Genomic DNA, 52,595 nt, shown 5'->3' with positions numbered 1-52,595 from the left:
AGGGGATTTATCTGCTTGGTTTGCTTAATTGCAGTGCATGTTTCACATCCATGGATAACTTGTGTAATAGTGTCTATGGTTAACTCCACTCCTCAATCACAAGCCCACCTGTATTTTGCACCTCTTTCTTGACGACCCAACGTCATGGGCCCACCAAGCTAGAAACAATTCACCCTCATGTTGCCAATTCAAAACCACCTGAGCCACTTCAATCCTAGCATCCTGATCCACTTGTTTGTTGTTCTGATGTTCTTCATTGTCAAAGGTCAACTAGATGGCTTTCACCTCTGCAAACTGACTCAATTCACCTTATCCTTAATCAGTTTCTGTAACTTGTGGTAGCTCCTTTCCATCTCGGATGCTTTCCCACAAGATGGCAGGATTCATCAGTAAACAAGGCAATTGCTTTTCACTTTCTAGTAATTCATTGTATAGTGGGGCCTCTTCAGCACGTGTTAGTTCCTCCTCTGGTGACATTCCAAAATCTTTGCCTTCTGGCCAGTCCATGAGCACTTCTAAGATTCTTGGATGACTGGGGTTTCCTATCCAAGCTTGTTGTGTGATCAGTGTGACCCACTTACTCCATGTAGCATCAGTTGTATGGTGTGTAGAGGACACCCTCCCTTGAAACAGCCAACCCAACAAGGGTAACTGGGGTGCCAGGAGGAGCTCTTGTGCTAGGAAGAGCTCATTATTGTGTGTGTGATTCCTCTGAATCAGAGCAAAGCCTGTATTTTTAAAGGGAAATTTTAAATTTTATTTAAGGGGGCCTGACACATATTGCTCTATATCCAGTGGTATCCATCCTCAGATATAAAATATATATAATTTTTTTCACTTTATTTCACCAGTAGAAAACATTTTCTGTATCATTTTTACAGTTCTTATTCCAGATTAATATTTTTCTTCTTTTTTTTCCCAAAGAATCATAAGGAAAACTGCCACTAGATGTAACCTTGTATCATCTTGTAGATGAATACAGAGAAGAACAAAATTCCAGGTGAGTACAGCCACCTCTGCAGAGTGGACCAAGGTGAAGTTAAATGCACCATGACTTCTACAGACATAAAATGGGCAACAGTAAAGTTTGGATAAGTCAACGGAGTGTGAAAGTTTATATAAGTTCCACCTGCCTGCACAGCATTGTATTTATTATCTTTAATCAGATGATGTCCTCAGGATCTTTTCTTCCACTCAAGAGCAACCATGAAAATCTAATGTTCTAAAATAAATGCATTTGTCTAACATCAGGTAACAAGGAAAGGGGACCAATGCTTATTTACAAATGAGATGCCACACAGTGAGAATACAGCTATATCTGTTTCAGGAACTAGGAGCAGAAGTATAATATTTCAGAATTGTTGATTTTATTCACATGTTGGATTATTCAGGAAAAAAATAATTAAGAAACCAAGAATGACTCTGTGGTAGAAAATCCTTCAAATCAGAGTGAAATAAGTCCTAGGAAGTCTGTCATTTGAGATCTAAATGCTTTTTAGTATTTTCTATAAACAGGATAAATGTAAGCAAACACACCAAACATTCTGACATTAGTGTCTTGTGTCCCAAGTTATTTCAGGAAAATCTCTGAGGTATTGTTTTATTTTATGGAGTATATTTGGAAAGTGCACATTTTGGTATTTATGGAAGAAAGTCAAATTTCAATACTTTCATGCCTTTTAAACAATACATTGTTGGCTAACAAATTTCTCTGTACTCAGCAAGTTATATGAGATCAATGGAGTAATAGCTTAAATTTTAATTTTCACAATTAAGTTACCAGGTAATAAATTTATAATCAAGTATTTTTTCAACTGAAACATGGGAGCCAAGTGGCTATGTAAACCCTTCTCTTTGAATCCCTTTTCCGCATCACCCTGATAGTCTAACTGAAGAATTAAAGTAACTTAAGTGTCTGTGCACTAGGAAGACTCTATACACAAGAATCCACATTCTTCTTGTGTTTCAAATCTATTTCTATTGCCTCCGCAGCCCCCATACCAGAACTGACCACACATTTTCTGCTCTTTGTGGTAGTACCATTTCAAAATGTAATTCTGACATTCTCCACTATCTTGAACAAGGTCACATGCATCTGGAAAAGGGAAATAAGAGACAGATTTAATGAAAGAAAGGTCAACCCTTCTTAGCACTGCTAAATTCAGGGAAAACTAACATTCAGTGCAAACTGTCAGACAAAATAAGTAGCCAGTGCTCAAGATTTTACAAAGACTTACAAAGTATTCATCTATAAAACCACAGTGTCAGCATGGTCTGAAGACCCTCTTCTTATGATTGCTTTAACCAGAAAGAATGTCTGAAATGATGAGATTTTCAGCGATTTTCATGCTAAAAGGTTTTTAGTTTTCTAACATAGACTTTATTAAAATGATTGTAAAATGACTATATGTGGTCCACAGAAACTATGTAAATAAACCTTTTAATAATTTCCCTCTTCTTTATTCCAACTTGTTATACTGGTATCCATCAATAAGATTTCATAAACAAACATACATAGGTTGTTAAACTATCCATGACAGTCTCTTAGCCAAATCCAATAATAATATAAATTTAAACTGCATAAATTAGCAAAGTAGGTGAGGAGTAGCATACGTTGTAGCAATCTGGCATTCCGTAAGAACAGATCTAATCATCTTTCAGTAATGTAAATTCAGAGTTACTCAAAAGAAGACAGAAGGGCAGCTCTAGATATTGGTGCCTGTACAACACTGAAGGGGAAGAACTGAGAAGTAAAGCAAAATCGCGATAAAACTACCCTGCTTAAAGATTTAAAATGACGTAACCTTCTCCTAACCAACTGAAAAGCAATAATCTCAAGCAACAGATCAGTACAAAGTATACCTCTCAAAAGACAAGTTCTGGAACTGGGTTACATGTTTTTAGAAGTAAACTGTTGGGTCACTAGTTACAACACAGGATCGAGAAAGGCAGTTCATACCTCTCCTCTAAGTGTTCTAGGTCACTTCTTACATTGGTGCAATGACCCTGACTACTTCCTCAAAGGAAATATTTTATTTGTAAAGTATAAACAGTAATATATCTTCCTGTTACTGGATTTCCTGTGTGACCACAGAGTTCATGAACTGTTTAATAAGAGATTAACAAGACTGTATTCATGCAGTTAGGCAACAGGACCAATTCCTATGGTGCTGAGTAAGTCCATCATGCACTGTGGTTGTGTGGCGTTCACAGTGGTACACTAGCTCTTAATTAAAGATCCAATATTAAAACAGTATTGCAAAGGCATTGGTACTCTCTCATCAGGGATGTGGCTACCAGACACTCTGGAATCATATTTGAGTGGAGAAGGATGAAAAACAAAGGGATGACAGCTGCAGCAATGAGCTACCACACCCAAAACTATGTAGCCACCTTTTCATTTTTTTCACATAAATTCTCTTTAACTGTAGTTTAAACAACAAAAACACTCAATTGTGCTAAAAGAATGTTGATGACAAATAATCTCATAATCAGTTTCCCATACCTGTATCAAATGTCAAATCTGTGAAGAAAAATGCATAATTAGGAATAAAAGTTAAAAACATGAAGAATATATATTTTGAAACTTCTACTGAGGGGTCCTGTTCTTCCTACAGGAACGGACTGTATCAGAGATATATTTAGTTCCTCCACGTTGAGCTAAGTTATCAGCAGGAGTAACTCAGGAATTACAGTGCAACTTGGAATTTAAAATGATCATCTGTTTTAGTAAGGAGGATTAGAACTTTTTATGATACTATCACAAAAAGTTACAAATCAAAACTAAAGTCACAATGACACATATAGTTCAATCTTCACTTGCAGACTCTTACTGTATAGATTTGGACTGAATGCAAACATATGATGACCAAAAGCTTTGGAAAAGTGTAATTAATGGAAATTCTTCATCATGTGTAAATATTCAACTGAGCCCTTTACAATTTAGAGCTTTTTTACTGAATTAAAAAAGGATTTTCATATTCTAAAATCATACCATAATCATTACAGGCAGTTCTAGTTTCTACTGTTGCATCTAAGTTTTCCTTGTTCTCCTCCTGAGCTTCTCCACACTCTTGTGGCTTTTCTCCCGCAGCAGCTCCCTCTATGACATATTCATTCTTCTCCTCATAATCATATCTCATTTCTGGCATTGTGTATACAAGTTCTTTGGTGTTCTCTTTAATACTCTTCATGACTCTGCTTTCAGTTTTTTCAGTGTCTTCCAAACCATAGCTGGAACCAAGTTCAGCCATTCCAGGAAAAGGCATCCTTCCAAGAAGAGGGGGAAGAGAAAAATTATTTAACCACCAGTATGACCTTGAAAAATGCATCCTGGTCCCATTTCTATTAAAGGTACTTTAAATACAAGTACTGACACAAAGGCAAAAATCTTATATTCAGAGATACACACCCAAAGAGTTAAATAGGCAATTCCAAACCTTTCAGTTATAGACACTTGCTGTTGTATCTCTCCCCGATCTAAGTTTTCACACTCTTCTTGAAGTTCAGGTGAAGGATAACTGTTCATTTCTTCTGTGGGGAAAGCCCAGATACCACAGTTGAGTTTTAAAGTCCTCCAAACCCCAGTATGTTTAGTAAAAAGCACTAAGTGAGTTTTTTGTTGGGAACTGAAGTTTGCATCTTTCAGTAAGTTAACACACCATATCCAGAGTGACTGGACTATGTCCAGGAAAATGAAAATTATGATAGAGGTTAGCTAGGTGAGAATGACTCCTGAACCAACCTTTCATACTTCTGTCTTGCTCTGTAATAACCTATTTAGCTTCCAAAGAAACTTTCAAGTCTCTAAGTACATACAGGATTTTAAATCAGTGACAATTTCCTTCTTGATATCTTCTTGTTTGTATTTCAAAGCACCTAAGATCTGCTAATCTGCATGAATATGTCTTGAAAAGTGAAGAAGTCCTTTTTCTGCTCTGCAGAGGAGGAATAACTGCAATAAAGAGAAAATGTGCTAAATATTTACCTGTTCCAAAGCCTAAATAAGCATAAACAGCTCAGTAAATCTGGACCTGCCAATGGCCTGAGGAGAAATGTGGACCTAATCAGCAATCAGAACTGTGTTCTCTTAGCTGAGAATAGTCTATCTTTAATGAAAGTGGAGTTCACAAAGCCACACATTAAATAAAAACTTCAGGGAAAAAACCTGCTTAAGACTAGAATATAATGCTGTTCCATCATTGCTGGCACTTCCATTAATGTCCAGCATCTGAGGCAAACTAAAGGTGAAAGACTGGCAGTTATGACTAGGAATGATAGCACATATATACTCACCACCTTTTTCAATACAGCATTTCTCTTTCTTTCCGTACCTTAAGCAAATGCCATTGTGTGATACTTACGCTGTAGAAGATTTAGAAATGCCCGGCTAAACCTCTGAGCGTACACCATCTCTGCTGTCGAAACCCTGCCCAGTGTCAGTAAGTGCTGCTCTGTGGGGGAACTTGGCAGCTCCATCAGCTCACTGTCACTCACATCACTGCCAAGCGCAAGGGTGAACAAAGTGAATCCTTGGCACTTGGCTCCGAGTGAAATCTCTTTCAGCCTCTCTCTGTCCCACGTGCTTGTTTTGCTTCCAACTATTGTAAATATGACCCTGTGTTTCCTTTGTCTGGGGGCTTTAAAGAATACATTTTCGACTGTCCACTGTAGAGCAGAAGCAATGGCTGATGGCCCTTCCAGTTGGTGAACAGACTCTTGGATGTGTTTCTTCATCAAATCTTTGCTGCTGTATGTAACTAGATCAAACTCCAAGGCCACAGGCGTCTGGTTTCTGCCAGGCAGGAAGTCCCTAGGAGCTTGCTGCACCAGTGCCACTCTGATGCCTCCGTATGATTCGTTTGGCTGCAAGGAAACAACAAACTGATCTAGCATGTTGTTCACAAAGTCTTTGGCTCTCTGAAACTCTTCACTGCTGACACTGCGAGAGCTGTCCATGATGTAAGTGATATCCATATCCATCAGAACTGGGGGAAAAATGGGCACCTCACAGTTGGTTCTTGGTTTGCATTTATCTAGAGAGGAAGAGCAAACAGCAAACTATTTAGCAATACAACAAAAGCAAGAGTTTGGAAAAAACTTCACACAGTCCTATACATTTATTTTATTTTTCTTAAATTTTGATTAAAAAAATAATTTGGGAACTTGAAATCTTTTTGTTCTAGTAACGAACAGCAGACGACTCTTGCTGAAGGAGGTTTTGAGATACCATGGGAAATTATTCAGGCATGAGAGCAAAAAAACACTCATAAGGTAAAACTTCATAGATAAGAGTTCCCTTGAGAAATTTTCTTCTGTTGAAATCTAAACATTGTAAAGGACACAGAAACAAACCCTATTTTTCATCTCAGATCACTATTCAACATTCTGAAATATTATCATTTAGTAGCATCTCCTCCCCTCACAGTGTAGAATCCACAGCAGATGAGCCTGGTTTCCCAGAATCCTAATGCTATTTTAAGTTCATTTCTGTTAAAAAGGAAATGCTAAACCCAGTAATTCATTTCACATGGCTGAGACAGAAACTAATTAAACAGCTTTTGTGGTTTTGACAGTCTAATTCTTACCATCCACTGAAGAGGAAACTAAAATTATAACTCCTCAGCACTGATAACTGTAACCAAGAAATGATCTGTCACAGGGGGCAAGAAGGCCCATTTGGGGAAGGGGTTAAGTTGGCTGGAAGCAGGAATGTCAGACACAGAAAAAAATCCCTGTCAGGGAGTGAAGTTTCTCTTGGTGATGACAAGAAACAGCTGCAGCACTGTCTTGTAGCCACCCTGGAATGGGAGCACTCAGGGCCACCTATGGGCAGCCAAACTGGGCTTAGTTGCTCCATGCAACCACTTATGGGATTGGTGCTGGTGCAAGCATATATAAGGAATCAGCTCTTACATTTTTGCAATTTCTCCTTGTAGAACCATTTATGGCAGTAGGATTCTGCCCAGTGCATTGTTTATTAATATTTTTCTTTTATATTCAAGCACAAACACATTTAAGGTGTACCATAAAAATTCCCCAACACCACACTGCAAAATAAATATGATAGAATGTGTTATTGAAAGGCTAAATAGACCAATACAACAGATGGAATTTGTAAAATGTCTTACCAAAGCAAAGTGTACAATATGTGATGCCCTCCAAATTTTCATCCTGTTGTCTTTCCCAAACAAATAATTGAAATCTTCTAGTGTCATCAATCTATGTTTTAAAGTAGACATAAAAGTAACATTTAAAAGACAGGTAAAATATATTACAGTTTTTCTTTTCTTAATAGAGGGTATTTTTCTACAGAGAAAAGGGCAGGATCTCTTATATCTGGGATAAAGAGTGAAGATGTTTCCTTGGGAGAGAAGATTTTAGCATTAGAACAACATATGCATTGCCTGTGATCAGCTGAAGAAAGACAATCTTCCCCAGTAGAAGATTTGACCACAGAAATGCTTGAGGAACTCTGAAGAAGCTCCAACAACAATCTATAATTTCACTGACCACCCAACCCCATCCAAATGTGATTCAAGGGAAAATGCATTTCCTTGTAGACTAAGATTAACAACAATGGCTGTAAATTATACTATAATGGTGAGTAAAGAAATAATTACTTCTTTGCATTAAACTTCAGCTTAAACTACACAATTAAATTCTGATTAATGTCTGTCAAGAATGTTATAGATAGAACTCTTCAAAGGAATTAGAATTGGCAAGGTTTGAATGATCTCTAAACTGAAACTCCTAAAACAAAATAACCAAAGGCACTAAGTATCTGTGGCTACAGGCTGGCAGGATCATAAAGATTAAACCATCTCTCGACTGCAAGGGCAGAAGTCCATCTGAAAGAAAAAGGGAGGTTGTATTTACTCGGGAGGTGGTGGTGAGGCTGGTTGCCTTCCCATCATTGTAAACATAAAGGAGAGCTACTGCCATGAATTTTTTGCCTTTCCCCCTGCTAAGCAGCTCTTTTAAACTTTTCTACTCTGAAGACTGATTTATGGATAATTAGCACTTTTGTAAATACCAGACATCATCACACGCATTCAGATTTGTAACCTGCTTATACTAAGTAAACAAAATACTGATGCTTGCTCCTGTTTATCCTGTGGGGCAACCCAGTCAACAAACTATAAGCTTCCTTCTCATATGCTAGCAGAATTATTTAATTCTGCTAAATAAACATACAGCCAGAAAAATACATGAATTGACTAACAGATATGAGGCTGCATGAGAATAAATATAATAAGAAGATTAAATGGCTACTAGATCAGAACAGACTCCAAGTTTTGCACCTTTTGTCATGTGTAAGTGAACATGTTTCCTTTCGGAAGGACAATTACGAAGAAACAGCAGCTCGAAAGAATTTTATTTTGAAAAAGTTCAAACTGAGAACAGACGATACCAAAACAAATTGGAAAGATGGAGACCATGGAATCTATGTTATGAAACCTTAAATAAATTTAGAATTGTTTCCTCTGGTACCTTGTAAAATGGACTGTTTATTTTTGTTTACTATCTTTTATATGAAGTCATAAAACAAAATTTCATCATTTTCTCCTGAGCGAATGGCAATACAGATATCAAAAGGGGTTTTGTTTAATTTCATTTTCCTTTGAAAAAAACATGGTGTACTTGAAGACTTCTATTACTTTTTCTAGAAACTAGGGCCACAGTTTCTTAGTGAAATGGTCAGTACATGTCACATCTTCAGAAGAGTAATGGCAAAGGTAACTAAGTGAAATTAACACAATGTTATGGAAATTCTGTGATTTGGCCTAAAAGCACAAGCCATTAAAAATTCATGTGCAGAAAGAGGTCAGATGATGATCATTATGGTCAAGTGAATCACCGTTTCTTCGTTGAAGTAATATTCTTTAATGTACCTCTTTCTACTAAAGGATTAGACAGTTCCTAGAACTTACTGGACTGCGAGCAGGATTTACTCAAACAATAGCACACACTGAGCAAATGGGTGACTCAATTTTCTATCATCTATCTACTTACTGAGAAGGCACGTCTGACATTTGGCACTTCACTGAAGGCAATAACCACTGGAGTGATATCCAAGGCACTCAACTCAAGCACAGCTGTGCTGATGGCAACATCATCCTGCGATGGACCATTGGCAAAAAACAGGGCTACTTTTCTTGTGAGGATGCCCTGACGAACACGTTTGAAGACATTTCTTGCAACAAATCTCATGGCTGCCCCAATATTTCGCTTTCCAGTGGATCTCTCCAGAGGTATTCTCTGGACTGCTTGTTGCAGCAAGTTGCTTTTTTGGAATTCTGAGAATCGGATGAGATAGCGCATATTGGTGTTGAAAGAAACAATGGAGACACGAGCGCCTGTTGGGCAATTGCTTTCACTGATCTTAATGGTCCTCAGCAACAACATGACAATGTTTCTCATCCTTTCAAATGCAGCTGGTGTAACATCATCAGACATATCGAAGGCAAACACCACTTCAGTTGGGTAAGCTGGACATGTGTCTGTATATTAAAGCAGAAAATTTCTGTGAGAATCTTTCCACAACTTAAGCATTGTTAGTTTTTTCTTCAAGTCTATAAAAGAATGGATATGCAGAGGCCAGATGGACTTACCTGATGAGCAAGCTGCAAGAAAGAGAGGGAGGGCAAATAAATTATTTTGGGCTCATATTCATTAATACAGTGACATATTCACTTCCTTTCAATAAAAAGCCTGATTCAAAGCTCAGACAACTGATAGAACCTGCCAGTGCAAGACAACACTCTTCTTCCATAATCAAATACTCAAAATAGTGCACTTTTACTGGATGAGAAGTAAAAAAATTGTTCTGGGTTCTGCTGCGCACATATGTGTGAAGGGAAAGAACATGCCTAATTCGGAGGACAGTGCACATACAAGTATTGTCTTCTCTCAGAGAACTCCCCAAAGGGTGTTGGCACAATGCCAAATAATTATTTTAATCTTTAATGAGGTAAAGAGATATTTGTTACAGGTTTTGTAATTAACAAATTAGAAAAGGAGCAAAAAGAGCAAGTCTGCTTCATACACCTGCTGAAAACTCCTCACAATTAACAACTACCAGTCAAACGGAACCCAGATACAAACTATCAGTTTACAGGGTTTCCAGTGGAGGTTATTCCATTTAAGAAGAGTGACTAGGTGTCAGAGGTAAAATAAGATGCTCCCTACTTACGGCAGTTTTTTCTTGTAAAATTCACAAGTTCACAAGGCTGCAGATTCAAAATAAAAAAGGAATTAATAGCAAATCCCAGACCATCCCAGATTGGGAACCTTACTGGTGTTTGAGCTGAAGGTCGTATCCCAGTTCCTGAACTAACTCTCATTACGGTAAATCCAGATTCACACAATCCAGTTCCTCTTTATTTCAAATAGTACAGGGACACTCTCACTTGCTGTAGAAACTAGGCATATTTTTCTAGAACTGCTCTGTTGGCATTTATGATGTTCTGGAGTACCAAGAAACCATTTATCCATTCTTTATTTTGTGCTAATAAACTGATCTAGGATGTCACCACTCAATGGCACTTCCATAAGAGAACTGACATTTCAATAGCAACTCACATAGGAAGAGAGGTCCATGAAGGGGGAGAAGACCTCCTCTGGACACAGAACACACCTGCAATAGTATTGCCTGTAGGTAGTCATCCATGCAAGGGTTAGATGGAACCTTTGCTCAGAAGTGCTCATTTTATATGGGATTACGATTCTGAAGAAATCCTGTACTTCTATTCCCAGTGAAAATAACTGTTGCTGAAGAAATGCCTTCCTTTACAAGAGGGGAAAAAGTACCCCTAAATGTGAGCTAGTGTGTAAACTGATGTGAGTAAAGAAACAGGTAAATGAATATTAATGGTCCAACGATTTGTAAAACTTTGGACATGGTGTTAATCCACAGGCATAATTGTTTCTCATTCCTTGATCATTTGCAGAACAGATGAACCCACTGCACTCTGACAAGAACATGAAAAGGATATTGTTTTATAACAGCTAATTGTGTGCACTGCTGTAAGTGCTTATAAATGGAAGACTAAAACAGATAATTCCATGCAGTGCACAGTTAGCTGTAAGGTTGTTACTTACTTCCATTAAAATGGTGCCCATTGGTCCCTTGGCACCCTGAAACAAAATAAACACAGCTCCAAAAAGTCAGACCCTGATAATGTATTTCCATCTAGTACTCTGTAGCCCAAAGAAAATGCAGGCATATAGTGTTTCCCAACAAGCACTTATGAATTTGAAATATGAGGAGACGTCAGTTCCCAGCATACATTTTTGTGGACCCATTCCAGAGTTACAGACCACTTCTCAGACTTATTTCTCAGTCCATTTTCATTAATGGTTTTAAAATGTTCAATACTTGTTGCCCTTGAGAACCAGCATAGTTCAGAACTGGATTTCCTTTATAAACAGTAGTTGCTGTGCTATGTTCAGTTATTTGGACTTTCTGTACTTTCCAACACCTGATGTGTGACAAGCTTGCCCTCTACCCTTGCAGGGTAAAATCCCTACAGTTCTACCTCGAAAGACCCTGCAGAACACACATCATGATAGCTCAACCTACTCTGCATCCTTCTCCTTGGGAACTGTGGAAAAAATGCTAGCACCCCAAGCACCTTTTTTCAAAATAAAAGTATTTTTTAATCTTCATAATGGGAATAAAACAGAGGCAAAGGAATTTTTTTTTCAAAGGAGCTTAAGAGTTCTCATCATGTGTGCATTCAGATGTGTAGGAAGACTATTGAAAATTCTCACTTACTTGCAGGAGGCTGCAGTGAGATACACCAGAAAAATTTCAGCTCCACATCCCACAGCTTTTACCTTACCCTCTCTCTACCATAACACTTCAGTTCACAAAAATTATATACTTCTTTACATCCCCAGATTACAACCCCATCTCCTTATTTATTCCTTCCCCTTCCAATTAATCTTCCATTCCTCCATCTTCTGCCTGAGCTACGCTCTTCACCTCCCCTGCTGTCTTGCTGCTAGCACCATCGCAGCCATTCCATGCTTTTTTCTTCTCATGTTTCCCAGCAGGTCAATGTTCTTCTTTGGTACTGTTCAGCAAGAGTTAACTGTGAATTTTCTGAGCCCTAATGCTACTTGCAGCAGCTCAGTGGTGGTGACTGAGCTGTGCAGACTTGACACATACAGACAATCATGTCACCAGGCAGGAAGGATGGGTAAGACAGGCCCGTTTTGGCTGTCCCTGCCTACTACCTGTGCCTCTTCCTGCATTCCCTATCACTTCCACTTCCCACAGACTTCCCACTTTCTCATTTCACTGATAACAGATACTGTAATAATCCCACCAAGCCCAGATATCCCAAGCTCTATTCTCATTTCTACATTTGAGGAGGAGATCTTGAGCTTGAAATCCCTCTGAAGACTTCTTGGACCATGGACTGGCAAGGCCAATGGCTGTGGCTCATCAGCTCACAAGATGTGTCTACCTGTAACATGTGAGTGGCCAAGCAGCTGGGAAGGCAATGCATTCTTAGCCATTCTTGCACCCAGCATCATAAAATAAAGTGGGACGGGTACATTCATTGAGCAGAACAGTGTAATGAGAAGGAAAAAAAGTTTTCTAAGCTGACACATCCCATGGGCCATGTTATACAGGTAAAGATACTGCTACCAATAATGTTCCACATTTAAACTAAGAGTAGGCCTAAGAAAGTTTAACATGAAAATCAGTAACAGTAGAGATTGTTTCTGGTCACTATGGAGCTGATTTTCAGCATTGCTGCAGGACAAAGGTAGACACATACAGAGATTTTCCTAGCTACCTACAAGGTTAGTCCTAAATCCTATTGAAATACACAATCCCTTCATCTGCTTAGATAGAGAATAAAACATTTGGTTGTATAAAATGCAGAACACAGACACTGGAAAAGTACATCAGGACATCTACTTGTACATAAGGATTAACATGCTACGGTCAATATAAGCTTTAAGTGCATGCCTTTAACTGCAAGTCTGATTTTAAATGGCTTTTCTTTTGAAATGAAAAAAATACATTGGCTTTCAGCAGATCAATCCAGTACTCTCTGCTTATTTAACTAGATATTTACCCAGCCTAAAGACAATACCAAATACTGTGGAAGAAATTCTGTCCTGCACTATTTTGCTGCAGTTCGATTTCAACAGCAGGTGCTCCTGTACACACATATCCACAGGCAAGACATAACTCTATAGAACTTCCAGGCAACTAAGCATATGAAACATAATTAAATAGTCCGTTATTCTAATAGTAAGTCTAAGATCAATCTAAGAGTGATTTTTTTAAAAACAAAAATATGTTACCATAGGTCCTGATGGCCCTTGATCTCCTGGATCTCCCAGGGAACCTGGTGTGCCAGCATTACCCTAAAAATAGGAATACAAGTTTCATTCTTTATAATTGCACACATAGGTGCCAAATTTCATAAGGGAAAAAAACCCCTCCATAACCATATTGTGAGTTGGATCCTGCATTTACATAGGTTACCACTATTAAGAATTATTAGCAACCAGCATCTCTGAAGACTCCGACCTGCATTCTCTCAAGACCTGTCGCACAAGATATGGCAATAAAAGATCAGGGTGGGAACCAATTTAACTTTTTTTTTTTGGTGAGAAAACACCTAGGACATAAGGGCTTTATTTATAGAACTCTTCACAGAGTTAGCAAATTTGTCGTTCTTACTCTTCTACCCCTAGATCCTTTGGGTCCTTCAGCTCCTGGAATGCCTGGGTCTCCATCTTCTCCCTGAAAATTAATGAAATTCAGAACTTTATAGGAAAGGAGAAGACAGAAAACTTCCAAATAGAAAAATGCAAAACAAGACATAAGGAAAGAAAATATGCCATTTAATCATACCTCTGGACCAGGATATCCTATGAATCCAGATTCTCCCTACAAAAAGAAAGGACAAAGACTTCATAAGAATCTAGAACTTTATGATCTGCTTAGTGTTTGATGCCTTTAAACCAAAAACAATTTAAAAATTATTCTTAGCATTCCAGCCCATTCAAGTAACTGTGGCTACTACTCTGGTCTCAAATGACACCATTTTATATGAACACCTTGCTCATCTAAAGGAAGAGCGTTCTAAAAATTTCCAACAGTTTCTGGATTTTCAAGCATTCTCAGTTTCTCAAATATACGTCTTATCAAAACTTATTTATGCATCCTAGCAATATACAGTGGAATTCACGTATAATGACTATGAGTAAATGGTAACATTCAGAACTCAGTGTTTGAATGTAGTTTCAAAATGTTGTACCCTCCATACTAAACAATGATACCATGATATTTTGTTGGCATATCAGAAGTCAATTCATTAATTGCTTTCAGTTACTTCAGTTTCTGGTGTGTTCTTTGCTCGTATATGAGAAATATGGAAACTCTCACATAAACCAATCAGAAGTGAAGTACCTCTTTCCTTAACATCAGAATTCACACTACTTATGTATGCCATTTTTTTAAGAGTTCATTCCCATGGAAGTGGACATGATTGTAAAACGTCATATGACTTTATCCAACAATTTTCAGCAAATTACATGCACGTACACCCCCCATTACATGTAAGAGAGCGTAATGTGACTGTGAACCTGTATAATTAATAGCAACCTTAAGTAAAATTTATACTAAAGCTTATTCTCTTAGCTATCAGGGGAAAATTATTCTTTCTGAATCACTATTCTGGAGTAAATTGGTTTTTAGTTATTTTTATCAATTGCTTTAATCCAGGCCCTGCCAAACCCTGGGCAGACATCAGTGTATAAGAAAGGCTTTAAGTTAATCCTTTAAAACAATGAATAATGACAAGAAGAATTTAGGAGAAACTTTTTTCCTCCGTTCTTCTAACACGGAGGATGTTCCCTGAAGTGAACAAGTGGGAGATTCCAAGAGATTAAAAGATTTAGTCTTGTATACAATGTATGCATTCCTATGAAAAGGAATTGTTGGAGTTAAGAAGGAGAGAAAAGATATTGGAAAATAAGAAGCACCAAGAGCCATTTTAGCAAAAGGAGCTCATCAGCTGGAGAGGCTCCCAGGAAGCCTTTCATATCTTTTCTGCAGGTTACTACAACACTCTGCTTCTCCCACAAAGAGGAACAGTGAGAGACAGGCCTATCAGAGATCCACTGGGCCACTTCCATTTTACAAGCAGCAAGAAAGGACTTGTATCGCAACACTACACAAATTTCTTGAAAGGAGGACTGCAGCTTTTTCCAGCATCCTGACTCCTCTGCTCCCAGATTGACCCATTGGTACCACTGGTGCCATGAATTTGATCTCTTCATTTCTGTATACTTTTTATTTTAGCTGGATTCTTTTATGTTTTTAAAGACGTAAGAAATTAATTGCTTTTTTTATTCAGCACTGTGAAGGGAATGAGTTTCTTAGCAATCCAGAGGCTGATCCCCAGATCTTATTGCTGACCGTAGGAGCACAAGGAAGAATATTTCACATTAAAACAATATCCTTACTGTCTCAGTATTCCTTGGTAGGCAAGGAATCCCTCCACTGAAAGAAGAAAAATGAGCAGAGCCCCAAGTGGCTGGACCACCAATATTTGCCAAGAAGAGTGGCTAGTCAAGCGGACTGAAATGGACAGAAAGCACTGCGTACTCCAAGAAGTACAATCCTTCATATCCATATACACCCATCAAGGGAAAGAGTAAGAGAGAGGGGTCCTCAAAAAAATATCTTATTGAAGAATTTCTCACAAGGACTGTGGGAATCCTGAATCTCTTACTGAACCTGAGAAATACACAGTGGCCATGTCTTACATTTCTTTTTAATATAATATGGATTTTCCATTTGATACTGCAGAAGACTGAGAGACATTCTGACTGGAAGCACTCACCTTTGCTCCTTTGCTTCCTTCAGGACCATAGGCATCTCTGCCATCCATGCCCTGCATAGGTTGAACATACCATGAGTTATATATTAATAGAGGATTAGATTTATGTCCAGTTTTACTTTGAAATAAAGACGTCCCATTACAGTGAGGTGCTCAGGTTGCTAAGATTAATGAATTAGGGTAAGTTCTCACTATGCGATCTAAAACCAGCAGCAAATGGTGGTAAAAGCCATAGAGAGAAAATACGGATTAAGGCCACACTTCCTTTCCTTGTGTGCCCTACCTTTAGTATATTCTTTCCTCTAGAGAAATTGATGTGAAAGATATTCTCTCTAGCCCACAAGGAATCTGATGTCCATAAGGAAATTGGGAACCAAATGCGAAATAATTCTAATCATATCAGAGAAAATAGAAAGGAATGAACTGTAGTATTTCAGCTGGATTGGTATTAAACTACAGGGGCTCTGAATGAGGGGAGAAAGACTCACAGGCATGCCTCTCTGTCCAGGTGGTCCGACTGGGCCCTTCTCTCCAGGGTCACCAGGTTCACCCTGTTACAATTGAAACACGGAAGCTGTTAGTTGGACTCATTCAGGAGAATTCTTCTTTCTGAAATGTGAAGTTGTCTGTTAGACTGAAGTGTACCTACACATTTTATAGACTAGCTGATGCTGGGCAAAAGCATTCCACTATAGACCATGTGTCATGGAATGCTTCTTATGGTGGAACTGGAAAGGACTAGGCAAATCAGAATATGCTGAGCATTCATGCAGCTAAACTCCAAAGGCCTTTATTCAACAAAACTCCCATTGTTATACAGTATTATTTATCAGTGAAAAAAGTGGGGTTTGGAAAAGTTTATAATATAGTACTAGTAGGATATATCCTGGAATTCTACCAGCCTGAACCACCTGTTGATAGCAGATGATATTTCTCAGGCAGGCTGTCTGCAGTGAGCTCTTAGTCCTCTCACAGTGTTTCTTTTCTTCAGTTCCTTTTTCGTTTCCACTTTCCAACTGAACTTTCTTCTAACAAGGACCCCAGTATTAAACAGCACAAAATCAGACACAGAAAATAGAAGGTATGATGAAAATTCCTAAGTATTCTTCCAATTTTTGTCACTGTTTCACTGTATGTTTTCACACAGTGACTATTTTTATAGCAACACTTCAACCTCCTGATACCTCTCTGTCACTGAATGTAACAAACTTCCAAAGAGATTGAAAGGCTTAGCTAACTGGTATGACTTATGACTTACATTCAAAGATTCAACAACAACTGAGTTATTTTTATTGAATAAAGTTAGTCCCCCATATTAACATAAATGAAAGAAAAGTAAGGGATAAAATTTATTATAAATGAACTGTAATGTAGACCATCTATTGGCATAAGTCTTTCTGTTAAACTTCAAGTTGATTTAATTGTTCTCAACATACTCATTCCTCTATGATAGACATCGTAATAGTCAAGGTTCCTTGGACTTGTCAGGAATTTTTAGAAAAACAAGGTGAAAATAAGCAACTATGCTTTTTTGAACTGGTAAGGTCAGATTGGACATTAAGAATAAGTTCTTCACAAAGAGGGTGGTTGGTCACTGGAACAGTTTTCTCAGGGAAGCAGTCATGGAACCAAGCCTGTCAGAGTTCAAGAAGTGTCTGGATGATGCACTTCGTCATGCGTTTTACTCGCCCTGTGAGGAGCAGGGAATTGGACCTGATGATCCTCATCAGTCTCTCCCAACTTGTGATATTCTGTAATTAACTGGAATGTATTTTCAACGGATTGGACAGATTCTAGGAATCCTAAAACAAGCTTCAGCGTCAGGTCAGAACTCTTGCATTTTGTGAGAAACCAGGCCCCACTGAGAACCATTACCACAACAGCAATTACACTAGTGGTCATGGCAAAACTAAAAACTTCTTATTGTCTCTCTGACACCTTTAAGATTACCTTGAACATATCACTTGTCTTCCCATGCAGTCTAAAAATGCCTATAGATCTTAATATTCTACACATATTTCATAGGACTAACAAAGTGTTAGAACAAGCTTCTTTGGTCAGATTCTTGAATGAATGATACTGTTAGATTGCTGCAATTAGATACCTTAAAAATCTTTACCTTTGCTCCTCTTGCACCTAACTTTCCAACAGAGCCAGGTGAACCTGGGGGCCCCAGACTACCCTGTAATAAGAAGTATCAGTTAAAAGGCATACAGTGAAGAAAGCAAGGGCTCACTGCACTCAAGGATTCATTCCCACCTGAAATTACTACAGAGTCAGTATAAATAATAGTGCATTTACAAGCTTTCAAGGACCACAGCAAGAGTAACTGGTCAAGCTATCATTCCATTTCTTTCCTGTCTTCTGTACAACTGCTGTATAAACCTCAAAATGCTTTTAAGTATGAAATAAATGTTGTTTTCTACCTACATAGATACCTAGTCTATACATGCACATGTGCACAAAACCATGAATGCTCACATATAATTGGGTGTGTAATCATGAACATTATTACTTGACTGAAGCAGATGACCAAGGCTGACAGTGTAGGACATTCCAGTCCTGATTTACACTGATGTAATTCCAGAACAAGAACCTCCAAAATCAAGAGCATCACACAGGAGAGGAGATCAGGAGACAGTGCTCAGATGTTACAACCTGATCATACTTCAGCAGTAAATCTCACAGGCCATAATGAAACTACTGATCGTTATATAACTTTGATCTCAACTACACCACTGTACATCTGTATTTAAACATGCTGCAAGCCATGCTCTTAGTCCTCATACTAGATAACTGAGAGTAGAATCTAAATATAAGGCTCCTCACTACAATCATGCAAAAGCTTAGTAACGCTGACATTCACTTCCTATTCACCCACCTAAACTTATTTTCAAGGCTGTTATTTTATCATATGAAGCTGCAAATCAGTTACAAAAGATCAGTTACATTCAAAAACCCCTTAGTTTCTACTTTCTATAAGCTTTTTAAAAACTCTCTATAAGAATAATATCAACACTGAGAATGCAAAGCCCTAATGTGTACAGTAGGAATATATTATTTAAAGCTAACCAGAGGGCCTGGCATGCCTTGTGGTCCTGGAGGTCCTCTGATCCCTTGTGGTCCTGTTGGGCCCTGATGTAAAAAAGCCATTGAAAAAAAAGTCAGTTCAAGACTGTTGACAGTCTTTCAATGAAGATCAGATTCCTGCAATGATCAGAATACAAGTGCCTGTTTTGTGAGCCTTAATGCACAGGTGAAACTTCTGGCTGTCTGGTCGTCGGGATTTTCCTGTGTGAAGCAGCTGAGATGGTCACTGCCCAACAGCCTGATTCAGAGATTCACTGAGGTGTCTAAGATATCAAGGGAACCATAAGCAGCCCACTGTGAACTAGGCACACTTTCTCCAGATACTAAAACATAAAGTTAAAATCATCTTTAGAGGATCTAAGAGCATCTTAAAACTGGAAGCTACTATAAACAGTTTACCATGATAATTCTCTTCAAAATTACTCCACTTAGTAAATTTTTAAAACACAAAGCTTTTCACATTGGTTTTGTCGATGCAATAGATTTTATGCAATTTCTAATGATGTGTTGGCTAAATTACTTATTTTTGCTATTCATTTTCCTCTTCTAATTTCACTAGAAGCTGCACCCACATAACTTGCCACATTTAATTCCTCCAGGTTACAGAAGAAATTTGCCAAGGAAGATTTCTTACTCACAAGATTCAGAAGCTGAAGTTAACCAAGCTTTCCAAAAGAAAAACAAAATATCAAGACTGACAATTCATCTTCTTCACAGCTAAAATAAAAACAGAAGTTTTATTAGTTACCTGTGGGCCTGGAAGACCGGTCTCTCCCGGGTAACCTGCTTCCCCCAGATCTCCTTGCTCCCCCTGCCAGAACAAAACCCAAGAAAACAACAACAAACCCAAACAAATTAGCACCTGTCATCTGTACCTCAAAAGATAATAATTTCATATCTGTACATAGTTGACAGAATGTTTTTCAATGCTCCCAAACAGCTTTCAAGCAGCTTCAAATTCCTGTTGAAGAAAGTAGAAAGTAAAAGACTTCAGTAGTTTTTTTTCTTGTTGTTTAGGGTGTGTGATGATTATAAAAGTTGCAGCACAAGAGGTCAATTCTATTTGCTTTGCATTTTCCTGAATACATTTTACACCAGGTCTCAGCACTACTCCTGCACTAACCTTGTCCTTGTCCTTGTCCCCTGCAAAAACCATGAGAAGTTATAAAGTCAGGACCACAAGGGCAGGTCCTCTTCCCCCTTACTCATGAAGAACGACCCTGAGGGGAAACCACAACTTCATTATCGTACTAGAATTAGAGGTTTTTATACTCCACATCTTTCACCCTGGTTATTCAGTGAGGCAAGTCAAATACTGCATCATGGATAAAAAACTTTTTCAGCTCCCATCTCCATATAAAGCTGCCACCTGAGGATGAGTCAGTTTAGCTGACATCCATAAGAAATATTCACTCTCTGCTGGATTGAGTAAAATGGTGACAACTAGCACCAAGATATTCCAGGCCTTGCAGATCCCCTTTCATCATAAACATATGTCTGAAGATTCTTGGGAAACAGATGGTTCTGGAAAGAATCTCCTGAGTAAAACTGCATTTAAAAGGCTGAACTTCCACTCTCCATCCCATGAATGAAACAAAAGATAACAACAGGGGAAAAAACAAGGAAAAAGAAAGCCAAAAGCAAAAAACAAAGACCAAAATTAAATTATAGCCAGAGTAACCACAATGTAAAACGGAACATCAGTAAGTATATGTTATTGCCAGATGTAAAAAAATTAAATAGGAAAAGATTTCCACAAAAATTGTTTTGACTCTAATGAAGATGGATAAATTTCTTAGGCATACTCTACTAGAATCCAAAACAAATAGAAAGTTTTCACCTACTTAAATTTACTTTGAATCAAATCCAGAAAAGTGGTCATTGTGTTTTCTTCCCCTCCAACTTTTCCTCTCTTTCATGCCTTCCTTTAGTTTATTCTCCCTTCTATCTTCAATATTTTGTTGTTTCCAGCACACAGACTGCATGTTCTTCTTGTCTGTGACAAATACCACTCTTACACTTCACCACACCTTCTGTTCCTTCTGCCAGCTGACTACTTCTGACTGCTAAGAATGGCTAGTTGTGCTTCTTTATGGTTTTTTAACATAAAGATGGATGCCACTGTCATATTGCAGGGTTTACTGTTCCTTCTAGTTTCTCCAGGAGATGTGGAAGACAGAATTGTGTGATTCTCTCTCTTTTACACCTCTTCAATGAAGGATATTTACATAAGCTGTGTTCTAACCATGAGTTGGTGCCTAGCTTTTCAATGCCTACCTACCCATACAAATGTGGGGTTTATTATACTTTTAGAAGTCAAAGCTGATCATCAGGTACTTAAATGAAAACAGTTTGGAAGTTCCTTGTTGCTGTGAGGTTCAGTCATTTCTCTTGTTCGGTACCACATCACAAAAGGGTAGCCTCATCACTGGGTGAGGGGGCTCCCAGGGAGATGACGAGGGTTGATTCTAAAGGTTCAATGAATTCTGCACTCTGTGATTTTACTAAAGAAGTTGAACATTTTATTTTCTAACCTCATCAGCATTCTTGTGCTTTAGTGCAACAACAACAAGGCACAATTCCATTTTCACAGACTCTAGTTTTGTCCTGTTACCCTCAATAATCCTGTTACTTGGACTATTTTTTTCTGCTGGTACCTGACAGAAAAACATAAACAAATATTTTTAGAGTTAAGCAGCAATCAAAAGGGGGGGGGAGAAAGTGCACGAAGTTTCATAATTACCTAAGAAATGGATTTCTGAGTGTTTAGGCAAGAATTGGAATAATTAAGAGGCAGGCTTGATGAATATTCTTCAATATTTTAATCTAAAATGTCTTCACAAACCCTATAAATAATTTCTGAGATAGAAATAGGAAACAGGAACTATAAAATGCTCATATTCTTTCAAGTTACTCTGATCCCTGTAGCCAAAGCTTGGTGCTTTCTCCGTTACTGGTAGACAGTATCAGAATATTCCAGTCTATTCCTACCTGCAATACTCCAGACAGTGAAAATTCTGGATTCTCAAAGTGAAATCTAAATCATGACTTTGAGAAACCAGGTGGGGACAAGGGTTTTGGCACAAGGCATGCATGTATATTGCAAAAAGCTGGGATGTGACAGGACTGTAGTTTAGGGAACTTATAGGACTCTCACTTCTGATTGTCATTTCCCAGTGAAATATTAATTTGAACCACTTTAAATGTAAAAACCCTGTGTTACCTGGCTGCAGCACACAGGAAGAGAGTAATAAAGGTACAGCAAAACTGCTCCTCCAGACAGGAGAGGGACAGGAAGCCCAGAAATCAGAGGCAAATCAAACACTGTGCTGCTCAAGAAATATTCCTGCCATAAAAGTCACTGTGCCCTCCCAGTAGGCTTTTTCCTTTGCTGAAATTTATGTTCTATATTGCACCGCTCTGGTTATTCTCAGTATTATTTATTAACATTTCACACTTCGTCTTCACTTTAAATGCTTGTTGCTGATGCAAAAAAAACCCCACTCAATCCATATAGAAGCTTCATGAAAAATCGTTAACCTTTTGCCAAATTAAGAACACAGGAAGAACTTCAATTTACATACTGCATCAACAATTAAAAACCTGAGAAATTGAGCAAACTTATCAAACTTTTACTGGCTGTCCTCTAACAGCATGTTTTGTACAGGCCAAACACTTCATATTGCAAACCTGGATAAAGGAAACAGGGCTTTGGCAAGGACTTTGAAAGAATTGCTACTTGGGTGTTTGCACTTCATCCTGTCTCCTCTTTGATACTATGACTGCATTGGTATTGTATGAGTATGACTTGGAAAGAAGAGATGGGGAAAGCTGGTCCAAATTTTGCCCTGACCATGTTTGTGAGTGAAGAGTTGCATAGAACTAACTCTACTCAAAATGCTGGTTTGCACATTTATTCAGAAGCTACAATTCTGCCCATTCCCTAGACTCCAACACAAGGCAGGATTTCGAGACATATTCCATCCTGCTGGTCTGACAGTGTCATACATGAAATTGTAATGTTTCCCTGGGTTTATACGCACTAAGATAGAAGGGAAATGCTATACCACGGCATATACCATTTCCCTTAGCTCTGTCAGAAATTGCAGAGAGACTGAGTCAAATGGGAACCACTTGTGCTAAAGCAATGTTTCCTGAAATGATCATATAACCCATACTTGAGAATTCCTAGAATTTTTACTTGCACTAACCCACTCTTGAATATAGCTGCTTTTAGATGTGCTTTGATAACGGTATTTTGTAATTTATACCCAGAGACAAACAAGGTTTCTTTTCCAAGAACGCTAGCTGAATCATCGCTTAAGAGAATGGAAGTGATGTATTTACCAAGTACATCTCCGTAAAGTTCATTGAGATCCAGACTCTATGGGGTATAGATCTAGGAAAACCAGGGCTACCATCTAACAATGACGGACATCAATCAGCATGCACTGGGCTTGACCTATTCCTTACATCCTAAACCAGCATTCACTCTACACTACGTTCTTTTAGATATTGACTTTGGAAATTTAATTCTTTCCAAAACCTTGATCAGTTTATATGCTTTGAGCCAATTTTCAGAGCTCCAGTTAACACTGTTACATCTATTTTTAGCAAAGTATCATTGCCTTAATTTTATCTGTGCTGCGTGTGTGCATCATGCATATATCTGTGTGCATGCAGCAAAGGAGGAACAAACTGTCAGACTTTGCAGCCTGACCACACATTCCTGTCATCTTTAGTGAGTCTCTTCTCTACTTACTTTCCCACATTTGCCCTAATAGTAATAGTAAGTGTCCTTTTATTTTGATGAAAACTCTTCTCCAATTCTAAATCCTTCATGTCAGGATGGCCTCTAGTACATCCACCTGAGATCCAAAGGCTGCCCCGGCCTGAGGTAGACTTTTGATTTTTAAGCACTTGTGTCTTGGATCACAATGAAACTTCTCCTTTAAGAGGAGCAAACACTGAGGCTGGACATGTAGCTGCGTATAGATGGGTAGCAGCAGCATCAGCCACTCACCTTTATACCTGGAGGGCCTCTTCGACCTGCTGCACCCTGGGAAGGAGTGGCACAAGAGTTTACATCCAGAACACTGAGCAACATGTGAAACAATGGCTTGTAATAAAGTACATTATATATACTGTCAAATCAAAGGCAGCTTATAGAAAGCAGAGATTATTCCAAAAGAAAGATTTAAGGTAAAAAAAGAGAAAAGAGTGGATTTGGGACAGAAATTATTATGCTAGTAATAAAAAAAGAAAGAAGGCTTTAGATCCTCTGTGAGTGCAGAGGGAAGACATTTCAACAAAATTCTGGAAAACATCTTCCCAGTCAGCTGCCCTTTGGCTAAAATCAATGGAACAAAAGCCCTCTTCTCTCCCTCTGAGCTAAGAGGTTTGCACCACTTCCTGCTGCACACTGCTCAGCAGCACTAGTGAATGTTACTGTTCAACCTCCTATCACCAGAAGCCTTTAGGATGTTTCCGCATCCTGACTGAGGAGTGATCATCATTCCAGATTTTGGCATCAAGCACCATTCTGACAGACAAGAAGAGGTGCCTTCATAATTTCCAGTCTCCAGTGAACAAAAAAGAGCAGCTTAGCTGCCAGTGTGTTTATATATATGCTTGAACAGGCATACAAAACTTCTATCATGGGGAGGAAGAAGAGGTAGATTTACCTACAGTAAAATTATAAAGCAATTAAGGCTCATAGAAAAGGTTGCATTGAGTTTAAGGTTTGTGACTTTGCATGAATCAGACCTAAAATTAACAGGACAGCAAATTCCTGATCTTAAAGAATACAAAACATTTCAATGAACACAAGCTACTAAATTTTAAGCCAAGTATGTTTCATTAGGAAAATATTAGAAGATTTTTGTTCCCTCTCCTTGCAGGAGTTTGAAGTGTGGGATAACAGGAAGAAGAAGAAAAAAGGGGTTTTCTCAAAGGAATCCCATTGTATCTTTTTTTAACAGTAACTTCACCCCATATTGGTTACTATTCTTACATCAGGGCCAGCATCACCCTGCTCTCCTTGGAGTCCACGTGGGCCTGGATCTCCCTGAAAAATAAAATAATGACCAGGATCTTTAAACATCCTTGCCTCTTTCTTGTACTTGCACATTCTTCTTTATACATTACTTCTTTGTTTCTTCTTCTAAGTATTTTCATCGCAATCAGTTGTGTCATGCTAAATATTGACCCCTGCTTTCTGCAAAAAATTTGCAATCAAAATTATAAACCAGACAGATCATGCTTGCTTTGGACTTCCAATCCATCAGTTATTAACAGCTGATACTCCATCAAGGCTTCTTGAATGAAATAATTTTTGTTGACTTCAGCTTTTTGGTTGGACTTGAGATGAGAAAGTTTGATGAGATCTGCTTTAAACAAGTCATCAAAACACAATTATTCTCCAAAAATTAACCCTCACAATTTTTCTGCTGCTTCCATCACACTCTACATAGACATATGCACACACATGTCCAAGCACATGCACAAAACCCTACTTATTCTGATAGGATTAATCTTCTAAAACAGTGGATTTTTCTCACATGTTGCTAGTTCTCACCCTCTTAAGCTTTCATCCACCATCATTTATATACTACTGTCCAAGTACTTATCATCTTTGCTTATTCTTTCCAAATAAAGTGCAATAGAGAAATGGGCTGTGCTTTTCTGTTATGTTTCTTTTCTTGCAGTATTCTTCAAAGACCTCTTAAAAACTCAGACATTGCTACATAAGCACATAATCCAGCTCTTATATTCTTGATACAGGTCAAAATGGTGTTTACCCACCATCCTGAGAAATAGCAGTTCCATAGCAAAATGCATATAGTCTGTTGATACCCAATGCATTTTTACCAGCATGATTTTTAACAGTATCCTTATAACCCATTACTAGAAGCCTCTCAGGTGGCTGATGTAAATTTGTGGTAGAATAATATATTCTAGTCCATATCTTCCCTCAGGTCTATATTATGAGAATATTTCCATAGTCTTTGTAAACCTTTTTAATTATTTTTTTCTTTTATACTGTATCACACACTTCTCAAAGATTTCTATGCCGCCGACGAACACTAGAGGCAAAATACAAAGCAAACAAACAAACAAAAAACACACACACACAAAAAAAAACCATGACAGAAAAAGAGCTTCTTGGTCACTGGACAGCCAATACAATTTAGCAATTATGCAAATCCTCTCTCCATAATTATAGAACTACTTGCTTACCTGCGGTGCTAGGCTTCCTTTTTCACCTTTAGGACCACTAACACTACTGTTAGCCCCAGGATCTCCCTGGAAAAGTTAAATGGAAAGCTCAGCATTTTCAGCGATGCCACCTTGTGATTGCAGACAACTAGAAATGAAAAGGCTTTTTAAAATGAAGATGCTTGTAAGAACACTACATAGGAAGTTCTGCAAAGTCCACAAAGTTCTTTTCCGAAGAGATTAAAGGCAAAATTACTAATGGGTAAGAAATTAAACCCTGAAAATGTGAAGCTGTTCTGGTTGATTTGGTATAGTTAATTAAGATCTTATCTTGTCTGTGAGTTTCAGATGGGGGATTACACTACAGTGGAATTCCATTTAGCCGCTTAATGCTAGACACAGGTGAAATCCTGATCTCTCAAAGAGGTAAATTACCATGACACCTGGATTTTAGTTTTCTTTTAATATAATCATTAGAAGTCAGGAGTCAACACTATATTTGAATGTTTGGAACAAAATCTTCGAAATATATGTGAGAAGACAAAGTTGTGATACAAGAAGTGTTGTGTCTCCACTGAAATTTCAGTCCTCAGGAAGTGTGTTCATATAGAGCTCTGGAGCATGCAAGGAAAAAAGGTGAGCATGAAGAAGTAACTTACCTTTGCATCATTATAAATTGCTAACCAAGAGTTAGTGCTCAGGGTTTTCAAGTGATCTCAAATTCCTCTTTAGGATGGGAACCACCAGGAAGACCGGTCTTTTCATTAAACCTTCTGGTCTAGTGGGAAGTGTCCCTGCCCATGGCAGGGGTTGTGGAACTAGATGATCTTTAAGGTCCCTTTCAACCCAAACCATTCTATGATTCTGTGATAAGTAGCTCCAAAAGAAGTTATGTTGTCCACAGTAACAAATAAACAAACAAACAAACAAACCAAAAATGCAAGGAACAAGCAGGAGACCTGAGGCTTAAACACCTGCTTCCAAGCAACATATCAAAACACATCAGTCCATCCACATCTAAAGAGTTTAGGACTCCTGGAATATGCCATGCTTCTTGCAGAGTACTGCTTATCTAGCACTGTGAAAAACTCTTCAAATCATATAAATTTCAGACGTCACCATCACAAAATCCAGGCACAAATCAGTGCAACACAACAAAAATAAAGGAATACACTTACATAATCTCCTCTTAGACCAGATTCTCCTCGTTCACCTGGTTCTCCTCTAGGGCCTTTTCTGCCCTAAATTCATAAAAAGAGCATAAACAATTCAGGTACAAGTATAAATAGTATCTGTCATAGAGGAAGGTCAGATAAGAGAATACAGATTTGTTGAAGTCAGTGGAGCTACACTGATTTACAGCAGGAGTCACATCATATTAGACAATAGGCAGCTATTAAACACAACTCACAGGAATTACAGACAGCATTACGCTTTTTGGAAAGATGTTTCCATAAAATCTAAACATTACTGTAAGGGGTACTTCACCCATTTTCCTCTGTTGCCTTTCTCTCCAGAAGGTCCAGGAAATCCACGTTCTCCCTAGACTCACAAAAGTGGAAAAAAGAAGAAAAAAATCATGTTTGTTCTTTCTGATAAATGTGGTTATCAGGGTTTATCTGGCAGAATCCAACTTCAATCAGATATGCAATTCTAAACATGTAACAATGGAATTTCTGTTCAGGATTAAAGCCATAAAACTTGGACTTTTGAACCCTGAGGTAGGTGTCTTTAGTAACACTGCACATGTAATGATTACCTGCTCTCCATCAGTGCCATCGAATCCACTCTCACCATATTCACCCTGTAGCAATAAGCAAAAAACCTCCTTTCAGCATCAGTCCACTTGTCTCTGAGCAAGGTTCAGCCTACCTTTTTAAACTTGAATAAGGTTAGTTGTTTTCAATGGTTAGCAAGAATAATTAGGAGTAATAATTATAAATTGGAATTAACAATTAATATTTTGACAAATTAAGAACATCTTAAACAATTATTTGTTAAGAACAGTTTATAAGAACAACAGTTATTAAAACTATAGATTTTCATCAGTATTTAAATTCTGCTTTTCCTTCTTTTTGTTTTCAAATCTTTTTTCAACTGCAGCATCTTCAATACCTAGATATATTTCAAACTATAACTACTAGTATTTGATCTGTCATGCTGATAACTTTTTAATTTTTATGTCAACCATCGCATGTTTGTATTGTGCTTTTCTTTTTTTACATAGCTTTATACTGTGAACAGTGTATTGAAAAGCTAGAAAGAATAAGCATGATTAAAAAAATTACAGAAGACTGATCTTAGACTTTAGGACTCATAAATAAACTTCATAACTCTTTCAGCAATGTGGTGCTTGCTACATAAATAGCAGTCATCTTCCTTTTCAAACACACATTGCTTTTCTTCTCCCTTTGCAAAAATGATTCCCCATATTGCAACTGTTTATGGAAGACATTTTCCCACAAAGCATCCACTCCTTCTTTAAGGAATTTGCAACACTAACTTGCGTGAGGCATCTAAATAGACTTATAACTGTGATAACCTTATTTGTTTATGCATTCTTCACAATGTTTCAGCCCTGACCAAATAAGCATCTTCCATTTTTCTTAAATAGAATAAAAACTAAGGAATTAACCCGATGCAAATTAAATTAGCAGAGACCACTACTCTGAAAGCTGAAATGATATTCAACCAATCGCTGAAAGTGGCACAAGTTAAAACCATCTCTCTCACTGTGAGAGAGAGCACAGATACAATTGCTTCATAGGTTTTGATGCTAAATTGACTTTGCAAAACCACCTAGTTGAAGTTCATGAGAGAGAATTTCTTTTAACAATTCTGTATGTACAACAAGAAAAAACAGCTGGCTGTACATTTTGATTAGACTAATATGTCACAAACAAGAATTTCTAAATAAGTATTCCGGAAAAATTATGAGCACTAAGTCAGCAATCATGATTTTTATTTGTGTTATTTTTTCATCACTCATTTTCTACCTCAGAAAACCTGAGCTAAACTTCAAAGTATTAAATACTCAGTATTGCCTTTTTTCTCCAAATAGCTATGCTAAAATGCCTTGCAGACTTCGATAAACTGCCTCAACCTTACTAAGTTGGCAGAATTTTTTATATGTTGAAAGTTTCATATTTTTAGTTAAAATCAAATTAGTGGATATAATGACACAATGTCACATATTCATTGGATTTCAGTAGGGTTTGTGCACCTGGTAATTTCTACTCCACTATTCAACTTGGACAAATCAAAATCATCAGCAAGCACTCTCCCTCTTCTATACTCAGATGTTTCAGATATTTAAAGGAGGATAAATTATTTCAGAGAACAGAGAAGAAAATGGAAAAGGAAAGAGAAACACGTGAGAAGATTAAGAAGTTAATATGGAGCAGTATTTTAAACAGAGCTGAGGTATCAGAAACACACTCAACTTTCTCACCTCAGTTATGGAGACAAATATCTTCTGAGTCTTTGAGGCTCCCAAGCCTTTTTTAGAAAGTCTTTTTGTGTAAAAGCATTAAATTCAAGTTAATGCCATTTCAATTACTGTAGCTTGGTAACTAATATTGCCATTATAGATCACTGTCTTCCAGGCTTCACATTTTATTAATGAACTTGTGACAATATCTCTTTGATGAACAGGTATGTTTAAAAGGTTAAACAAGAGACTTGCAATAATAGTGGGTGACAAGAACAGCATGAAGAGAAGTCTGGATATTGAATAATGTCAATAGTATCAACAATGATCTAGTGAAAATGCTGTCCAAACCCACAATAAATATTATTCACAATCTTTTTTCCTCCTCTATTCTGCTTCCTCAACAATTAGAATATGAGATTCACCTGACTAGAATTACCACCCTAACAGATTATCAAATTAATCAGTAAATAAATCCCTGTCAATTACAATAAATCAACTATGACTTCAACCATATAAAAATAAAATTATGACTGCTTATTTTGATCAGTGTGATAGGTATCTTAAATTCATTCTTAAACAACCATAGCAAAAGTACATTAAATGCTCTGAAACTTTTACACTGTTTTCCTTCTTTGCTGATATTTTCTTACAAGGTAACATGAACTTTAAAGGTAGCAGAACACTGTTCTCAAAGAAAATTGATCACACATGAACACACTTACCTGATTTCCTCTGTAGCCTCTGCCCCCCTTAAATTAAAAATAAACACAGATGAAATTTGGTGAAAGTACTTTTATTGAACTTGAAAAGCAGGGCACCATAGGTTGCTGTGCATGGGCATTCTGGGCTCCATATCAGTCAGTTCCTACCTTAAAACCCTCTACTGCCGCTTATGGGATTTACCCCTTTCCTGTGGGGAGATAGTACAGCCCTCATTTTCAATCCTGTTCCATAAAGCTTTATAGCTTTAACTAAGGCCAGTCTGGAGCTGTTGGTGAAAAAGTCACTGTCAAGTTGCTTAGACAGCAATATCCTTAGCTCTTTGACCATGCTTCAGTTACTCAAAATACCTCTCAAAATGAGACAGCAAACACTGTCTGCCATTCTTACAGCTGGGTCTTGCTCTCTACCCATGTTTTAGTAAGACAGCCCCCGGATTTGTCCCCAGTACAGAAAACAGGTTTGTGGGACACAAAATTAGGAAATATTTCACAGTCACATACTTGCCTTATGGCCTCTAGCACCTGGACAACCTCTGTCTCCTTGAGTCCCAGTGAAACCAGCTGGGCCTCTCTCCCCCTAAGAAACAAAACAAAATGTTCAGTCTCATCCATACAGTGATGGTTACCTGTTAATTCATCACATAAGACTAAAGCAAGACAGAATTCTATCACCATTCACTGTGCTAAGGACACAAGTGCAAGTGACCTGGAAATTTTCATAGTGACCATGAAAGAGCAGTCAACTACTAATTTGAGTTGCACCTGGTTCTGTGCTCTTGCTATCATGCCATGTTTCAGACTGTGATACCAACCTCCAACTGAAATCCTTGTACTTGAAGGTAGTTTTTTTTTTAACTGAATAACTAACTCACTTTTGATGGGTTGTTGTTTTAACTCAATTACTAACTATCGTGATGTGCAGAAGCACAGAGAATCAAATCTGTATATTTACCTGCAGATACATGTTGCTTAAACACACTTTAGGTTAGCACTGGTGAATCCTCAGTGAGTAAGTGCAGACAGGCTCAGGCACCAACTGTCAGCATAACAGCAGGAAGAAATATGTTTACTTACAACTCCACCTTCCTCACCAGGATGGCCAGGAGATCCTCTGTAACCCGTATTTCCCTGAAAAAATAAGAGTTTAAAAGATAAGTAGCATTGTCCTCCAAGCACACTATCCTAACAGTTAAGGTCATGGGCACAAACATGCATGCTCAGAAATATTGCAAAAAACAGAAGCACTCTGAAAAATAATGCAGTTCTTCTGTAATGTCTATGTTAGACCTTCTACCTTCCTTCCTGGACTTCCCCGGAGACCATGATCACCATTTTCTCCAAGGCATTTACAAATAACCTTACAGCATTTCCTTTCTGCAACAGAATCCTGAAAAATGACAGGAAACATTTCATTTGCGTATATTAATCATAAAGCAAAGACTGATTTTTCTCTCCCATTTGTTTTTGTCACAGAAGGACTTACAAGGTTTCTCTGCAAGATGCTTGCAATCTCTGCAAACCCAACACTCAGAGGTTCGTTGTATCCAAACCCTCTGCCAAACTCTATCTCCCAAAATTCAGTCAAGTTCTGTGTATTGTCCAGGCCAACTAATAGGAGTGCATCAAGACCTGCAATATAAGCACAGATTTTAAGTAATGAATACCTGAAATATACTATTTAACCACCAATATATTTTTAAGTAACAGCAATTCTCTAGAAGACTTACACTTCACAGCTTCAACAGAGTATGTTCAAAGAAATCAACCTATTGAGAACAATGTGTAAAAGAAAAATCCAGACCAGTAATTTTCCAATTAACTTCTCTCCCCAGCTGTCAGACCAGATCGCTACTCAGTGCCCAAACATTAGTGTTTTGCGCTGCAGAAGTCTGAGTTATGCCTAACCTCTGGTGCTGTACTCATCAGTGAGAGGGGGCTGTCCTGAGTCACATCAGCTGTTGAAGCTGGATCCCAGAAACTAGAACCTCAGCACACGCATGCGTGTTTTTCTGCCGTCATCTGATGAACAGTGACAAGTCATGTACCTTGGTTCACATGGAGAAGCAAACACTCTCCCAGGGACTCCTGAGGAATGTCATGTGAGAGTAGAGAGGCAACATTATGTGGAAAATTTGCAGTGAGGGAGCAATACACTGTGCCTTGGGTAGTAGGAGGCTGGAGCATCAACATCATACTGTAATACCTTTAAAGCGAAGTGAGTCAGATGCTTTCCTGAGATCTTCCAGCGAATCATCCAGCCCATCTGAAAATACTAACAGAACCTGTCAGGAAAGGGAGTAATGCCAAGTCAATTGTGAAGGGACTGAAAGTTCAGTCATTGTAAAAAGTACAGTTTGCATTGAAAACTGGCTACGAGGTGGTCAAATTCCACTTCACTGTGTAGATCTGAAATGTGTGTGGGAAAAAAGTGCTGAGGAGCAAGGAGAACAGAACACAAAAGTCTGTTCTCCCTGACAGCACTTGAAGTTGAGGGATTTGTCTTGGTGAACAGTTCGTAGCATGGTTATTATGTCTGTCATCTTTTTAGCATGCCAGGAAGGCCAATGCTGCTGTGACTTATCCACTGAAAAACTTTTTCTGATGTCTGAAGAGTTCTCCATTATGTGAATGTGGAAAAGAACTTAGAGCAAACAAATTTTCCCCTTTCTGCAAGAGTAGCTCCAGCTGGCTACCACTGAGCCACACCAGGAAGTGTAGGTCCAATCCTTCCTCTCTAGGTCCAATCCTTCCACCCCACAGATGCTTATGTTCCCTGGCCCTTTCCACAAAGGCAGTACATCATCCTGCTCCACTCTCTGCCATATTTTATCTTGTTAAGGCATAAGGCTTAGCTCACCTATGGATGCTAATCATTTGTACTGGCTACATTTACACCTTTTCAGGCCAAAGACCTATAGTTAAGCCTCTTCCACAATGGAGGACAGCATAGTTTTCTACAATTCCCCTCTGAGCTACCAGTCTCTTCCTATTTTTCTCCTCCCCTTCCCTCTTCTAACGAGGGTCTTCTCAGGACCCACTCATCCAGTCAAGTAGTTTTCCCGGAAAGAAGCTGCACAGATAAACTGTCTCCCGTCCCCAGTGGTAATGACTTCAAGTCCTCCTATACTCTCTGACCAGCAAATGGACAAGCACAGCTAGAGCTTCTTCCCTCATATTCTTCATATTTTACATTCCCTATACAAGACACAGCTTTGACCAAAGCAAACCCTTTTGCTCCTGTTAAGATAAATTTTTCTGCAGGTGACAGAGGCAAAGGAAGTGACTACCACACCAAACATTCCAATTCTGTGCTAAAGCAGCAAGGAGACAAGAATTTAAGAACAGGCAGAGCTCACTGGTTTTGGTGGTGTTCCCAAACATCCCATATGGAGGCACTGGTACTGACTCTACATTTGCTCAAGCAAATTGTGATACATAGGAGAGCTGGACCATGGAGGGTTAAACAATCACAGACTGTCAGGAACGACACTGTAGGCCTGGGCTTGATGATTTTTTTTCTATAATCTTTTCATTTTAAAAACTTGGGGAGCAGGGAATATGGGGTGTCAGTGCATCCATTATATGTAAGTATATGTAAACATATGTTTACAAAGCTTTTCTTTATTGTTTTATTTTTCTTTATTGTATTGTTATTATTGTTTTGTCAAAAAATGCTGGAATCATGTCCAACTCTTTTGGTACAAAACAAACAAACAATAAAGAAAAGCAGAAATGCAAACAACAGCGAATTCCTGTCCCCGATGAGGTTTATAACTAATAATCATTACAGAACAAGCATGTTATTGCTCAGGATCCTAGGGAAATTAAATTGTGATTTGATTTGCATTCTAAAGTCTTCTATTTTCAATTTGCACATAAACAGTATCAGAAAGAAATATTAATCCATTGGTAAAGTCCTGAGATATGCAGCATTTTTATTTCTAGTAATAATGCATAAGCAGAAAGAAGCCTTGTTTGACTCTAACGTTCATAATTGGCAATTAGGAGGAAAAAAACACTGCTTTTTACTGGTATGTCAAACAAGTTCTCTCTCTGAGGCTCATAAGAAGCAAAATCTTATGTGTTCATCTTCCCCATTCAGACATTTTAAGAGATCTTTGGAAAAAAATGCTATTAAATATGCAGCAAATTACAACCTAAACTGATAAGCCACACCTATGCAAATGTTGTAAAAAATGGAATACCAACTTTCATCTGAAAGCAGGGAAATCTGTAATTTGGCTTTCTCGTTCCACATGATATTAAAATTAACATTTTATAAAAGTTAAAATAAGGCTGAAAGAGGAAACTCCTTATGTATTTTGCAAGGTCCTTCTTCAGTAGGAAGGTCCTACTGCATGGAGACCTTAGTAAGTGATAATATTCAACAGCTACTACAGGACATGCTCAGTGCTTTACTGCGTTAGGGCCTTATTAAGAATAAATTGTCAGGGCATTGACCCTGAAACACTGCAATGAGAGCTAAATTTCTTGAACCCAAGTTGAAAGACTCCCCACTCATGTCAGAAGAGATTAAATGAAGCTTTATACTTTTCCCTTCACTTCACTTCAAGATGGGTGAATAAACTGCATCTATGCAGATTTTCCTTATCATCAGTTACCCTTAAGTAGAACTCGGCTTTGTTACTGGAAATTATTTGATAAGTTAATGACATGAATAAACCTCTGTAAATAAATTTCTCAGATGACCTTTTCCTGTGACTTCTGCTTAGAGCTGTTGCTGTTCTGGACAGAGATATAGCATCAGGATTAGGAATTCCTAAAAATAACAACTTTCCACTACTCAAAGTACAAAGTACAAACATGGTAGATATAAGAAGGTTATCTGTACGAATAGTTGTCATCATATGTATTAAGACAAATGCTCTGAGTACCATCTCACTGCAGGAGTGCCTAGGAAGCTGGAATTAAAACACGTATTTATATCAGGTCAATGAAAAACAGGAGGTTCTATATAAAAATAAGGAAAGACTTTTTATTACATGGGTGACTGAGCACTGGCACAGGTTGCCTGGAGAGGTTGAGGAGTCTCCATTCTTGGAGATACACAAAAGCCATCTGGACATGGTCCTGGCCAGCCTGTTCTAGCTGACCCTTCTTGAGCAGGGGGGTTGGACAAGGTGACTTCTAGAGGTTCCTTCTAATCTCTACCATTCTGTGATTCTGTTTATTAAATTCACATATTCACGAACAACATTTTTGTCTCCTTGGAGTGCTCAGCATCAGGAACTGTAAACATCAAACTGTGTAACTTCTTTCCAAGATATATGTTCATACCATTAAGTTACCTTAACTTCAGCAGAGGTCACATTAAAGAACCTCTCCTCAAGTGCCTGCAAGAAATCTGTATTCAGGTAGGTATCCACAGTGGCCTGTGCATCTAAGAACTTCTGGATGATCTCTTCATTATAGTCTTCAAAATCAGAGTCAAAGATTAATTGTTTGGTCTGTGTCAATACTTGAAACTTGAATCTAATGTTGACTGGAGCTTTACAGCTGGTATTTGGTAATGATTTCATCTGGAGTAAAAGTCTGGGGAGGAATGCTTGCAATCTCTGTTTCAGGAGCACTGTGGGTTCTGGTTGCATGCGCCTTGAAGCATCAACTGCTATAGAAAGATCTATGTTGCAATCTGAAAAAAAATATATAAGAAACAGGAAACTACAAACATACACTATTTGTGATCTTGGGCTTTTTTGCCAGAATCATGGCAGTGAAACAAAATTCAATATGGTAGATTTAAAACCAGAAGTCAGAATCAGTGAGATAGGTTTTCCATAATCATGAAATACCATCATCCCACAGGTTTCAGTGGGACCATGTGAACTTGAAAATAGTAAGGACCACATTATTGGACGTCTGCACATACCCAAACTGCAAAACATGTCATGGTTCCATCAAATATCATCAAAAGGTCTAATCTTGAAAATGTTCCTGTGAGCTTTGCTACCGAGAACACGCAACATATATTCCAAATGCAATAGGAAGCTTGATGGCTGACTGTGGTCTGTCACTTTGCCACAAGACCAGGTGATACATACAAATGTAGAACAACAGGCCAAAAAAAACATGAGAGAAAGAGGCAGCATTGCCTGCATGCAATGTTATATAACCACTGTGAAAAACAGCTGTTGTAAGGTGAGGAATTGCTTGTATACCTCCTTATAATAACAGCAAATACTGTGATGTGGTTAATTCCTTTCCTCTCCCGAGTCATCTTGCCCTCATTAAACAGCTAAACTACATGGCTTTTTTCTTCTTGATTATTCATTTCTCGTGTTGCTTTTTATGCTGTGCTCATAGATGCATTAATATTCATTGTTGTACTTCTGCAAGGAAGTCAGAGGCAAGCAATTTTAGCTGTAAAACAGCACTCTACCTAATTTTTTTTCCTTCTTCACTCATTGCCACTTAAACACTTAGCAATCACAAGGTTGTTTTCAGTATTGGTTTGCTAGTCTGGGCTAGTTCCTACAGATCATTATTCCAAGTTTTCTGAGCTTTCCCTCTCTCACGAAAAAGATGAATGTGTTCAGTTCTTTAACCAAATACATCTAGAAATAATTTCACCTCAAAGTGACCATCGTTACATTTCAGCATACTCACCTGTGGTACAAAGTGCCCCCTAGAGGGCATGATCTGCTGGAAAGCAGCATGAGAATTTTTAATTGCAAAAGGTCACACTGAATGAGTCTTAATGGCTAAAATATCTGACATTCAGGCCTCAGAGTAACATCAAAAAGCTATACCTTATCTGTTTAGTCCAAAACAAGACAAACAGTTAAATATATCTATACATACACACATATCTACACACATTCATTAATATAATATTTAATGGATATTTCTTTCAGTATGTGTTCATGTCCAGGACACAATGAGTGTGTTTTCAAAATGAGATTCTTCTAAAACCTGGGTCTTTCTAATGACATAGTTTGGAGATAGTGTGCAGGGCAACCACGGACTGAGCAGTTTTGCCCTGACGACTGGTCATCCACACTGCTTAGTTTTTAAAACATTCTCTGTCAAGTCCCCAGTGTACCATCAATAACAATAAAAAAGCAGTAAAGCATTTACTTTTTGTGCTACCGTGTTGTGGATGAGAATGTGTAAAACAGCTTCTGGTATGTGCTCTATACTCTCTTGATAATCTCGATTTGTTTTCAGGAGTAAACACCTCTGTGTGGCCAACCTCTTTTTCTAATCACCTGTTCTCCTACAAACATCCATATTGTTAAACTTCTCCGTCTTACTGCTGCAAAGGTATCTTTTTCCCGTGATGACATGCTGTACCTCAAATGTCTTTTTTTAAATTGAAAAATCTGTTATTTTATGGGAATGTGACTGGAGAATGGAGACTTAATAGTTTTATTTCAGGCAAGAAGGTCAGTGAATATAAGAATACAGATGACAGTACAAGATAAAACAGTCTTCACAGAAAGTTGATCTTTGTTCTATGAGACAAATTTATGCAGAACTTAGTAATAAATACACACATCACTGAGATCAAAGCCAATATGCTGTCCTTAACTTCTCTCTCTCTAAACAAGTGTGCCTGTATATATATAAACTTTACTGCTGTATCTCCCATTAAATCTCCCTGTTCTTTGGCCATGAAACACCAGGAGGTGCTCCTGCATCAGCCACAGTCAGGCTTTTTCATGGTAGTGCACTCTATTTCCACAGTAGCTCTCTCCCTCTCTCTACTTTCAGGAGATGAGGGACGCCTTTTCATCTGGGGGTCTGCTCAGCTCTTGATGGGAAAAAGGGTGGGTGGGGGTGCAGAGCTCATACTGAATCAGGCCTGGCTGTCCTCCTCTCTGCAAACCACCTGAGCAGACATCATTCACACAGAGTCACTTCTGTCTTTAAGAAGGAAGGCTCAGCTTTTCATTAGGCCCCCCAGCACCCCAGCAAACACTAGCCAGTTTTGGAATGTTTAAGATCTTACTAGCTTAGGGTACAGGAGAGGCTCAGCTGTTCTTACAAAAAGCCTTAGACAAGCAGAGTGGTCATCCCAGTGTTCCTTTCTCACAGTAAGTTTCTGGTCACTAGGGGAATGAAACCTGGAGAACTGGGTTGGATCAGCTTTATGGCATAACAAAGAGAATGAAAAGCACATATCCAATACATGTAAAATATCACCTACATGGTGAAAACACAGGGAAGACAAGGAACTTTAAAAGACAGTCACAGTCCCTGTAAGCACGAGTACAGAGAGAAAAAACACTCCAGAAGTCTCTTCCTGCTATGTCCAATCAGTGCCATGCACTTACACCACAGCAGGTCCCCCTCACCATCAGCAGAGGAAGAGACCAGCTTTTTGATTTGTCATTCACTCAGTTTTTCTTTTTGCTACTTAAATGCATCTACAGTGTTATCTAACTACATAACTGGCATGAATACGTAATGTTAAAGAGCTACTGGCAACTGATACTGCAGCACCATGTCAGAATAAACTCAGATAAAACCCCAGCATCTGACATCTGATAGAAGTTGTTATTTTAATCAAAGGCAATACTGAACCTTTATTTTCCTTGGGGGTGGCAGCCTCTCAGGCTGTGTGGCAGCCAAGCCATTCTTGCCATCAAGAAGGTGTAGTAAGAGATATCACTTTCTGTTTCTTATCTAGGAAAAGCTTTTGGGTAGCATCTCAGCATTACTGTGGGTTTGCTGTTCACATCTTGCCAATACCTCCCACATATTCAAGGATGGATTTCCTCACGCCCCCTCTCCATAGTGCCTCTGCAAGACTTCATTTTGTCAACAGTTGCTGCTGACAGTCCCAATGAAGCAGTATGGTCAGCTGTAGATGACAAAGTTAGGTTTCTGGAAGGCTCTTCTTTAAATATCACTGAATTGTCTGTTACCCTCTTTTGATTAAGATACCCACTAGGGATGTCTGCTTTGGCTCCTCTCAGACACTGAGCAGCCATGAATATGAAAGCTAGATGTGAAGTACTGTCTTACCTCAGAAGCTATTTATCATAGCAAAGACTGTAGTGGCTCTTGAATGAAGCAAGGTGCAAGTTGTGAGTTGAAAACGGAGTAACATGGGAAGTATTCTTTGGTTAAACAGTTGGATTGCTGTCCATCCAGCTCAGATACTTTTATCAGGGACTGCACAAAGCCATTATACACACAACAAAATGTTTTTTACTCACCTTGGCCAGGGAGACATTTGGATTGACAGACCTGATTGACAATATTCCTTTCGATGGGTTTCAGTGTATCAAGGCTTTCCACTGTGAACATTCCCCTTGCATCATCAGCTATTAAAAGTAGCTCAAAGGGAATTTATAATCCCTATGCCAACTTCAAAGACATGGATCTCATTGCTACTCAAAGCCATTGCTGCATCCTCTACCCTGTCAGCAGAGTAGTCACTGAAAAAGGCTCTGGACAAGCCTCAGGCCTTTGCCATAAACCACAGTAGACTGCAATTGCTTTATTCTGTTGATCATTCCTTTATCGTGGTGTCACTGTAGAACTCATTAAAAGGAAATTCTTTGTGGGGCTCTGGGCTGTGCTGGACTACTCCAACAACTACTTTGTCCCTAGAAATAACAAAGTTGTCCACGACTTCCATCATGAAGGTCTTTGTGACAGAAAAGTTTTTTATATGCTTTCTGATCCTTTCATCAGGAATACAAGATCTGCCACAAGACTGCTGCAAACTTAGGGTAAAAGCAGTGGCAAAAAGGTGACCAACTACCAGCACAGCATCTAACCCCTAACTTTTCTTTTTCATTGAGGAAAAACTAGTGGAGGTACCCACATTGAACTCTGTAAAACCAGAAAAAAGGTAAAAATTTAAAATTGTAACTACGTTACCTTTTAAACATTCATTATTATTTTGAACACCATTTTTTTGTTCTGATTTTAGTTTTTATTTCTCACCTCTTTTTATATCCCTCCCCCTTTCACCATTCAACAATAACAGTCCTTAAAGAAACGGGGAAAATACATGTTCTGCAAATTTTGCTGTTCAGCAAATGTATTGAACAGGAAAATAGTACTTCCCTTCATTTTTGTAACTCCTAGAATGTTCAATTTATGAACTAGGTTTTTGGAGGAATTAAAAGTTACCAAAAGCATAGCTTAATAAAGAAAAAATTCCCTGTTCAACTGTTCAATTACATCCATTTTCTAAAAATGACTCCACCAGCTCTGAGATGAAGCCAAATATTGTCATAGGTTTACTTGTTCTAAAAAAACCAAGGGGGAATTTTTTTTCCTTTCCTCTGCATCACTCTAAAAGAAACATGTTGAATGAGGAGCCAAATATACACCACAGAATCTGTGAATCTGACCCTGATTTTCTTTACAGTACATTAAGGCTCAGCTTCAGAGAGCACTGAGCACAAGCTTGCCTTCCTATTTTAACAGTTAAACCTCTCTGACTTCAGTGCAGACATTGAAATGTGATAAAAAGGGAGGTCAGCCTGAACTGCAACCTAACTCAAAATTAGCCCTATTGTTTTCAGTCATGTTACACGACAAGAACACTGATGTAAATGACAGCAAAACCAGCACCAAAGCAAAAGCTTCCCCAGAGTCTTGTGGAGAGATCTGGAAGGTCATCAAAACTACCAGCACTACACAGATACCTACCAAAAGGTTTGCTGGCTCTTTGCTGAATATTAGCTGTATTCTGCACACCTGTTCCAACAACATAGAGGGGAATGCCTCTGATGTTCCTCAGTTTCCTGACAGGCAATTCAACTTCACGACTGGATTATCCACCAGTGATTAGAATCACTAGCTGTGTAACAAAGCCCTTAGCCTTGGTTTCTGTAGGTTGAGTGAAATACACTGGGTTAAAAAACCCAGAGCTTTCCCTACATAAGTTTTTCCACTCCTTTACAGTAAATTATCAATCTGCTCCAAAACATCACTTTTCAAATACTGATTCAGCAAGAGTTCTTGTTAAGTCTCATCACTGTATTGTCCCAGTCCAACTTGGCCTTGCACCAAGGCCAACATCAAAACTTGAAACCAAGGTGGAGAGGAGTTCTTCACCTTGTTAAAGTTTTCCTGATCAATACTTGCCGAGGTATCCACTAAAGAGACAACATCTGCCAACATCGTTTTCCTGCTAACTGCCCAAGAAAAGGCAGATAGAAGAACTAATTACTATATCTCCTTCTCCAGCTTTGCTCAGGAGCAAGGAAGAACTGAGTGTACATTTTATTATTCATGAAATAAATTGCAACTGTGTTGCCTTTTCTGCCTTTCCCCTCCTCACCTTGCCTTCTCCCCTCCCACCACTATTTTGAATATTTTAATGGTAGACAAGCACTCAAGTTTTACCAGTTATGACTTGATATTATTGAAAGCTAGTTAGCAATATATGGAAAATGCAAGAAGTTAAACCCCATATTTTGGCAACACACTGCAATTTCATGTACTTAGTCTATGGATAGAGAAAAATAAACCTGGAAAGACAACAGCTGTTTCAGGCCATACCATGGGCAACCTGGGAGGCTGGTCCAGTTATCTCCTCTAACACAGTACAAAGCATCTGCAGATTTACTGTGAGAAAGTCCTTGTAGAGAAGCAGATTCTTCCACTTCATAGGCATGCTTATCAGCTGGCTCACTAGCTATTTCTAGAAGCCCAGACAAAGCAGATCCTTTCAGACCTGTGGTGTACATGATGCCAGCATTTTTGAATGCTGTGGCTGGGTTTTGAACATTATTTTCAGCCTCTTTTCTTGTAATCACCAGATAAATTTGAGGAACCCTTTCATCCTTTTGGCTATCAACACTTGCTACAAAGTGATTCTCTAGCATAAAATGGAGGCTCTGCCCAGTTTTGGTGCCTCCTTCTTTGTAACGTAATTTCTGTATCTTCTGTAAAGAATCATTCTTGTTACAGAAAATATTCAACAAGAATTCAGTGTATGTCACATCACTGTACTGAATTATACCAACACAGATTTTGGTTGGTATAATTTTGTGTTGCCCAATATCAAAGCCATTGACCATTGTGTAAAAGATATCTTGAATGATCTTGAAGTTCTTTATCCCTGCACTCCAGAATTCATCCACCAGGAAGATGTTGTCCGTTACAGAAGCTTTTTTACAGACTGAAGAAGTATGTTGTAACTTTCCTCTTCTCCTAAAGGTTGCATAATCTAATAGAAGAGCAATTTTGAATCCTAATTGCTTTTCAGAATCCAAGATCTATTGGCCTTTTACAAAAAAACCTTCTCAACTAAATTCTTAGCAACCACTACTTCCTTATTTTCCTCTGTTTATCATACAGAGGGTCGGAAACCACATCTGTCTGCAACACCATTCTCAGGAAAAGGAGAGATGCTGAAATCCACAACACAATTTCCATTCACAGTCTGCTCAGAAACTGTCTGTAGTAAATGCATATTACACACTTCTTTATGTGAAACACAACCATAAGAATGTGTTTGCCTGCTGTCAAGTGAGCAAAGGAAACCTTACTCATGCACTTTGAACTCCATCGTGCACACATACATTACTAACAAATATTTGTTTTCTGAGGGGCAAAAAATAAGGTCACATCAATATGAAGAGTACTAACATTCCTTGTAGTGCATGTTAAACTCATGTGTTTCCACACCTTCCAGAAGCATATGACACTAGTACAGCAGGGATGAAACACTTATTATTTCCTCAAACCAAGTCATGCAGAAAATGTCCTGCAACTGGACAGAACACTTTCTTGAACATATCTTCCAGAAGACCTGAATACCAAAATGGAACTGCTAAATCCTGTGACTTATCTTGCTTTTAGCAGTCGTACTGCTAAAGGTTTTTTGTTGCTTTGGAAAATATGAAATCTCAGCATTCATGAAAAAAACCAGATTTTAATCACCTGTTCCATTTAATTTTGTATTTTTTATGACAACTCTCCTATTGTAGTTACAAATATAAGTTTCATAAAAGCATAGCACATTATCCCTAGTTATAATACATTTTCATCAATTCATCACATCTCTCTGACATTGGGCATAAATGTAAAAAAACCAATTTTGTTATCAACTTGAAGAATCATTTCTTTAATGTATTACCAGTCTCCTGTGCATCTATAGAGCAGGTGGAAACACAGAGAAGAAGAAGAAGAGGTTTCCAGCCATCCATTTTGAAAACCTTCCTAGAAAAAAAAAATCAAAACCAAAGACAGTGAGAAATACAGAGCATAATTTCCTCAAAAAGAGGTTTCTAATTGTGGAGGAATTGGGTAAGTGCATTTTATTTACAACATGAAGGCTTTCTAACTGTATGCAATTTAAAGTAGCACTTTAAATTCGTATTTTTTTCCCCTTAGCTTTTAACATGCAGGCTTTGAACACAAAGCTGTTAGACTTTGACACTGATGTACAGCATATAACCAAAATGAACTGTTTACTGCTCTACTTTCACAAACATGCTTTGTTCTGATTCAAACAGCTATATTTACCATGATCTAAAATTCAACTAAAAGCAAGATATTCACAGTGTAAGATTAATGGTAGTTATGCCTCTAAGATTCCCTTCTAGCCTTGAAATTCCCTACCCACACATCAATTTGAAAGGAAAATTTGGTAATGGTATCTGTACACAATACACATAGGTAAGAACAAGCATTCATTTACAAATGAAATATGCCAGTTGGGCAGTAATAAAGACATTTGCCAGATAAAAGTGACAAAGCTCAATGCTGTGGGAAATGGGAATCAAAATCTCTCAGCTGGAAAGTACAAAATCAAGCCATGTTGCGTTTAAGTACACTAAACAAATGAGAACAAACCAGTTACGAATAACTTCCAGTTCTAGGACATACATAAACTTAATAGCACTGTTAATAACTCATTATCTTATACTGTATCTCAGATCTGCAAAGACAATTTAGTAGAAAGGCTACAGCTAGTCTAACATTACAGTGTAGGGTTCAGTTCCAGGTTCTTACGGTAACAGTGTGTGTAATATTACCCTACATCTTGTAAATAACAGAAAGGAATGAACAGAAATCATCTGCTTGAATCTATGTTCTACCCTCAGGCAAGAGCAAAACTTCATTTCCAAGTATCACCACACCAAGCTCCATTGTAGCTCTTGAAGTGTTCTTTGGAACCTTTTCCTGTGGGGACAATAAAGCCACATTTCCTATATTTCAAGACATTTATCAGATATGGGCGATCTTTACTGTTATTAGCACTGCAGTAACACAGAGATTCTAGGTCTAACTGAGGTCCTTATGCAACAAAAGAGGTTCCTAGTGTTATGTGGTCCTTAACAAAACCAAAATGTTGGGGTTGGTGCGTTGAAGAAACTTTCTCATGCCTCTGCGCATCACAGTTTTCTTTAATAAGCACCTCTAACATAAGGGAAACTGCAGTTTGTCATGCATGAAAACACAGCAAATAAAAACCTTTTGTAAGCATCTTATATGCCTCTTCATGATTAAATTTTGTCTCGGATTTAATTAATTTTTCTGTATATATTACTGAGAGTTAATGACTCTCTTAAGAGCTCTCCTTGATCACTTTGATAGAGATTTGATCCCCAGTTATCTATTTTCACTACTATGCTTCATCACATAAGCCTCTGGTTTAGACCTTATTAAGCTAAAACTTTTTACTGAGGGACAATTAAATATTTTAATGGTATGCAAAAAAAAAAAAAAAGCTTACTAACTTCCATTACCATATTACACAATACCTATTTTGATAACACAGTTATTGTGCCACAGCAGCATTCACATCTTGAACTCTTTGGTTTTAATAAATTGCACACAGATCTACAGACCCAGCTAGATATGTACATATTCAAGGGCAGATAATTAAAATGCTGTCAGTATTTACAAAGCCTCTAATTAATGTTTCGCTCTAGAAATATTCATTTTGTGAAAATCTCAATGGTATCAATACGACCAAGCTTCCGTGTGGCTGCCCACAGTCAGTTAAGCAAAATGCAGCTGGAGCTTTAGCAAGGGGCTAGACTTCCCTCAATTATGTAAACATTGAAATTTCATACCAAAATCTAGCTCTTACTATTACAGTATACAAAATAATCAGTGATTGTTCAGTTATGCAACTATTTCCATACCTCCTAACAGCTGTCAGTCTATTTTCCTTCTTTAGCTTCTTCCAGCCTCATGACTCAAGAATGTTCCCTGCTCATTGGATCATATACCCTACACTAGCAAAATCTCTCTCACTCTTCCTAAACAGTGAGTGCAGATGGGAACATGTTTCTTACTTGCCCTTTGTTTTCTCCTTTCATTTGCCCCAACTGAGATCAGGCAGCCTCTTTAAATACACAGGAACATTGCAATTTAAAAAGGCTGCACACTAATATTCCTACTTGTACCATTTATTTATTTTGCCTTATCTTCACATAGGAAATTCCAATCATGAATTACAAGCTGCATAAAAAACCAAGCTGCATAAAAAGAAGTACTTTAGGCTTTCTATGTGCATTCTTCATTATTTGCTAATGTAAAACGAAAGAAGTAATTTAATGGAAAATTTGTGTCATACAGTTCATAGATATTATGGGCAAAAGCCTAAATAAACTCACTTAGAAACATGCACTGTTACAGAGCATTCCCAATTCTGCATATTACACTAGTAATATCTTAATTCTAAAACTTATTTGAAGGCAAAACTGAATATACAAGGTTCTAGCATAAGGTACTTAAATATGCATACCTATAGTTGTTTATATAAATACATATAAGTATAATCTATGTAAGGTGCTAAGATGGTAATTCTCAAAAATCTAAGACATCTTTCCACTTGAATTTTATTTTAGGAGACAACAGTACAAAAGTTATTGAAAGCCCTAAGAAAACACACATATTTTAAAGTCCATTTTACCACCAGCATTTTTCCTTATTTGTTCCCAGAGATCCGGCAATATGTATATAAATCTCAAAGGAAGAATAAGATCAACAGTATTCCTGAGTTCTTTAATTGCTTTACAAAGATTACTTGCCACTATATTTTGTTTTTCTTTTTTAATCAACTACTGTACCAATTTTATCTTCAGCTGCTTCAATGTTTTAGGCAGGTAAAAAAAGTAATTCCGTAGATTTTTGCTGCAGAACAAAATGCACCATCGAATATTAATACACTTCTTAAGCACACTGTCAAAAGAATGAAGATTTTGAAGCAACATCTCTTTTACACCTATAGTCTATAACCATGTTGCATACAGCATCTTCCTGCAACACCCTGATTTGGGGATATTTTCCCTCTTCCATTAGTATATACTAAGAAAAGGAATATAAACTTTCTTGTGACAACTTAAAATTCCATCTCTCCCAGTGCAAATAAATGTGATCACATAGTTTTCTCCTACCTACTGAAGTACTCCAATTAGATTTCTTCAACTTTTACATGCTGATTTCATTCCTTCTGAAGTTTTTGAAATAAACCCGAGTTCTGAGTGCAGCAGACAGACAGATTCAGCTCACATGCCCCAGTTAGTTAGCCCTTTCCTCCACCTTCCCCTTTTCTCTCGCTAAAGCAAATTTAAAGCCTGGAATCCATCTGTGGAACTTCCTGGTTTCGCCAAACAGTAAAACGAGGAGAAATCCATCCCATCTTCCCACCCCACCACTCTCCTCGTACATCCACATACTGAACTTTCACATTGAGACATCATAGTACCAGAGGAAAGACAAATGTTGCTATAAAAATAATGCAAAATATTTTCTAGGTGTCAGCTCTCTATACAAAGGCAGAAATATTTTTGTCAGTTATCTCCTCTCTACAGGTACATTTTTTCCCCTAGAAGTACATTATCTTTTTGCTAGCCCTGAAATGTCTCAGGAAGAAAGTTGCAGCCTTACTTATTGCAGGTTTCCTAGAGAAAAGAAGAGTTTCCTAACGATTCCAGGTACAATCACATGGCCAAACACTGATTCAAGAAAGAAGACCCTGGGTGACTTACCTAACTTAGGAAGTCAGCCTGATCAACATGAGATGCAAGATGTATCGAGGAGTGGTTTTGTTTAGAGGGGCAAGCAGATATAGCTGAAAAGGGTGTGGCCACAAGGGCAGAAACACCCCCACATACAGACAGAGGTACATACAAACACACAACCAGCCCCTAAAGTGTCTGCACCCAGTGTTAGAAGGGAAAATTGACTGACACTAAAAGTCAGTTTATTTATTGTTGGAATGAGCCTATCTGTGAGCAAGTGGAATGAATGTTTACTTGATGACTTACTTTTAAAGAATGGAGAGGCATAATGATTTTCCATTGCAGTATTTGGTGCACCTTTTATAAGCCTATTGTCTATTTTTCCATTTCTGAGCAAAGGTTAATAATTAGCATTTTATGATCCTGTAAGCCTTAAACATTCATTATCATTCATACTTCTATCTTCCTGCTGGCTTAAAAAGCACAAATTACAATGAGTACACATTACCAAAATTTTAAAAATGGATCCTGGTATCCTAGCAGCCTCAAACAGCTCTTAACCTACCATCTACCTAAGACCACATCTGGCTATTCTGAGAGCCTGACAAGCTTTCACTTCTTCACTTTGCACACTCTGTAAATAGCTGTTTATTAATCACACCCTAATTTAAATTGCTCTATTCAGTTGAAGCGTGTGAAGTTAATTAAAGTTTGCCTTTAGGTGTATGAATTCAACAAGACTATACCATGCTGTGATTGAAATATGAACAGCACTGCACACAGGACTATGGCTTTAGGCTTTTCCCCTGGTTTAGTTTCCTCAAGCAAGAAATCAGGCTGAATGTTACATTTCACCTTTCATCCCGGATGTGGGAAAGAATTTGAAAACCAAACCCTGTAAACGGAGCAGTGAAGCTGAAAAGTCTCTTAACCTTGTTAAATGAGTTCTTACCTAGCAATGACTCATTCTGACCCAGAACGAGTTCACATTCAAACTCCTAAACACTTTTTGCTTTGGCCCTAAAAACAGAAGAGCGGAAAGAGACCTTATATGACAATTTGGGACTATAAACAATAATATGTATATATATTTCACAGCAAGATGAGTTTGCCTCCTATGAAGGGATTTCTTCGAAGGGAGTAAAGGAGATCAAGAGTTCCTTGGTATGGAAGAGTAGTTTTCCCACATCAGAAACTCATTATGGAGCTGGAGATCCATTTGTTATTGTTCTCTCTCTTTCCTATCAATCTTGGCTTTAAACCTACTTTGCATAAGACATGTAGCATAATGTCAGTACCAAAGTAAAATCATGGCAGTACCATGGATCAAGTTTGTTTACTTACAGAAAAGAATATAAAAGTGATCAATAAAAAAGCATTAAAACAGGAAACAAAAACCATTCAATGGGTCTTGTAAAATGGGCCAGCTAAACCTGGAGGATGATACAAGCAATTTGTCATATCCTTGCCAGTTCCTCTGACTGTAAAGCAGACAAATGTGAACAGCATAAATGCTAAACTTTACCCACATGTGCTTCACTGACTCATTTAGTAAAGGATATTAAGTGAACTAAACACAAACATTTCATTCATGAAAGCAGCTTCTGAAAGCCAAAAGAAAACCAGCAGATGTGACTCTCCTACTTCCAGGAATATTGAGTAGGAAAGCATCCCATACACAGGAGTAAGTACTCAAACCCAGTCTCATCTGGAATAGATTAGTTTTATAAAAAGTCTTTTTCCAGAATAAAAATAGTATTAGGTCGCCTCATGTTGAACTACCACAAAGTGGAGAATTCAATAATGTTACAGAAGCTTTAGAACCACCAGAAAATTATCTGCTAGCATCAGCTAGATGTACCTTTGAGATAGGACTCTAAGAATATGAGCTACTGGTGGTGACAAAATGCAGATTCTTGTTTTATAAAAGCTTTATGTTAGGAAAATGAAGTAAAACTTCTACCAACATACTTGCTAAAAAACCCTAATAATTCTCTCGTTTCTAGTGCTGAAAATCATGCAATTTTACTGGAATCTATCACTTTTGATAGCAGGAAAATATGAAGCTAGGAAGAATCAAGACTTTTGCTTGTGAATATCTTCACAACACTACAATATCACCCATATTTTGTTCATCATGTCAAATGAAACATCTTTGTAATATGAACAAAGCACAGAGATGTACACGCTTCTGAAGCATCCTAATATTATTATTAGGTGCCTATTTTATTTTTAATCATTTGGAATAAATTTTGTTTATCCAAAGGCTCTTTGCTTATTCACTGACACAAAGGAGATTTGTTTGACTGAGTGATACTGTATTTGGATTTGAATGTGTGGAAGAATTATGTAAATGATTGTATGCAAGCAAATTAGAGCTGAGTAGCTTTGTGGCAATCATCTTTACAGCTGCAGCTGTTGCAAAAGCAATGAAAATTAAACAGCATGTTTTATATATTGCCACATTGTGAGAAGAATCTATAATAAACGCCGGAAAGTAAGTGTGGAAAGCTGAAACTTTCTCAGTGTCTGCATACTTATGCAGGTAACTTAGAAAATGTTTTCTGTGACACTTACCAGACACTAGATATAAACTATCACCATGCAGTAGATATAGTGTAAGTTAATGAATATGCAAGCATTTATTAATGATCCTCAGAAATGGTATCTCAATATAGCAGAGCTTGAAAAACAGTTTTGCAAGGAGCTAAGAAACTTTAAAATGTGGCTTTCTACTAAACCAAATTAAGAGCCAAAGATTACAATTTTACCTTGTAGGTAAATTAATTTTAATATAATTTCACATCCCTCAAGTACTGTATTTTCTCAAAAATTAGTGTCCTCTGATTTTTTTTTTTAACACTTACAAAATGAGAGTTTGTCATACATGATTAGCCAATATTCCACAAGATTACCTTGGCATATGCAGGAATATCTCTTGAATCTCCAGAGTAGTACTGAAGGTGTTGGGTTCTCTTCCTTCAAAGCTCCGTCCTTGATGTCCCAATTCAGCAAGAATTGTGCACAAAAACTCCTTCACTACTTTTTTTTTTAAATCTTCAAAGCACACTAAAATCCATTTCTTGTCCACAGAAAAACCTATGTTGAAAAAATATTTTGAGATAACATACAGATAATAATAGTGATGGAATTTGGCCTCTACAGCATCATCTACAAAAAGAATCCTCTGTTTTCTTAGGACTACACAAAAGAAAACAACTATAGCATCACTGTTTTTTCTTTGAGCTCTACTAACATTTCCTGGCCAATGTTTCCACTCAAGACTCCGATATGCTTCTATTTATTTACTGATTGGAATTTTTACATGGGAAATTATGTTTTGGAAATTTTGCTTTGAAAAGTTGTAGGTTCAGTTTAGTTGTAAAAGGGCTTCTGAACAAATGGTTTTACTTTGTCTGCTGTCAAGAAATCTAAAAAGAAGTGGAATCTTACGCACTGTACTGCACAGCGTAGTGACATACAGATAATTTAACTTTGGTTCAGTCCCTTTTCAAAACACTGCAAGCAGAGTTCTTGGTGCCCTCTGAAAGCTGAGAAATGGGTTGAAATACCACCCAGTGACTCTGTCCTCAACAGATAGTAAATATCCCTTCAGTGAAAGGGAGACAGCAGCAACTATGCAACCAAATCTATCTGGAGTCCTTCTAGGTAAGAACAATGCTTGTTCATGCTGCAGAAACGTTTGAGATGTCTCAAATTTAAATGGGAGAGAAAATGCTGAAGCTCACTTGTGCACATCAGAGATAATGACTGAACACAAGATTCCAAAGGGAACAGTGCACAAGCCTAAATCTTAAAAAGAAAAAAAAATTAATTTAATAAAAATATATATAACCTTGTACTATATTAAAAATAACAATCTTCCTAGGTATCTTCTCACTTACATGTTAAGTACACCAAGATTGTTCTCATCAGCTATATGTAGTACAGCTACACCTGGATACAACTTCTCTTTCAGATTTGCTCACTAATGGATTGGGGATGAAAAAGCACAACACCCTTCAAAATTGCTTCCATGAGGGTTATGTTGTCCCTTGACACCTTTTTATAATGTATTCATCAAATTAAATTAAATTAAAGAAAAAAACAAAACAAAAATTCTAAACACATAATCTCACCAATAGGATCTTTCTTTAAAGTAAAATGCTCTGCAACACAATCAATCAAAGTTTTACTTACATGGAACTTTTTATATATCACCATAAGCCTGACAGATACCAGGGCTTGTAAAAGAATACTGTCATGACAGCTTGATAACAAGGCTAAGTACAGGCTGCACTCCTTCAGAAAGCAGTGGTCCTACCATATGATACCCTACCATATTTTCTACTTCATGAACAAATTTGTATCTTAACATGTTTGTGGTAAGAGTTTTGGAATTTATCAATAAACCTGTTTTCAATCACTAAACAATGTTTTAAGGGATATGATTTTTCTACAGTGAATTATAAAGGTATTTGAACTGCATTAATACACATAACTAATGAATTTGTAATGCTGTCTCACAAAGATCTTTTCGATTTTGAAATAATGTCAAGGATCAGAACACACAGCATTTATTCAGTGAAGGAAGAAAGCTGGAAGAATCAAAGAATCGTGAAATCACAGAATACTTTGCCTTGGAAGGGACCTTAAAGCTCATCTAGTTTCAACCCCCTCACCATGGACACCTTCCACTAGACCAGGTTCCTCAAAGCCTTGCCCTAAACACTTCCAGGGATTGAACATCCACAGCTTCTCTGGGCAACCTGTTCTGGTGCCTCACCACCCTCATAGAAAAGAATTTCTTCCTCATATCTGATCTAAATCTGCCCTCTGTCAGTTTGAAGCCATTATGTCTGCTTAGGATAGGGATGAACAGTACAGAATCACAGAATATGCTGAGTTGGAAGGGGCCCACGAGGATCATCGAGTCCAACTCCTGGCTCTGCACAAGACCATCCCCAAGAGTTACACCATGTGCCTGAGAGTATCATCCAAATGCTTCTTGAACTCTGTCAGGGTTGGTGCTGTGACCACTTCCCTGAGGAGCCTGTTCCAGTGCCCAACCACGGTCTGGGTGAAGAACGTTTTTCTAATATCCACCTAAACCTCCCCTGACACAACTTCAGGCCTTGTGCTCCTGATTCTTTAACCACTCATCCCAAGGCCTTGCAATCTCTCTTGATTACTCTTGAACTTTTTGTTTCAACTTCACGGCTGCCTACCTGAAAAATCACTGATGGATAATTAACTGAGGGGTACACCAGAATAGGAAACTTTCTCTTCACATCTTTATCCTGGGTCCCATGGAGGCAGCAGACTTCCCTAAGAAATGGGT

General features: G+C 37.9%; 1 protein-coding gene across 1 annotated transcript; it reads right to left on the bottom strand.

Moving 5' to 3' along the window:
* Positions 1-1,369: 1,369 nt before the first annotated feature.
* Positions 1,370-50,234, bottom strand: COL6A6 (collagen type VI alpha 6 chain). The gene is made up of 33 exons (XM_027659569.1): positions 50,170-50,234; positions 48,207-48,274; positions 43,414-43,496; positions 35,651-35,994; positions 32,545-32,623; positions 31,825-31,970; positions 31,636-31,728; positions 31,416-31,469; positions 30,847-30,918; positions 30,342-30,368; positions 27,946-27,990; positions 27,675-27,728; positions 27,365-27,427; positions 26,208-26,273; positions 24,982-25,035; positions 23,992-24,027; positions 19,717-19,779; positions 18,951-19,013; positions 17,998-18,060; positions 16,367-16,429; positions 15,882-15,932; positions 13,886-13,921; positions 13,712-13,774; positions 13,330-13,392; positions 11,104-11,139; positions 10,196-10,232; positions 9,615-9,626; positions 9,016-9,503; positions 7,131-7,221; positions 5,364-6,035; positions 4,440-4,533; positions 3,995-4,269; positions 1,370-2,095 (listed from the first exon to the last, which is right to left on the bottom strand). The coding sequence occupies exons 3-33, from the start codon at positions 43,481-43,483 to the stop codon at positions 1,923-1,925; spliced, it is 3,546 nt and encodes a 1,181-aa protein (XP_027515370.1). The 5' UTR covers positions 43,484-43,496; positions 48,207-48,274; positions 50,170-50,234; the 3' UTR covers positions 1,370-1,922.
* Positions 50,235-52,595: the final 2,361 nt, after the last annotated feature.

This window comes from Corapipo altera, unplaced genomic scaffold, assembly GCF_003945725.1.
Source record: "Corapipo altera isolate COAL_440 unplaced genomic scaffold, ASM394572v1 44b, whole genome shotgun sequence".
Taxonomy (NCBI): Eukaryota; Metazoa; Chordata; class Aves; order Passeriformes; family Pipridae; genus Corapipo; species Corapipo altera.
This window is presented reverse-complemented; position numbering and strand designations above follow the sequence as displayed.

Coding starts and splice junctions, on each gene's coding strand:
- COL6A6 (XM_027659569.1), bottom strand. CDS start 43,483: ATGGATGGCTGGAAACCTCTTCTTCTTCTTCTCTGTGTTTCCACCTGC. Junction 15,933..16,366: donor CTGGACAGAGAGGCATGCCT/GTGAGTCTTTCT, acceptor CAACCTATGCAG/GGCATGGATGGCAGAGATGC. Junction 6,036..7,130: donor ATATTGTACACTTTGCTTTG/GTAAGACATTTT, acceptor CTTCCTCTCTAG/ATAAATGCAAACCAAGAACC.